Source organism: Pinus tabuliformis, chromosome 2_2 (assembly GCF_031772625.1).
Source record: "Pinus tabuliformis cultivar Carrire ecotype Pingquan chromosome 2_2, CPIR1, whole genome shotgun sequence".
In the NCBI taxonomy this organism is placed as follows: domain Eukaryota; kingdom Viridiplantae; phylum Streptophyta; class Pinopsida; order Pinales; family Pinaceae; genus Pinus; species Pinus tabuliformis.
The window spans coordinates 931577355-931649443 of NC_142300.1; the positions used below are offsets into that span (position 1 = coordinate 931577355).

At 36.8% G+C, this 72089-nt stretch overlaps 1 protein-coding gene across 1 annotated transcript; it reads right to left on the reverse strand.

Moving 5' to 3' along the window:
* Positions 1-40520: 40520 nt before the first annotated feature.
* Positions 40521-42421, reverse strand: LOC149196193 (methyltransferase FGSG_00040-like). The gene is made up of 3 exons (XM_089408216.1): positions 41628-42421; positions 41115-41441; positions 40521-40893 (listed from the first exon to the last, which is right to left on the reverse strand). Exons 1-3 carry the CDS (start codon positions 42419-42421, stop codon positions 40521-40523), a joined length of 1494 nt encoding a protein of 497 aa, XP_089264342.1.
* Between the last annotated feature and the right edge of the window lie 29668 nt (positions 42422-72089).

The following is a 72089-nucleotide window of genomic DNA, read 5'->3' on the forward strand; positions in this document are numbered from 1 at the left end:
TTGACTGAAAAGGCTTTTGGCAGTCCAAAAGCTCTTAGTGGGGAGGATTGATCTAGGTGGATCTCTAAAAAGTACCAGTGGCATGGTAAGAAGGCTCAAAACTCAAAGTGGGAGAAACTCTATAAACATAACATCGGATCTAAGTGCTTGTCATCCCGATTCCAACGGTGCGAATGACATTCAAATTTGAGTTCATATGAAGAAGTTAGAGAAAATCAAAGATCAAGTTTGACTTGGACAGTTGGCAAGAGAAGGTGATGTGGAAGAAATCTTCAGCGAATAGGGAAGCGCAAAGTGGCAGGCCTACATTGGTCCTGCATTTCTCTTATTGTGGAAGGAAGAGGTTAGCGGTTTCAAATCAACCCTGGGCAAGAAAAGTTGTGATGTGATAATTGCGTATCGCAATCGCAAAAGGAAAGTGTTTATGAATCGGTCGTCGATAGGATCCAGGTTGCAATTGTAATATCGCATATCGTGGATCGGAGGTGGATCAAATGTTTACGAATCGTCCCCCAACAGTCAGGGTTGCGATGCGATGATCGCAATCGCACATCGTAAAGGGAAGGCAGTACAAAATCAGCTCCCGACGGTCAGGATTGCGATTGCGATATCGCAATCGCATATTGCACACACCACGTTCCTAGACCATAAGACCTACATATTCCTCCAATTTGCGATTTGTGAAGTTCTATCGGATTTGATATATATATTGTGTTGCAGTTGATAAATTCTGTTGGGTCTGCCTTTTATCGCCTTTTTCTCATCGCCAATGTAATGGCACGGGTCTATCCGTCAGGTTCACGAGTGAATACATTGAGTATTTTGTCGTTTGAGGTTTAATGCGAAAACAGTCCATGAACTGTTCGATGGCAGTATTTCTATGTTTGACAGGTTTTTTACCTGCGCCTAAGAATATCTGCCTGAAACAAACCAGCCTCCTATACTTGTCATTTGTTGGGAACTGCCCGAGATTGAGGAGTATCCACCAGCATATATAATGGACTATCTGCATCGGAAAAGGGAGGGGGGACTGACTGATTGTTCAAAACATTGTATGCAACAGTAACCCAACCTAGCAGCAGGGGTCAGAACCTCGCCTTAAGCAGCGGGGAGGTTTCGAGAGGGTGCCAAAACCCCGATTATCCGAATTGGGTGTTCGGATAAGCGTTTTTGCACGATTTTTTGCTAGGATTTCAGTGGTACTGTCTGCTTCTGAAGTTGGGCTATCCATTCTTCGTCCATCTTCCATCTTGGAGGTATAAGGATTGTAAATGAATGTTGCTTGTACTTTTATCTCTTTTTATACCACTTAATGAATGAAGGCCTCCCCATTATTGAGTACAGCCCAGAGACGTAGTCCAAATTGGATGAACTCAGTGATCAAATCTCTGTGTCATGGTTTCATGCTTATCTTTTTATTTCTGCATTGTTTTATGTGTTTTTAAGTTCCATGGTTAATAAGCTCTGTTTCATGTAAGTCCAATGCATCTATAAGTAAAAGATCTTGGATCAATCTTCTTCACCATCCATCTAGAGACTCTCAAATTGTCTTCTATGTGTTTGGAGTTTCGCCTTTTTGACCTTGGAGTCTCCATCATAGATACCAATAAGCTTGTCCCATATTTCCTTGGAAAAATCACAGTTCATAATTTTTGTAAATTATGAATTAGTTATTCCACTTGTTATGGAATTTAGTGCTTTGGCATTTGCTATATAATCTTTATGTCTGTCCTGATCTGTTGGTTGAATAGCTGGAGCTTTATACCCATCAACAGGGAAATTTTAAGGATGGAAATTTATTTTAAGGTTTAGAAATTGTAAAATGCTTGGTAAAACTTCTGTAGAAATATTAAAATATCTAATGATTTTATATAGTATCTATAAAATTTTGGCGATTTCTAAGGTAAAATAATCTTATACTATAAAATGCGGGCGAATAATTTTTAGAAAAATTAGAGATTAGCAAATCTTTTATTTGGAAAAAATCATGAAAAAATAGCCAACTTGCGAATATTAGCCCTAAAATTTTCCCTACCCATTAGTAACTGATTGCATACTTCGGGTCCAAGAGACATTAAATAGAATGTCATCCTACGCTTCTAAAAACAATTGTTTGTTCCATCAAATTGAGAAATTTTTCTTGCATCCTGATTCTTCATTGTGACTTAAGAATCATTTTTTCAACTATTAGGATGTTTATGAAGAAGCTAGCTCTGATACAAATTGTTGGAAATACTGAGAGGGCGGTGAATCAGTATTTATTTTCAATTGTAATGTTTACTAGTTAAGATTCTTCACAATTATAATAATATAAAAATAAATATTTTATTATAAGTAAGTGAGGACACCAATCCTCTTTTACAAAATTTGAGTACAATGATATTTGAGGGAACCAACCCTTCAAAATTCCATGTTCCAACCTGTTGCCAAGCACCAACTTGGACTTTTGTGAGGTTTTGACCTGTAGGTCTCCAACCCTATTCTTTTCTATTTTAGAGGCTCCAACCCCTAGGGCACCAACCCTTCAGTCTTCTTAATAAAGATGGATAAGTCACAAATCTTGTTTTTCACTTCTCATGTCCATTTTCTCCAACTATGTATAGTTAGATTTTTCTCCTGGTGTTGCAGGTCTTTCCCCTCTACTGGTGATCAAAAAATTCCTTCACACCTTCACAGAGGCAGTTTCTGCGTTAATCGTGTATCGTAGGGTGTCCCCCTCAGTGAAGGAAAGCCCCGAGCACTTGGTCATGGGGAAAAGCATAAAACTATACGAAAGTCGCCGATTCTCTCAGAAGGCGGGCCCCGTGCTAAAACCGACAGGATATCGGAAAGCCCTCAAGCAGTACGCGGGTTCGACTGAGTCCCGCCCGATTCCATACAATGGGTGACACACGTCTAGCAGATGAGAGAGAAAACCGCTCTCATCGCGCAGGTAAAGGTCATGCTACTTACCCGCATGATATGGATGGAGACCGTAGGATCTGGAGGCCCCAGATCAACGGCGAAGAAGAAATCCAATGGGTGACCGGATTCGATAGGGAAATAGGCTAAGGCGGATAAGATTTGAGATCCGACATGACTGATGAGTTGGCGGGGGAATCAGTTTCGCAGGCAATCTTGGAGCAATGGAAATAATTACCATTCAAAGAGAACTGACACTCAGTTCGTGAGGAAACAGGTGGCCACCTCTCTGTGAAGCATTACAATGATGATGATGCAGAGTAGGGGAATTCCAGCGGACAAAGGTAGGAGATCTAGAGATCCGGGAAGCAGAAACGAATAGTCAGGGAGAAGATTGGCATTAAGCCACAAACAGACAGAGAAAGCAAAAAAAGAAGTAGAAAAAGAGAGCAAAGAGAGAGAAGCAAAAAATTGAAGAGAACAGAGAAGCCGAGCTGACCTATAGAGTAAAGGCAACATCGAATAGATAGAGACAGAGAGAGTCCAAGAGTCTGTGAACTCCAGAAAAAGCTTGAGAGGTTCAAGCAACTCCTCTGTGTATACTTGTCAGGTATTGAGTACCAAATTGGACTCATACCACTGAGACCCATTGAGATCGAGATTCAGTAAGGGGAGTCTGTGTACTCTAGAGACTTGGGGAATCCAAGTACAATCCTACTGATCATTATCTGTTAATTGAGATTCAATTCGAGCTCACTATTGTAAAACTTTGCTTTTTAAGACACAATAGAAAGGACACCACTGAAGGCTGGACCAAGAGACGTAGCCCGGGAGGATTGGGTGAACTCCTTATTAAATTTGTTGTGTTTATGTGTTTGCTTACTGTGTTCTCTTACTGTTTCAGTGTCTGTGTATTTCGCAATCTTATCGATCCGTTGCATAAGATAACATAGGCACACCCCAACACTTGAGTCTGTAATACCTTCATTAATTAACTGAGATCATTCACGAGTGATTTCAGATCAAGTGGTATCAAAGCTCCTAGGTTGTTAAGGTTAGACAAGCTTGTGCTGGATTTTGTTGTTGAATGCTAACTAGATCAAAGCTTAAATTAGGAGAAGGAGAGTTGGTCGAAACTAACCCAGAAATTGGAAGAGTCTATCCTAAGAAGAAAATGTCAGAAGAAAGTCCCTTGGGACCAGACCCCCAATTCATAGATAGTTTCCTGGCCATGAGGTCCATGGTAGAGGAAATGTACAGGGAGTTTAAGAAAGGTAAAGATGAAGATTCATCACACTCCAAAGAAAAAGGAGAAGAAGAATCTCTCCTCCATGACCACTCAAAAGGCAAAGGGAAAGAAGAAAACTTTCTCACACCTCCTAATAGCCCTGAACATAAAAATAAGACATCTTTGATTAAATTAGATGTTAAATTTGATTTACCAATATATGATGGAGAGTTGAATGTAGAGAAGCTGGATAATTGGATCAAACAAATTGATGTTTATTGCAGAGTGCCGAGTTTGGACTCAGATAAGAGTAATATTCAGCTGGCTAGCCTATGCCTCGGAGGCACTGCCTTGGTATGGTGGGAAGGCAGGACACAAGCTGACATGAAGAAACATGGTAAGATTCTTTTTGTCTAGAGTGAATTTGTTTCTGCAATCAAAAAGCAGTTCTATCCACTAGCTTACATGCAGCAAGCCATGATGAGCTGGAAAACTCTTTGCTAATTGAAAGGGAAAAGTGTACAAGGTTACACCCAAGAATTTAGGAAAATAGATTTGATTCTAGAAATTTCATTAGACTTACTTGAGACTCTGTTGAAGGACATAGGTGGTCTACACAACTACATGAGGCACACTATCCTCATGTTTAATCCCACTAGTATAGATGAGGTATCTGTTCAAGTTACGCATCTAGAAGCTAGAGGAAAGAATGGGAACCCAGAAGTTGGAGGATCATCCAAGCCCATTGCAAGCAAGAATAAGGAAAAAACAAAACAAAAATGGAAAGAGAGGAAGGCCAACACTGCACAGAAAAGCAAGTCTTCATGCACTCACTGTAAGAAGGATGGGCATGATGATGAGCACTATTGGATTCTGCATCCGGCGCTGAGACCTAAGAAGTTCGAGGGAAAGAAGAAGAAGACTGCTGCAGCTATTCAAAAAGATTTGGGGTCGGATTTAAGAGATGAAACAATCATTGCAGCCATAGGTATAAAAGGTTGTCCGCTTTAGAAAATGCAAAAATCAAGAAGCAAGTGTAGGAGTTGCTCGAGAAGGGGTTCATCAGACCTAGCACATCACCATGTGGGTCTCCAATCGTTTTGGTGAAGAAGAAAGATGGCTCATGGAGAATGTGCATTGATTACCGAGCACTAAATAAGATAAAAATAAAAAATCGTTATCCCCTTACTCGCATAGATGATCGATTAGATCAGTTAAAGGAAGCTGTTTATTTTTCCAAGTTAGACTTGCATAGTGGATATCATCAGGTCAGAGTTGCAGAACAAGATGCATGGAAGACTGCTTTCAAAACAAAGCAGGGATTGTATGAGTGGCTGGTTATGCCTTTTGGCTTAACTAATGCTCCTGCTACTTTCATGAGAATAATGAATGATGTACTTAGACCTTTTCTTGATGATTTTGTTATTGTATATCTAGATGACATTCTTATATTTAGCAAAACATGGGAAGAACATTTAAAGCATGTTAAGCAGACACTAGATGTTTTGAAAAGAGAAAAACTTTATGTTGAACTCTCAAAATGTGAATTCGGCAAAACATCTTTGAATTATTTGGGACATACAGTAGGGGGTGGTGAATTGAAGATAGATCCCTCTAAGGTGGCAGTCATTATAAACTGGCCTAAACCCAAATCTGCTACAGAAGCTAGAAGCTTCTTAGGAGCAGCACAATATTGGGGAAATTTCATTTCTAACTTTTCCTTAATTGCAACTCCCTTACATGCTTTATCAGGATTGAACAAGGTGTTTCAGTGGGGAGGCAAACAACAGAAAGCCTTGGACACCTTGAAAGAAAAGATTAGTACAGCACCAGTACTAGCACTGCATTATCTTCAAAGACCATTTGAGATCCAAACGGATGCCATGGAAGCAGTGTTGATACAACACGGTAAACCCGTATGTTATCATTCTGAGACATTTAATTCTGTAGTAGTTAACTATCCCACATATGATAAAGAATTGTATGCATTAGTACAGAGCGTGAAAAAGTGGAAACATTACTTAATGGGCAAAGAGACAGTTATACATACTGATCATCAACCACTTCAATATCTACACTCCAAAACTAAGTTGCAACAATCAAGACACTATAGATGGATGGGTTTTATACAACAGTTTCATTTAGTCATCAGATATAAAAAGGGCATACACAATAAAGTTGCAGATATGTTATCTAGACCTATTATAAATGCATCCACTATACTTAAGCATAATTCAGTACTACATGAGAGCTACATTGAACAATATGCTCAAGATATAGATTTTAGAGATGTATATGCAACTTTAAGTCAAGGAAAATGAGTAGAAGAATTGGATTATCACATTAAGGACCAACTCTTGCATCATTGTGGGAAGCTATGCATTCCACAAACTGAAAGAGTAAAGATAATTCGGGAAGCACACACTTCTCTAATATCAGGTCACTTTGGTGTAAGTAAAACGGTTGCACAATTGCAAAGATTTTGTTATTGGAAAAAAATGAATGAGACAGTTTCTAGATATGTAAGAGGGTGTACCATGTGTGCTAAAAGCAAGCCCAACAATAGAAAACTAGGCTTGTACACTCCACTGCCAGTTCCTTCTCATCCTTGGGAAAGTGTTTCCATGGACTTGGTTGGAGGACTGCCTAAATCTAGGAAAGGACATGACTATTTATATGTTGTTGTGGATAGGTTTAGAAAAATGTGTATTTTGATACCTTGTAATAAACAGATTACAGCTGAACAAACTGCAACTTTATTATTTCAGCATGTATGGGTTCATTTTGGATTACCCACTTCCATTGTAGCTGATGGAGACACCTGATTTGTTGGGAAGTTTTGGTTGAGTTTGTGGGAATTGATGGACACCAAACTAAAGAAAATCATAGCCTTTCATCCACAGACAGATGTCCAGACAGAAGTAGTCAATAGAACAGTGATCTAGTTGCTCAGAGGCTCTTGCAGCAAGCATCCCAAACTTTGGGATGAACATTTGTGTTATGTGCAGCATGCTTACAACCGAGAAAAACATTCTTCTACACAGAGATCTCCTTTTTAGACCTGCTTTGGTTTCACACCAAGGTCTCCCTTGGATTTTGTCTTTGGTAAAGACATAGCAGTTGATGGACACAGTGATGTGGACAAGGCAACTAATTTCATTGAACAAATGCAAGAGATTCACCTGGCAGTACAGGAACAACTAGAAAAGAGCCAAGCCAAATACAAGGCAAGGCATGACAAGCATCAGATGGGGCATAGTTTCCAAGTTGGTGATCAAGTCTGGCTGTATATCAACAAAGACAGAATGCAAGGTGAAGGTAAAAAGCTAAATCCAATAAGGTATGGACCTTTCAAGATACTTGAGAAAATTGGTGAGAATGCTTTTCGCCTTGATTTACCAGCTTAGATGAACATCTACTCAATCGTTAATGATAACAACTTGAGACTATTTGAACCTTCATTAATTGAAGATCATGAAGAGCAGAGTCAATTTCCTTCTATTGATGATCTGTTACCTGAATATCTCAATGAATTGCAGGAAGATATAGTTTTGGACAGGAAGGTGAGGATGATGCGCAGTAGAGATATTGAGTACCTCAGGATTGGACTCAAGGGTTCAAGGCCAAGCAGTGCAGAATGGATAGAGATTGGAAAAGTGAGATAGTTATACCCTCACTTAGTCGATGCTTGAAAACCAACTTTTGGTGGTCCAAAAGATTTTTAAGTGGGAAGGCCGTGATCCGAATTAGATCCTCAAACACTCTTGAAAGTTTTGTGAACTCTGTAAAACTCATACCAAAGTTTTAAAGTGCTATGGTGTCGAGCTTATTAGAAATAACCTTTGAACAATGGTAATTTGTGGTCAGCATGGAGCAACAAGGACCCTTGGTTAAAGTGCGCAAACCATTGGCCCATGGTAACCACGTGCTGGCACAAACTGGAAAAACGGGAAGTCAGATCCAAAAACAAAGGCAGTTTCTGTGCTAATCACATATCGTAGGGCATCCCCCTCAGTGAAGGAAATCCCTGAGCGCTTGGTCATGGGGAAAAACATAAAATCATACGGAAATCACCCATTCTGTCAAAAGGCGGGCCCCGCGCTAAAACCGGCAGGATATCGGAAGGCCCTCAAGTGGTAAGCAGGTTCGACCAAGTCCCACCCGATTCCATACAACGGGTGACACGCGTCCAGCAGATGAGAGAGAAAACTGCTCTCATCGCACGGGTAAAGGTCATGCTACTTACCCGTGCGATATGGACGAAGACCGTAGGATTTGGAGGCCCCAGATCAACGGTGGAGAAGCAATCCGATGGGTGACCGGATTCGACAGGGAAATAGGCTGAGGTAGATAAGATTTGAGATCCAGCATGACTGATGAGTTGGCGAAGGAATCAGTTTCGCGGGCAATCTTGGAGCAACGGAAATAACGACTGTTCAAAGAGAACTGACACTCAGTTCGTGAGGAAACAAGTGGCCACCTCTCTGTGAAGCGTTACAGTGATGATGATGCAGAGCAGGGGAATTCCAGTGGACAGAGGTAGGAGATCCAGAGAGCCGGGAAGCAGAAACAAATAGTCAAGGAGCAGATTGGCTTTAAGCCATGAACAGACAAAGAAAGCAAAAAAAGAAGCAGAAAAAGAGAGCAAAGAGAGAGAAGCAAAAATTGAAGAGAACAGAGAAGCCGAGTTGACCTGCAGAGCAAAGGAAGCATCGAGCAAATAGAGACAGAGAGAGTCCGAGAGTCTGTGAACTCCAGAAAAAGCTTGAGAGGTTCAAGCAACTCCTCTATGTATACTTGTTAGGTATTGAGTACCAAATTAGACTCATACCACTGAGACCAGTTGAGGTTGAGATTCAGTAAGGGGAGTCTGTGTACTCTAGAGACTTGGGCAATCCAAGTACAGTCCCACTGATCATTATCTATTAAGTGAGACTCAATTCGAGCTCACTGTTGTAAAACTCTATTTTTTAAGACACAATAGAAAGGCCACCACTGAAGGCTAGACCAGGAGACGTAACCGAGGAGGATTGGGTGAACTCCTTATTAAATTTGTTGTGTTTATGTGTTTGCTTACTGTGTTCTCTTACTGTTTTAGTGTCTGTGTATTTCGTAGTCTTATCGATCCGTTGCATAAGATAACATAGGCACACCCCAACACTTGAGTCTGTAATACCTTCATTAATTAACTGAGATCATTCACGAGTGATTTCAGATCAATTGACCATTAGAGTAAAATTTCCTAGGAGTGTAGTACCTTCTTGTGTATTTTGATAAGGGTGATTCATCTGAGAGACATTTGATTCCTTGTTCCTTTGCTAAGAGCTGGAATTTTTTTGATTGCTTCCTTTTACTGCATTGAGATAGCTACCTGTACCTGTTTATGAAGATTTTACACTCTTTAATGATTCTCCATTGTATCCGAGACCTATTTTTATAAGAGGATAACGTTATACTTTGATTATTTCTTCTAAGGTTTCAGATCCTTTAGCAAATCTAAGGTTTAGACTTGTTTTTTCTCACATTCCTTCCTTAGACTTACAACTTCTAGTTCTAACTTTTCATTATGCCTCTCCTTTTCTAGGATTTGTTTCTTCAGTGCATATTCTTCAAATTTATCTTCTTCTAAACGAATTTTAAGTAGACTTATTTCTTCTATGATATTATCCTTTTATTCTAGGGCATCCATAAAGACATCATCAAATTCATCAATACATTTATCTTCAAATGCCATAAGTAATTGATATTCTTTATCAGACTCACCTTCTTCGCCATTTGAAAGACCATCACTATCTTTGTGTGTGTAGAATCTTCTCTTGTTTTAAAACCTTCCTCTAAAATTTAATTTTTCTGAATTTTTCCCTTTCTCGTGGTTTTCTTTATAAGGGAATTTAGCAACATAGTTACCAACTCTTCCACAATCAAAACATTTGAAAGGAAGCTTACCTATGAATCTGCTAGTGCCTACTTGAAGTTTCTTTACAAAGTTTGCCTCTTCTTCATTTGATACATACCTTGATTCCTTGAGCTCCTCCTTTTCCTTTCCTTTGGAACTGGATTTGAATGCAACTTCTCTGATATCTGAGGGACCCCCTTTTCTCATTTCATAGGTTGTTAAAATCCCATGAAGTTGTTCAACAGTAAGCTTCTTCAAATCCTGCATTTATTCAATGGTAGAGACATTAGGGGAGTCTTGAGGTCTAAAATGAGCCTCCTAAGGAAATTATAAAATACTAGTGGAAATAATAAAATAAGGTTAGATTACATCATCAAATTTTAGAGGGAAAAAGGAAAAAACTATTTTTTGAATTCATATTTTCAACTTATCTCCCTATGGGTTTACACAAATTTTGATCGGAAACACCCATTGGATGTAGAATTTGATTCCTCATCCAAGGATTACCCATGTTGCATACTTTTGATGGACCCTGCTACATGAAAAATCAGAAATACATGAAAAATGTGATTGGAGTTTTTCATGTATTTTTCATTTTTCGTGTAGCAGGGTCCATCGAAACCATGCAACATGGGTAATCCTTGGATGAGGAATTAAAATTTTCATCCAACGAGTACTCCCACTCAAAATTTGAGTAAAACCTTAGGGATATAATTTTAAAAATATGAGTTGAAAAACACATTTTTTTATTTTTTTATATTTTTACTTTTTTACTCCAAAAATGGTGAATCATCCCCCATGATTGACATAATCATATTGAATCCTATTGGTTCTTATAAACTGTATTTTGGTTGTACATTTTTCTTTAGAGGCCCATTTTAGACCTCAAAATTCCCCTAATGCTTTTGAATCGAATTTTGGGGTTATAGATCTTAGGATTTTCTCAACCAATGATGATTCTTTTATTTCGTCACCAAGATTTCTCATTGAATTAACGATCTCATCTACCCTAAGAAATAAACTTGCAATACTTTCATCATTATGCATTTTGAGAGTTTCATATTGAATTCTAAGAGTTTGAAGTTTGGCACTTTTTAACTTAGTGTCGCCTTCATAACTTTGGATGATCTTGTCCCATATAACCTTTTAGGTATTCAGCTGCATGAATTTGACAAATTATGATTTTGCCAAGCTTCCTAACAGAGAATCAACTTCCTTTGCATTGGTTTCATACATTTTCTTTTTTGCTTCATCTATGGGAATGGAGGATAGATATTTATAGCCTCCTTCAATGATTCCCCAAACATCCGCTACAAGTGACTGTAGGTAAGCTCTTGTTTTGACTTTCTAGAAAACTAGATTGGATACATTAAACAAGGGTGGCCTGATTGATGTTGGTCCCTCTTGTTTTCTCATCTTGATGAATCTGCCTTTAAGAGATCAATATTCTTTTGAAGGACCTACTCTGATACCAATTCTTAGAAAAATACTTTTGGGGGCGGGGGGGGGTGTGGGGTTGGGTGAATCAACATTTTAAACTACTTAAACTTTTATTTTCTTATTCAGATTTCTATACATGACTATTATGAAGTAAACATGCATATGTACGTGTCTGTGATGAAGACAAGTAGCATATATCTATTTCACTAACTTTTTAAGTTAATCCATCATCTGTTTAGCTTGAACTAGTATATTAGTACTTCATTAAAAATTAATTAAACAGTAATTAAATAGTAATCATGTGCAGTAAGAACATAATAAGTCGTCACACACAAGAAACACATGAACACCAAGAATTTTAGGTGGAAACCCAATGTGGGAAAAAACCATTATTGTTGTCATCTTTGTCTTCCTATTTTATTATAAAGAGACTCTTACAATACTTGCAGTGGCGCAGACTCATACTACTACGCAAGCATCCACCTTCAGAAGGCTATAACCTTCTCTTGTTTTCTAGCTTCTACTGGGATGGAGCTACACCCCCCTTATCCTTTATTCTTTATGGATCACTTTTCAGAATATGTCAAACTGGATCCATTTCAAATATCAGACAACAATATTGAAGCCAACACTGTACCAAGTCACTTAATAATTGAAACAATTGTATCACCAAGTCAAACATACAAATAAAGTGTTCAAATAACTAGACCAACTTATATCACTGTATACCCATCATAAGAATACCAGACCACATACTGTTCATTATCGGAACCAGATTCACTCACTGCAAAATATGTCTAAACACATGTCAGAATTTATATGCTACTATTCTTACTCATACCTACGTATGTACATGTTTCCCCTTAAGCATACTCGCATACAAATATCAAAATATTGATAGTTGATTTTGCATTACTTTACTATTGAATCAATTGCCCAAGCAGACAGTGAATTCATTATACATCACTGAACCAATTATCATCTAACAGCATCATCACAAGTTAATACTTTACTTCATAATCAATTCATGCCAAATAGTATTGTCACATACAAATAATTATAAGAGACTTCATTGACAGAAAGAACCAAACATAATAGAATAGATCATCCATTATCATCGGCTCATACTGAAAAACCCCAATAGATACACACGACTCTTATAAATCACTTCCGCGTATGTACATGCCTTGTATACTTGACATTTGTGTAGAGATATTTCTATTGTGCAGAATGTATATGCGACTATCCAGAATCAAATCTGCGTATGTACAAGATTTTTTTTTAAGCACACCTGTGTATAGATTGTAATTACTGAGTGAAACCTTCGTTGCACATCAAAACATCTATCACACCTAGATATCGGCACACACCATAACAAATACACATCATAAAATCATCATCACAAATCTATCAAACCATAAGTAGATTATTCAATATATAGTCATTTTAGATCTAATAGATCCGATCCATCATTACACTCCTTGGTGCACACTTATTTCATATCAAACCAATCATCAAAAACCCAATACATACACACATAGCACTTTTATCTCCATCTCCTTATATAGCTTAGACCTTAGCCAAAACCTTAGGCCAATTTTGTAGTTATGTTGATGGTATTCTTTGACAGAATCAAATATATTTTCTCACGCTCATTATTATGGGCCAATACCATGTTAAAGACCCCATGTATTTAAAAGATGATGGTTCGGAAACTATACGCGATGTTTCTTCACCATACTCATGTATGTACACGACCTTTGTTCACTAGACCCGTGTATAGTTAATTTTTATCATTCCTATATCTCTGAACTAATATTATATTCCTTTGTCCAAGATTTCTATCACATTTGTATTGGCCTGAATACTTATTCTGCTATTATCATGGTGACATCTTTATTAAGTAGGTTTCCATAAAGGACAACACATTTGTCATAATTCCAACACTCATTGATATTTCCCCTCACTTTGTTTGCAATTGTACATATATTTCGGTGAGTTTTCTTAACTTGTTGCTTTTGCGCACCGTCATTTTCAAAAGTGTTTCTTTCACGTTCATGGTTTTAACTTTTTCCCACTTTCACTTTGATAAGCGTCATTTTCATGTTATCTTCACTATGACATGTGTCACTTCCAAGGTCATTCGCATATCGTAAGTGTCATCTTAAGTTTTCCTCAACTCCCGGGTGTTGTTTTGTCATTTCACTCTTGCATGTGTGACACCTTTTCACTTCACCAAAGTTAGTTCTGGTGCACTCTTCTACATTATATGGTCTTACATATCATTAGAATATGTGCAAGACACATTCGTATATATTAGCACACCTTTTAGTCACAACCATCATTTTTGTCATAACTTGTGTTCTAAGTGTTGTTTCAACTTTCGCACTTAGAAATAGATGTCGCTTTGCTATTGTTTTAAGGTGTGACTATTTTTCATGAGTCTTGTGTATTCTTCTGGCTTGTATTAATGGTTTTTTTTTGTGTGATCTGTGTCTAAGCTATGTTAGGATGCATTTCCTTCTCCTACTCTATTGGTCCCGCACGTATCCATTGTGAGAGCTCTTCTTGGTACTTTATCCCATCACAAGTTCTAAAGGCATCAATCCTCTTACTATGTGATAAACTTAACTTATTCATGAGTCTCTTTGATGTATCTTTCCTTCCATTCTTGTGCACTAAGTGCTTCTTAAGGATAAATCACTTATCCTTTTGTTGCATCCTTGAGTGAAAAGTGCATTCCATATGAAAAGTAGCCACCGTTGGAGAGAACTGCACCCTTCTAAGCCTTAGCACACTTCAAAACAATGAAGCACAATTCAAATGCGTAGTGAAAAAGTGCACTTCAAAAGAAGAAGGACCTTCTCTGCTCTAAAAAGTGCACTATGGACAAACAAGTACCTTCTTACCTTAAAATGCGCACTCTGAAATCCTGGGCACACTTCAGAATCACAAGTGCATTATGGGACTATCATCACACTCCTTCATCATGAAGAACTTCACCCTCCTTGAGCGCATTCTTATGGCACGAAGAACTACACCCTCCTGGAGCGCATGTCGCACTCACGAAGCATGAAGCCTTAGAGTGCAAGTCACACTTATGAAGCACGAAGCTTGAGCACACTCCTTCGGGATGAAGAATTGTGCCCTCTTAGAGCGCATGTCACAGTCACGAAGCACAAAGATTCATCCTTCCCTTTGAGTGCATGGCACAACCACGAAGCTTGAAGCTTGAGCTCACTCCTTCAACACGAAGAACTGTGCCCTCTTTGAGTGCATGAGCATACCTTGAAGGCTTGAATGTCTTACCATCGTCCCTTCAACATGCGTCAGTGTGCCCTCCTTGTACTTGAGCGTATGATCACACCTTGAATTCCTGAAGGCCCGATGCCACACGCCTTCATCTCTTCAGAGTGTGCCCTTGTGCCCTCTTTCTCTCAAAGCGCATGAGTGCACCTCAAAGGATTGAAGGCCTAAAGCCTCACTTCTTCATCTCTTCAAAGTGTGCACTTCAACCCCATGAGCTATTTCTCTCTCTTGATTGAGCACAAAAGTGCACCTTGAAGGCCTCCTGTGAACCTTGATGTGTTTAACTATGCCCTCCTAATAAATCCTTCTTCTTTTAACCCTCTCATAGGCCTATCATCAGCAGACCATTCCATGCACTAGGTAGTGATGGAATAGATGTTTTCAGACTAATTTTACCTAGTCATGAATGATTTTCATTGGTAGGAGTACTATATCATCATGACAAGGTGATTCTCAAGGAATATAGTAAAGAAGATGAATAAATAACACTTACAGAGAAGAAGCAAAAAGAAGAATAATCATGAAGACATGAAGCAGATCATGGACAGAGACAGAAAGAAGACATTGTATGATGGCTCAGAGGATTCTGATATTGATCAAAGACCATTGGAGCGTGAAGACAAGAAAAATAGTGGACCTTTCATGAAGATGAAGCATGGATCAGATCTATCATCGAGAATACAAGACGAAATAGCAAGGAAGACAACTTGGCATTGCCACCTCATCATGAAGTTCATGTCATCATTGTCAAGTTGTAATTTGTAAAAGTGTCATCATAATGGTAAATATCATTCCACATCATCATGTGGAATTTAATGATGTATTCTAAAGAAAATGATAAAATGTAATGTGTGGAAGTTCAAGATTCATATGTGAAATATGAAAAGTCACTTAGTCATATATGGATAAAATGTCTTTAGGAGAAGTCCAAAAGTCATTAGAAGTTTAAGAGTTGTTTATAAATAAAAAGGACACATTAGAAGTCCAAGAGTCATGAGGGTAATTCAAGAGTCATGGGGATATGAAAGGTCATCCCCCTTGTTATAAAATCAACCTCATAACTCAAGCAAAAGGATTTTGGAGGCTTAAGATTTGGAGAGATAGTCTTGGCTTCTCTACTTGGCATAGGAGAGAAAACTATTCTTTGGAGAAGCAAGAAGTGACTTAATGTTCCACTATTGGAACTAGTGCCTCACTATTGTAACTGTGTACTTGGATCTTTCACCTTATATTGAAGCTCTATGAGCCAACACATTTTCATGCATGTATCACAAATGTTTTAGGATTATTCTTGGGATGTTTATGGTATATGTTGTGTTCATATGTACTAAAGAAATTGAACTATTTCAGTGGATTTGGTAGTCATCTTATTGAATGTATGTTGTATTCGCTTAATAATTGTTATGTGAACTATTTCGCTAATGAATCCTTTTATGCTCTCATGTGTCTTTCTTAGGTTAGTACTATTATTTCCTTCCAAAGGATCACTTTTTGTCTCCCCCACGTGAAAGTATCCTTTTAAACATTGCAATCAGTATTTCACAATATCATCTTACTTTCTTATTCAAGGTTTATATATATATTCTCTTATATTATTGTTTGAAACCAAGACGGATGTTACGGTTACGGTAGTCGGGTCGATACTCCAACCCTATCAACCCCTCCAACTTATGAATCTAGTAAGAAAAGTTATGGCTGCAATGCTAGGGATATGAATACAACCTTCGGTGGACTTGCAAAATTAGAATTTTTCAAAATGATGCAATATGAATCAAATAAATAAATGTGGGATGAATGGGTAAAGAATTATGAAGGGGACATGAAGGTTAAAAATGCCAAACTCCAGGTTTACAGGATGCAATATGAAAACCTGAAAATGATGAGAATGAAAACATAAGAAGTTTCTTTCTCAGAGTTGATGAGGTTGTAGACGCAATAATTAGAGAAACTTTGAAGTTTAAAATGGGCCTCCTAGGGAATATTATAAACTAATAGTGTAAATAATAATATAAGATTAGATTACATCATCAAATTTTAGAGGGAAAAAAGAAAAAAACTATTTTTTTCAACAGGTATTTTCAAGTTATCTCCTTGCAATTTTACTCAAATTTCAAGCGGGAGAACTCGTTGGATGCAGAATTTAATTCCTCATCCAAGGAATACCCATGTTGCATACTTTCAATGGACATTTCTACATGAAAATTGAGAAATACATGAAAAAATGTGATTGCAATCATGTCTTTCATGTATTTCTCATTTTTCCTATAGTTGGGTCCATCAAAAGTATGCAACATGGATACTCCTCAGATGAGGAATTAAATTTCGCATCCAACAAGTTCTCCCACTCAAAATTTGAGTAAAATTGTAGGGAGATAAGTTGAAAATAAGAGTTGAAAAAATATTTTATTTTATTTTTATATTTTTTTTTTTACTCCAAAAATGTGAGTCATCCCCCATGGTTGACATCATCATCTTCAATCCTATTGGTTCTTATTAAATTGATTTTGGTTGTAATTTTTTTTTTAGGCCTGTTTTAGACCTCATAATTTCTATAATGGCAAGGACTAGGTAATCATATTAACGATGCGGAAATAGCACAAAAGTGTTGATATTACTTTCATCCAAATTTGATGCAAAAGTCTCTTACATAAAATAAAATAATTAATTGGAAAAATTGTCCATGGAAATATTTCATGGAATACTTGCTACTTATGAGATGAGAACAAAAAAGAATCAAATAGAATATAGAGAAGATATCTTCAAAATTTCAAACAAGTCAAAAGAACATCAAGAACGAGACCGCTCTAACCACATTTCAGATGAAGAGGAAGCAGAATTTGTGATAAATCTACAAAGAGGCTCTGAAAAGTATAAAGGTATGTTACCATACAAATGTTTCAATTTGCTAGAATAGGGAACTTTGCTTCAAAATTTTCTTATAAAGAAAATAATATTGCTGAAAAGGAAGAAAAGAAAAGAAAACATCTAGGAAGAATAACAAGAAGAAGTTCTTTAAAAAGAAAAGTTTCTACTCAAAGGAGGACAATTGTAGTTCATCGGAGGATGAAGGATATTATGAATCTAATTCAAACTTTGATCATAATCTCTTCATGGAAATATAAAACCAAATGTATGGTCAAGATAAAACTAATCCAAAATAGTTTGAAGCTATTTTTCACATGGAAGGTGAACTTATAAGTGCATTAGAGGAAATAAACATACTTAGAATAAATGATAAAGAACATAAAGAGGAACTCTAAGCGTACAAAGAACAAGATGATAATGTTGATGAAGAAATGGTTCTTTTAAGAATCTAATTGGAAGAAGCCATTCGAGTATAGGAAATTCTAATGAACCAAATAAAATAAAAAGGGAAATACTATGAAAAACTAGAGTAAAAAAATGCGTCCCTGAGCAAAGATCTAGAAAATACTAAAACTCAGCTGATTTTGAACCTAAAATTTGTGAAATGATTTGAAACTTTGGACAACATCATTATCAATCAAAAAGGATTCAGTTATAAAGAAATACTTGAATAGGTCAAGGTTGAATCATGCTCCAAAGCATAGGAATTAATTAGATATGCTTATTCTCTCAAAGGAATAATCATTCAGTCCATCAAACCCACCAGTGAAGGAAATGATCAACATAAGCATAATCAACCAAGACACACAAGTAACAATGGAGCGAGGAAGAAACAAAGGCCATAGTTCTATCAAATCAGAATTCACATATCAACCCCCTTAAGAAGGTTCTTCACTCCCATGTACCCAAACATTTTCTATGGTTATTGTTTTATCTGTCATATTTTTGGTCATAAGGAAGTACATTGCAAAGCATACAAATATATCATAATTAGAAATGCAAGGATTAAATTATGTTTGCAGGAAATGCTAAAAACTAGAAGCTCTTACAACAATGTATTCTCTCCCATTATTGATGAAATTGAGTGTTAAATATGTAACAACTTTGGGAATAAGGAAAATAAGTGCAGAAGAAAATTTTTCCTTCTTATACATAAGACATAAAGGAATATTTCACCAAAGTATAGAAGAAGAAGAAGACTATGCACCTAGAAGAGTTTGGACTACTCCTATATGCCAAAAATCAAGGAAATCAGTGCTACATTAATAATGGTTGTTCAAAGCACATGACAAGTGAAAAAATAAATTTTATATCTCTCAATGAAGATAGAGGTGGAAATGTCACTTTTTGTAACAACACACCACCTAGAATAATGGGTAAAGGGATAATAGTCTTGGAAAATGGAAAGACCAAGGCTTGGAATGTGTTATATGTAGATCGCCTTAAGAATGATATTCTAAGCATCAGTTAAATGTGTGACCAAGCACATGAAGTTATATTTAGGTCAAATTGTTGTGTGGTAAAGGAATCAGATACAAGAAAAACTATAATAAAAGTAGTTAGGAGTCTAGGTAATGTCTATGTGTTGGAAGGGGACAAAGGATCCTTCCATATGGCTAAAAATGATGAGAGTTGGTTGTGGCGCAAGAGATTAGGTCATCTCATATTTCATTGACGAGTTAAATTAGATCAGAAACGAGTTTCCTAAGACATTACCAAAATCTCCAAACCCGAAAATACTATTTGAAAGTCATGCCAATTTGGAAAACAATCAAGAGTGTAGTTCAAAGTAAAGGAATATTCCATAAAAGGACCTCTAGAGTTGATTCATATGGACCTATGTGGACCCATAAGAACACAATTCCTATTTAGTGAGAAACACTTCATGTTGTTGACAAATGATTATACAAGAATGACTTGGGTTAGATTGTTGAAATTTAACTCTAAAGATTTTGAAAATTTTAAAATATTCAAAGCTTGAGTGGAAAATTAAATGGACCTCAAAATTAAATTACGTAGATTAGATATAGGAGGAGAGTAGACATCTAATGAATTTTATGATTTCTGCGAACAAAATGGAATTAAGAGACAATTCTTAATAGCTAGAACACCTTAGCAAAACATAGTAGTAGAAAGGATCTCTCACAATTGTGTAGATAGTGAGCCTGGTTAATACTTTGTATTATGGAAACAATTATTTTTCTTTTGTTTTTTAAAGAAAAATGGATAGGGATCTGATTTACATATCTTAACCATATTTAATGGGCTTCAAGGGAATGTTTCTCACTTACTAGACTTCCTATTTTAATCCTACCATGGGAATACCTTCTACGAATGTTTGGATTAGATTTTCGTATTTTCCCCTTGTTTGTTATGATGATGGTATTTTTAAAGCCATAGGTGACAAATTGAACCACAATATTACTAGTTCTTAGGGAAAGGACAATAACTTCTCCCATGCCAATGTTTGTTTTGAAATAAATTCTGCTAAAGGACTCCCTGAGGTAATTCAACTTGACTTCAAGTGTTGGTACCATCTTCAGGCTTTGGATTGTGAGTCGGTTTCCTTTAAATCCAATTTTTTCCATGAGTATGGGAATTTTGCAAAAAGTTTTCCAAACGCTCCAGCGTCTTAGTCTCCTCATATCCCTCCACCATATTCTCAAAGTAATGATAAGAAATGAGCATTCTATCTAGTTTCAAGGAAACAAAAGAATCATTTGTCAAGGAAGCTTCATTCTAGTAGGACTTGATGTCATCAACATCCTCCCTTTAGTGATAGATATGAAGCTTTGAAGTCCATGGAGGAAGAAGAAGAAGATCAAGAATATTCAAATAGTATGCCTTTTGAGAATATCAGTTCACCCACTTAGGAAGAGACTACTTCTAAGGATATTGACAAAACCCCTCCTTCAAATAAGAAGGAAGGAGAGGCTAGTTCAAAGGAAGAAAAGGAGGCCAATCTCTCATCTTATTCTCCTTCCTATTCAGATGTTATAAAAAGAAATCAATGATCTTCCCCTCCATTAACAAAAAATAGAAAAGATGGAAGCACGAAATCCCCAAAATCTTGTGCCCATCATTCTTTAGCCTCTTTTGTTCTAGTAAGGAGTTGGTTTTAGTTAAATCTTAAAAATATTTTGTTTTTGTACCATCTTGTACAAGAAATTTGTAAGAATCTACTCCTATTCTCAAGAAGTAGTAGGCTCAAGTCTTAAAAGGTCTAGTATTGGATCTCCACCCCTTCTTCTATTGTTGAGAGGAGGATGGTTTCTTTCACTCCTATTTTTAAAAACATTGAAGAATTTTCCATATAGTATTCATTTTGATTTTGTTTTGGCTATTAATTTTTACTTAATATAAAATTGTCGTTCCAATTAAAAAGGAGAAAAAAATAAGTTATACATCACAGTAATACATACTAAGATCTATAGTCTAGAAATAAATAAAAAGATCTATAATCTAAACAAATAAAAGTTATTTAATTATGTTAAAATATGACTTTAAAAAATAAATAATATTTAATTATATTAGAATATGTCATTTATATTTCATATTTCAGGGATATAATAAGTTTCATTATTTCAAAAATATATAAAATTAATGTTAAATATTTAATTATATTAAAATATGGAATTTATATTTCAGATTTCAGGAATATGATTAGTTTCATTATTTCAAAAATATATAAAATTAATGTTATAAATATGTTATCCATAAGTTCAAAAATATTTTTAAAGTTTTTTTATCATTTAAATGCTCAACGCATATACTTATGAACACATGTACATTATGTTTGGTTTGAAAATAACATAATATTATGAAAAACACTTAAATTTTAGATTTTATACCCCAATTTTATAAATAAAATTTATAGATTTAAATTCTTGGTTAAAGTATCTTTCCGTATCCTTTCTAATTACTAATCTATTTTTTCTATATTTACATTCTCATTAAATTATCATTAAAATGTGCTGAATGACCATTTACATCTAAATTTTATATAGTTATATACCAATTTTATAAATAAAATTTATAAATTTAAATTCTTATTCTAATTACTAAAATGTGTTTTTTTTTTTTTTTTGCTATATTCACATTCTCATTAAATTATCATTAAAGAAGTGCCCTGAGTGACCATTTACATCCACGCATATATTATATGGGTAAGCTAGTGAAACTTAATTGAACGTTATGCCATTCTTTACATTCCAATTACACAATCCTCCACATTTCAAATTGAAATTAACAAAGAATGGGAAGCCAAACACTTATATTATGTAAGTGGAGTCATCTAAATTGGTTTTTTTTTTTAACAAACAAAGAAGCTCATTTACATAATAATCGAAAGTAATAATTAGTTAAAAATTATCGACAAAACTTTGAACATCATTTGAACTTCAGTGAGACTTCATAGTACAAGATTTGAATAGGCTTTTAGTTTAGTGAGACTTCATTTTCAAGACCATTGCCAATTGAGCTACCTCAAATGGACAATATATATAAAAAAAAAAAAAATTGAAAATAATTATAAGAATACATTTATTATGAATTCAGTATATCATTTGAAATAAAACTTAAAAGAATAAAATGTGTTGTGTAGTAACTATTACTTGTTTCTTAATTTAAATATAGCTAAATTAAAGCAAAAAAGAATAAAAAACTAAAATTTCATATACCTCATTTTGCAACATCAATATGAGCTATCAATATTTTTAAAAGTCTTTGGTGACGTAAAATAATTGTAAGAAAAATATTTATTAAAAAAATCTCTCAAAATTAGAAGTGAGATTTAGTTAGGGGAAGAAAAGCCATTAAAATTAAGAAATAAAATTGAACCATTCTTTTCCTAGGTAGATACAACAAAACTTATATTAATGCCCAATATCTAGTGGTAGCTCGTATAATATTAAAAGAGGTGAGCTAGTTGAGGTATGTGCCTATAGGACAATTTTTGCAGGAATCTACTTCACAATTTTAGCTGAAATATAAATAACCACATCATGGCACAACTAAATTCACATCAATATAGATAAAAATAAGAATATGTTAGAAGTTTTTTTAAAACATACAACATAGAATTATAAATAAAAATATGAATATATTAAATATTTGGCTCTAAATAAAAATAAAAATTAATTTCCCCTGTATCATTTATAACAACTATGTTGAATAATAATAACACAATAATGAGAGGAATCACATTGCCAATTTTAACTTTCCAAATTGTCATTTTCCAAATCTTTGATATTTGATTGTAGACAATAATGACAAGAGGTCTTTAACATTTTTATAGAATGAAGAATGACATGTATATATATAAGACAAAAGGAAAAAAGTATACTCAAATTTTGCTTTAATTTTATTAATTTCTTATTTTTAAAATTAGTTTTTAAAAATTTACTTATATTCATTGAAATAGAAGTTTTATTGTATAGTTGTTGTTTCAAGGTAAAGAAAATTATAAATAGAAAAGTGAAGGGAAAAAAATAAAGTCAAATTAATAAAACAAAAAACAAAAAAATAAGTAAATAATAAAAAATAGAAGTTATGAAATAACACCCATAATAAAACCTCAATCAATCACCTTACAAATAACAATAATAATAAATAAATAAAAAATGAATTTCCAAAATTAAATTATAAATAAATAACATTTTTTTAGATTAAATTATAAATAAATGACATTTTTTTAAAAACAAAATAATACACTTAAAAAAAAACCATTACTAATACCACAAATATAATAAGAAATTATATCATAATCACTGAAATTCAAACCATGCACATATGAGAGAGTGTCTGAAAATGAAATGAGGATCTGCTTATGTCTATTCATTATCTCACGACAGAAATATCATTATGGCATGGCTGCCTTGCCCTAATTACCATACCAGGCTGCGTATCTAGCTTAAGCTTGGGGACGTACTTTTCTGTTGAAATTTTAGTTGAAAGGACATGAAGGGACGACGCAATTTCGAGTTCGTCCCTATCCTAGAATATATACATATCGTCTTGTCTTATCGCAAGTCCTTTAAAAGTTTAAATTCAACATATACATATTGTTTTGCTATAGTTTAAGTTTTTAAAAAGTTTGAATTCAATTTTATTAGTGAAAATTTGATTTTCATTAAAATTTGATTTTGGAAATTAAAAAATCGTGCGACCAAAGTTTTATGTAATTGTATAAATTACAAATATATTTACATATAAATAAAATTGTTTTTCGTGTTGAGAGATATTCTCAAGTTTAGTATGGAAGAGATATAATTTCTTATTTTATTATGTTATGTAAATATTTTGACTAGATCAAATTAATTTTTAATTTTTTTATAAGTTTGGGAGGACTATATCTTCATCATGTCCAATATATCATCAAATTAATTTTTATTTTTTTTGTAAGTTTGGGAGGATTACATCTTCATCATGCCCAATATATCACCTCGATCGGGCTGGGAATTGAACCAACGATTTCACATTAAGGAATGTTTTAATAGAGCACCCAATCACCCTCTATCGAAGATCCAAATAAAATAAAAATTAATAATTATAATTATTAGTTAAAACAATTTGATTCCATCAAATTACATGAAATCCATCTTAACTCCCAACAAAGAGTGAAAATAGATTTGATCCCTCTCAATCCTTGATCGATCTAGAGTTAAGAAGGATCTAGGATGGTTAAATTTAGTTAAAAAGGATCTACGCTGGTTAAATTTTTAGATAGCATCATTTCAATTTGGTCTCCACTATGGATAGAACACAATGTATTTTATCAGATTAAAGAATCTATTTAGATTCTAGGGTTTAAAAGCACTTGTTAGTATCAAATTTAATATTTATTTAAATTTTTTATGATGATTTAAATTTTGTATCACTATTCATTTTATTTTTCAACTAGAATACAACTATTTCATAAATGACACAAACTGGTTATTACAACATTACAACATTTCTTCTAAGACTTGAACCAATAGAGTTTGGGAAACAAATTGTTCACCAAACAACTCACATTTAAAAAAAGAAGACATGTGTGGCTTTGTTCCACTTATGTGTGCACGATTCACAAAACCAATTCAATATTATCTCTTTGGGTGCAAAAACACATTCAACCACTACATCAAAGTGCAAATTGTTCACCAAACCACTTTTTGACCTAAAATCCTTTGACATTAAAATAAAGAGGACATGGAGTGGACTTTGATCCACTTATGTGTGCACTATTCAAGAAACCACAAGTTCGACCACTACATCAAGGTATTTGTTAAATATTTTTAGTGTTCTTCATTTATATAATAAACTCATTTAGATAATATGCTTTATTATTCTTGATTTATATTTCTTTTTCCAATAAAAAAACATATTTTTATTATCATTTTTTAACAAAATTACAACCTGTTGATACATGTCATGCATGTATTCCTTTGATAATATCAAGCTTCAGAAAAAAAATTGTTGATGGATCTTGTTGCTTACAAATTCATATTTGTAAGTGCCCATAGAAATATAATAATAAACATAGCATAAATAGATATACATTTAAAAGGTCATCTACAAATTTGCAACAAAAATAGATAAAGTCGAGTATGTGAAGCAACCACCATGGCGATTTAAATTTTGGGCATAATATATATCAGTGTTAAATATCAAAAAAGAAAAAATGAACAAGAATTGGTGGTGCATCTTCTTCTTCATGCAGAGTTGTCATCCTCAATAAAAGGTCTATGGTACACCTTGAAGGTCTCTTCCTCGGTCTGTTTGGTTATTTCCCATGTCCTACAAGCCATTCGAACAACTATTTTAAAGAGTTTGTCTGCACGTGTTGAATTCCCTATAGATATGAGAAATAGAAAAAGATGAAAGAGATGATTTTAGACAAGTGACATCATTTAACAAAGATTTTAATATGAGGGTGTAACATTTATTCACTCTTTTGGTTCAATTGATAATGAGCTGAGAGTCCCCATCAATATGAATGGATGTTATGTTTTTTTCCAATGCAAAAACTAGTAATAGTTTAAGTGTCATGAGCTATGCGTAATTTTTTGACCCTTCTTTCAATTCCAGTTTCATTTTGAAAGAGTAGTTTTCGTTGACGTAAAAGATTGTACCCCCTCCACATCTTTTGGGGTCGCCCTGAGTAGCTCCATAAAAAAATATCCAAGGCTTGTTCCTATTGATTTGGGATTGGTGGGCAATTATTTTGCGAGGAGCTATGGTTGGCTTGGGTAGTAGATCCAAAATTACAATAGTTTGTGCAACTCTAGCTTTAGGAGGAATCAATTTATTGTTGAAAATGACTTTGTTTCATGTTGGCCATATGCCCCAACTATATAGGAGGGGAAGTGCAATGTAATCTATTGTTATTTCATTAGAGACCCACTCTTGCCACACATCCATCAAATTTAATCCTTTCCGTTTTCATTCTTGACCCAACTTTGAAGAAAGGAAACTCCAAAGGGTATTTGAGTTGGGACATTCAATCAACAGATGACCAACTGATTCCTCTGCAGCTTTATATAGGCTACAACAACTTTTCCCTTCCTTTTTTTGTCTTTTGCACAGAAAATTCCATGGTGGGATTTTGTTTTCTAGGTTATACCACATGAAAAATAAAGACTTGATTGGCCATTTGAGCTTCAATAGATGGTGCCACCATGCCTCTAATGGGTCAAGGATGTGATCGGAAATGAGAGATAAGTAGCCTTCTTTTGGAGTGTACTAACCCGAGGTGGAGACAGTCCAAATGAGCTCATTAGGGTCCTTAGTGATGTTTATATGTGCTTCTCATAATGCTAAGGTAAAGGATGATCGGGTTCTTCTGAAATCTCTTGGTAATTTTAGGTAGCTACCTTAATACCACTTTTGATGCCTTAGAGGGTTTGGTTCAAGAGTTGTTTCCTAGTTGGGAGCATAAATCCCCATTGAGTGAAGAATAACTATCGTATCTTCCAGAAGGTGATGACCTACATTACTTCCCATCCACATGTCAATATCCACTATAAGGTTGGAGTCATCTCCAACTTTACATGTGATTTCATTTCATTTAGGGTGAAGGAATTTATAATAGCCCTCCGAATGATGGAGGCATTTGATCTAATTTTTGGGGGGCTACAAATCCAATCCTCAATTGATAGAGGAGAAATATATTTCCTGTAGATCATAATGGTCAATAAAATTTTCAAAGATATTATCCGCCAACCTGCTTTAGCTACGAATGCTTGTGAGAAGTAAGCCAATTGTTTAAATCCCCACTGTTTGCCTTGGGCATTGCAATTCTAGACCATTTGACCCAAAAGAAGGTGAAATATTTTGAGGTGCCATTCGAGAGTAAATTGTAGCATAGTTTCCCAATATTGGTTAGGGTGCCTTTTGGGATCCAGGAGAGTGACATCCAGTAAATAGGGATTGCGTCGAGGACTAATTGGATTAGGATTAATTGTCTCGCCCTCGATAACCATTGTGTGCTCCATGATTTGAGTTTGTTTTCCATTTTTTCTAAGAGCCATTTCCAATCTGTGCTAGTATATGAATAGGATTTTAGGAGGAACGAAATACATTTGAAATAATTATCCATATTGGCTTGATTATAAGGAAAGAAATGAAAATAAAATCTGAGTTCACCTTTAGAAAAACCAACGGGAGCGATAGTTGGTTTTGGTATATTGATTTCCATACTTGTTGTCGCTTCAAAAAGTGAAAGATCTTCCTTTATTGAGTGTGCATAATTCCAGGAGATATTGTTGAAGATAAGGACATCATCAACAAAGAGGAGGTGGGTGATGTGAAGAGTGGTTGCCACCCTTAAACCCATTAGACCATGCCTTTTGTGGGCTTCCTCAAGGGCTCTACTAAGGCCTTCTGCCACCAATAAAAAGAGGAGGGGGGATATAAGGAAGCCTTACCTTAAACCACATTCATCTCTAAATAAAGGAGAAGCAAACAAATTTATGAGGACTGGAAAGGATACCGAGGAGACATAGCTCATAATCCAATTGATGAAGTTTATTCTAAAACTAACGTGGGTGAGAAGAAGACGAATGTATAGGCTATTGACATGGTGAAAATCTTTGGAGAGATCAATTTCCAAGATGGCTTTGTTCAACCATCATTGTTTGACACTATAGAGGCCTTCCCGGGCCACACCAATGGCCTCATAAATTGTCCTACCTTCTAGAAAGGAAAACTATTCCTCAGAGAGATGTGGGCAGGATGGGTTTGAGAGGAAGAGCTATGGTTTTGGCTATAATTTTGTAAATGAAAATATAGAGCGAGATAGGGGGGAAATCATCAAAAGAGGAGGGTTCATTAGATTTGGGATGGAGCAAGAAATATGGAATTGAAGGATACTTGAGATATGACCAGTAGATATGGATTCTTCAATGACTATTAGGAGATCATTACTAAATAGCTCATAAAAAGCCTGAAATAAGTCAACTATCCACCCATATGGCCCCAGGATCTCATCGTTTTTGAAGCCACTTAAAACATTCTTGAGCTCTTCAATAGTTACAGGTTCCATCAACATATTTTGGTTGTCTAGAGCCAAGAATCTAGGGAAGAACAAGGCTAATTTGACCACTTTAGTTATAAAGGCCCTCACGGGTTCTTTGAAAAGAGAACTCAAATGGTTGGTCCCCATTAAAGAAATATCCTCAAAGGAGAAGTTTGTATTCCCTTATAGGTCCCTAAGCTACCATATGGTATTTCTCATCTTCCTCCCTTTGGTGTACTTTTGAAATAATTTAGTGTTCTCATCACTTGCTTCGAGCTAGATGGTTCGACTCTTAACTCTCCAAGTTACTACTATGTTAGCTAGGAGTTCTTTCTTCCTCCCAATTATGTTAGGAGTGTCTTTTATTCCTACTAGTCATAACCTTTTGAAGGGCCTTCTGGCATATCTTTTAAATTTGTGTCCACTTCGCAGAGCTCCTGAGCATCCCTTTTCCTTTTTTCCACCGACAATCATTAGGAGAATTTTGAGGTCTAAAATGGGCCTCCTAAGAAAAATGTACAACCAAAATAAACTTTATAAGAACCAATAGGATTCAGGATGATGATGTCAATAATGGGGGATGATTTACCATTTTTGGAGTAAAAAAAGTAAAAAGATTAAAAAATAATAAAATAATAAAACTATATTTTCAACTCATCTCCCTAAGGTTTTACTCAAATTTCGAGTGGGATTACTTGTTGGATGCAAAATTTAATTCCTTTTCCAAGGAGTACCGATGTTGCATACTCTCGATGGACCCTTATACACGAAAAGTGAGAAATACATGAAAAAACATGATTGCAATCATGTTTTCAAGTATTTCTCATTTTTCTTGTAGCAGGATCCATCGAAAATATGCAACATGGGTACTCATTGGACGAGAAATCAAATTTTGCATCCAACGAGTGTTTCCTCTCAAAATTTGAGTAAACCCATAGGGAGGTAAGTTGAAAATATGAGTTCAAAAAATAGTTTTTTCTTTTTTCCCTCTAAAATTTGATGATGTAATCTAATCTTATTTAATTATTTCCACTATTATTTTATAATTTCCTTAGGAGGCCCATTTTAGACCTCAAAATTCCCCTAACATTTATGGTGTCATTCTTCACAACTTTGAGATTTTGAGCAAATTATCTTCCTACAGAGTCATTCGACAGAGGATCGAAAGGTCTCCATGTTTTTTTTACGACCTTGGTGAAGCTTTGTTAGGTCCCTATAATACTAGTGTATTCCCTTATTGTTATTGTCATTGTAGCCCCTTATTGTTATTGTTTTGCCCATGTTGTCCCCGTATTGTTATTATTGTGCCTCATAGAAGCCCACTATTGTTATTGTTGTGCCCTTATATTATTATTGTTAGGTCGGCTCTGATTATATTGCGACCCCTTAGAGTCCTATATAAAAAAAGGAGGCATTGAAATTTGTATCATCCAAGAATTTTTCATTTGTGTAATGTAAAGGAGGATTCCCCCTCGAAGAGGCTAATTTTGAAGTCGTTGATCTATCTTTTCTTCTATTTTGTGAGCTGATTGCATAACAATTTGTATCAACGCTTTGGATTCTAGCGTTTCATTGCTTCAAATAGGACATTGTGGCATTTTCGCTATAACTTTTTTCAACGATGTTTAAAAATCTGAAATTAAAAATCATTTGAGTTTAAATCTTGATGAACCTTGGGTACGAATTTTAGATCTTCTCTCGTCGTATTTTTGGAGATATGATCCAAGGAAGTTAGGGTATTTCCAGGCTCTCGAATTATATCTCAAACATGCGACCTAGGGAAAATCGTCATAACTTTCCCTCTGAGTATCAGATTCAAATTTTGTAAAAATTTACAGGAAAGAGGACACACCGTAGTTTTTTGTATATCATTTTTAGGTCTGATGGTTGAAAATGTGACTCGTGGCACTTCATACAAATTTGCTCTATTGAACTAGTCTATAATTAGGTCATCGTGGGAGATTTTGTAATAACACTTTCTTGGAGAATCCAATCTTGTTTAGACTTTCGGGGTTGGAAGGAGGACTCAAAGGGATACCATAGGATAAAATTTCAAACCTTGGAGATCTGCGATTTTAGAGATATAATAGATTCAATATCAAGCTCCTACAAAGCGAAAAAATGTGTGTAGTCTTTTTAAAAATTTGCATAAGTTTGGCTTGAAAAATTAGTTTGAAGGAATTAAAAGGACGTATTGAAGAATAATTATCACTAATTGATGCCCCGAAGAAATAAAATGGAAACACATAGTAAGCAACTTGAAATCTCTACCATGACTCATGAAAAAGAGGACTAAATGCAACATGATATATCAAAATTATGAGCCCAAGTGCAACAAATTTCAATCTCACAAAAAGTAACATAAGCTAAGATGGATGATTTAAAGAAAGGCATGGAAACTAAGATGAATGGATTGGAAGCTAAGATGAATGGCATGGAAGTTAAGTTGGATGGTATATAAGCAAAACTCTAAGGCAAGATGGAAGATTTGAAGACAGATTTGACAAAGTTGCTACAACAAATGTTTATTAATGGTGAAAGGGTAGTAAAGCAAACTCATGATGAGAACAAAAGAAATGTTAATCATGATTTCATAGACTCTAACGTTGGATTGAAGACCCACCCCAAAGAACGATATGAGGAAGTTTGATGGCAAAGATCCCGTAACATGGATACTACAGATGGAGCAATATTTCAATTTCCATAATGTGCGAAACACACAAAAGGTACGCATTGCAACTTTATATTTGGAACCCAATCAATTTGTATGGTAAAGATAGCTTTTCTCTCATAAACAAATTGTCACTTGGGAAATTTTTATGGAAGAAATGATAGCACATTATGAGGATACAAAAAGAAACACTTTTTTTAGCCAATTTATAAATCTCAAAGAAATGGGTTCAATAGTGAAGCACATTGAAGACTTCCAAAAAATGAATATAAGGGTAAAATATATTCCAGAGGAGCATAGGATTGATTTTTTCATAGGGACATTAAAGGATAACATCTAACATGAGGTTTGCCTTTGGGAACCTGATTCATTGGAGAAGACATTCATGTTGATAAGAAAAATTATGGCGACAAGGAAGCCTACCACTCACAACTATAAAGATGGAAGTGTTATTACCCCTATTCTTCCACAACATACAAGGTTGACACCACAACAATTGGAAGAAAAAAGAGCAAAAGGGCTTTGTTACAGTTATGATAGCAAATACACTAAAGGTCATAAGTGTGCTGAGAAGAAATTATTTTAAATAGATTGTGAAGAGGAGGAAGAAAAGGAACAAGAAACGTCAAAATACGAGGATATACACCAGGTACAAACCCTAGAGAAAGAAGAAATGAATCTAACCATATATTGTAATGCATTGGCCAGAATTACCACTCCTCAAACTCTCAAGATAAAAATACATATCAAGAAGAAAAAAGTAATAGTGTTGATTGATTTGTGCAGTACCCATAATTTTATTCATTGTAAGATAGCCAAGGAATTGAATTGCTTCCTATATCCAGCACTAGAGTGTCAAGTGATGGTTGCAAATGGAAGAACCATAAATTGCTTTAATACCAATTGTTATGCAACCAACTCACAAAATAGAAGAAAAGATAGATCAACGACTTTCAAATCAGTGTCTTCAAGGGGGCAACCTCCTTTACATTACACAAATGAACAATTCTTGGATGATACAAATGACAATACCTCCTTTCTATATATAGGAGTCTAAGGGGTCACAATATAATTTGAGACGACATAACAATAATAATGTAAGAACACAACAATAACAATAGTGGACTTCTATTCAAGATATCATCAAATCAAAATGAACACTGAAAACGTTCCGAAAAATAGCATTTAGAACTCATGAGGGTCATTATGAATTTTTGGTCATGCATTTTGGCCTTACTAATCCACCTTCTACATTTCAAGGTTTGACAAATTTCATTTTCAAACCCTTCCTTAGAAAATTTGTGTTAGTATTTTTCGATGATATACTAATCTACAACAAGTCTTGGAAGGATCATGTTCAACATGTTGACATGGTGCTCAAACTATTGGAGGAGAAACAATTATATGTAAAAACCTCCAAATATTTCTTTGGAGGACAAGAGGTGGAATATCTAGGTCATATTGTATCTCATGAAGGTGTTAAGGTAGACCCTAGCAAAATTAAAGCCATTAAGGAATGGAAAATCCCCACATCCATAAAGCATGTGTGAGGATTTCTTGGGTTGACAGGGTATTATCGCAAGTTTGTTAAGAATTATGGGAGAATAACAACACCTCTAACAACTATATTGAAGAAAGATGCATTTTCTTGGACTCCAGAAGCAACGAAAGCCTTTAAACATCTTAAAGTGGCAATGCGCCAAGAAGGGGTCTTAGTTATGCTAGACTTCACAAAAACCTTTATTGTGAAATGTGATGCCTTAGGAGATGGAATTGGTGTTGTTTAATGCAAGAAGAAAAACCCATTGCTTTCCAAAGTTGTCCAATCAAAGAAAAGTATTTACACAAAGCTATTTATGAAAAGGAAATGTTGGCAATACTACATGCACCTAAGAAATGGCAACCTTACCTAATGGGAAGACACTTCAAGGTAAAAACAGATCATGATAGTATTAAATACTTTTTAGAATAGAAATTATCTTCAGAAAAACAACAAAAATGGGTCACAAAGATGTTGGGTTATGACTTTGAAATCATCTACAAAAAAAGGAAGCAAAATTTTGTTGCAGATGCACTCTCAAGAAACGATGAGGATGTGGAAGCATTGCTTTGTGCCATTTCTATTATCCAACCAGATTGGATAAATGAAGCAAGGGGTGAATGGAAGAATGTCGAAGAAGTGTGGGAACTATTCAAAAGTTACAACAAGATCCCAGTACATCTCATACATTTAGTTGGAAAAATGATTCGTTATGGTACAAAGATCGCTTATACCTATGTAAGAATTCCCAAGTCAAACAAAAGATTCTTATGGAATTGCACCGAGTTTTTCATGTTTCATGCTTAAATAAGGTTATAGGCGACAAGCTCCCAGTTCAAACAATATTGCTAAAACTTGACAAGGAAGGAAAAATCATATTGGAACCTGACGTAGTCACAGAAACAAGATCTCGATAGCTACGAAATTGATCAATTTCAGAGTATCTCATCAAGTGGAGGAACTTACGCGCTGAAGATTCCACATGGGAGGATGAGAATTTTATACCAAAGCATCTAGAACTACTCAAGCGTTGAGGACAACAATTTTCTGAAGGAGAGGGGCATGTTAGGTCCCTATAATACTTCACCAAGTTGGATCTTTGTTTAGGATATCATCGAATCAGAATGAAGACTGAACACATTCTGAAAACAACATTTAGAACTCATGAGGGTCATTATGAATTTTTGGTCGTGCCTTTTGGCCTTACTAATGCACCTTCTACATTTCAAGGTTTGAAGAATTCCATTTTCCAACCCTTCCTTAGAAAATTTGTGTTAGTATTTTTTGATTATATATTAATCTACAACAAGTCTTGGAAGGATCATGTTCAAAATGTTGACATGGTGCTCAAACTATTGGAGGAGAAACAATTGTATGTAAAAACCTCCAAATGTTTCTTTGGGGTACAAGAGGTGGAATATCTGGGTCATATTGTATCTCATGAAGGTGTTAAGGTAGAACCTAGAAAAATTAAAGCCATTAAGGAATGGAAAATCCCCACATCCGTAAAGCATCTAGGAGGATTTATTGGGTTGACAGGGTATTATCGCAAGTTTGTGGAGAATTATGGGAGAATAACAACATCTCTAACAACATTATTGAAGAAAGATGCATTTTCTTGGACTTTAGAAGCAACAAATTCCTTTGAACATCTTAAAGAGGAAATGTGCCAAGTATCGGTCTTAGCTATATAAAGGATCGAAAGGTCTCCATGTTTTTTTACTAGCTTGGTGAAGCTCCCATATGTAAGCTAGGTCGAGTTGAATTTGTATGGACTAGGAGGTTTCTTCCCTAAGTCCTTGATTTCAAAGAAGATGAGGGAATGGTTTGAGCCTCCACCTTCTCCAATTCATTGCCTTACAAGAAAGAGGTTGTCAACCAAGTGCTCAGTCAATAGGAAACAGTCAATTCTTTTTGCAATCCAGTCCTCCCCTGTCCTTTTGTTGCGCCAAGGAGGTTTGAGCTTAATAGGATCATTTTCAATGAGGTTGTGATTTCGAATAAAAAGGGAGAAATAATCCAATTTTGGGTCAGCCTGAGCTAGGCCCCCAACTCTTCGCTTCACCAATAGAGAAGTTTATATCCCCACCAATAATAATTTTGGCATCAACCATGCATGATTTATGGTATAGAGAATCCCATAAGGGGATTTTATCTTGGGGGTTCTGTATATATTGAGGATAATGAGGTTGTGATTGAGCTCCATCGATTTAAAATTGAGTCTAATGACCAAATCCATCCCTGCAAAGCATGATGTATTGATAAACCTAGGATTCCATGCTATCACTTGCCCCCTTGAGCGTCCTCTTGAATTGGTTTAAATTAAATTCAAACCAAGTAAAGTCCTTTGCAGAATGCTGAAAATGAGGTATTTGGCTCCTAAAGTTTCTTGATGAAGAAGAATTACAACTCCTTTCAGGTCAAAGAGCCATCGCAGAGCCTGTTGTTTGTGGGGATTGGCTAGGCCCCTGCAGTTTAGGGTGAGGATGATCATTTGGAAACTCCCTTGAGGGCAATCACTTCTCTAAGCGCCCTATCAATTGAGAGTTGTTGGCTTGATGCCATATTGACCAAGGCTTTGTTTTGAGCATGAACCAGTTTGGATCTATGGCCTCTACCTTTCCCATACAATATATCAGGGGGATTGTTGCCGACTTGGCCCCGGAAGGGAGGGGAGGGTTTGACTGGCACGACTAAAATAAATATTGAGGTTCAGATGAAATTGATAAAGAGGAGGATTCAACATATGTGAGTAGGGCCGAGAAAGATTCAAGATTAGGTGGAGAAGGAAGAGAACAAGCCACATAGCTCAGGGTCAGATGAGAAGAGGAAGGACCAATAGGTGTTATATCCCCAAATAGTTCCCAACTAGAAACACATTTTTCAAAACAAGGAGATGATTGAGCCAAAGAAACCAAGGGTGATGGGGATGGAAAAGTACCGTGGAGCGATGCCTGGTTTCTAGCAAAGGTGATAATCTCCTGGTTTGTAGTCACGACCAGGGGCTTGCCTAGCTACTAGTGCGAGTACTGTTGTGTCATTTGTCCTTGTGGAGATGTTGAAGGGAGATCAACATTGCTTCCACTGATTCAAAAGTCAGTACAGATTGCGAGATTGAACCTTTGCCCATAGGGGTTAAATATCCTTGTGGGCCTTGTTGGGATTTTCCTAAGCGCTCCCTACCAATGAAGGGTATTTTTCATTAACGAGAATTATGAGCATACTGATGAGAACATTTTCACTTAAAGGGGACACCCTCGTAGTCCAACGTATTTTGTTCCTTTATATGTTATTTCAGTTTTTCCCCATAAGTTCGCACGAACAACCAACAAAACCAAAATATTTGGTACATTCCATTATTTTGTCTACAAGAAGGTCAAATCTACGTCCATGAGCTTGCCTAGGTTCGAGCCTATTGCGGGGAAAGCATTTTTGTCCGTAAGATCATTGGTAGACCTGGTATGTGAATCCATACAGGGATTTTTTCCATTCTTTCTTTGTTGGGGTCGAATAGAGGGTTCCATCTTTTGAGTAGAATAGGGGTAGAGTCAGCATGCCAAGATTTAGAAAGGGCCCAAGATATGTCCCCCTTATCTGGAAAAATTAAAGAAAGCCATCCTTTAACCAATGAATGGGTTTTTGGCAGTTGTTTCATATGATATCCCCATTCTTTTTTAACCCATTCCTCCAACATGGCCTGTTTGAAACGCCATTCCCTAGCATGGCTGACCAAAGTGTGCTCAAGCATATGGAGCACTTGGTTGATTTCAATGTCTTCCGTAAGCACCAAGGATTTCGATCCTAAAAGATCTTTCACAGGTGGATAGGGTTTCCTTTTAGGAGCACCTATAAGCACTTGGCGGGAGGGGGCAGTTAGGAGAGGGATTTGATGGGAGAGAATCAGACCCCTATTTGATACCAAAGGTGGGATCAACAATAGAGAAGATTGGGTCATTGAAAGGAGAGGGAAAGAAAAAAAGGGAGGAGCGAGTAGGGAGAAAGGGTTATAAAAAGCAAAGAAAGTCAATAAACCTAGATGATGAGAGATCAACCCTCTCTTGGTTAATAAACGACCCAAATGAAAAGGGTAGAGTCTCTTGAAACCCCAAATCAAGAGAGGTCGGTAACAGGGAGGGATGTCGACAAGAGGTGAGAGGGGAGGGTGAGACGGGGGCAAGGTGAGTTGAAATGTGATGTAGAGCTAATGGTAGGAAACTCAATCTCTACAGAAGGTAACAGAGCCTCCAAATTTAGTAACATTCAACGTGGCACGTTGCATGCGGTTTCAAAACATATTTATAAATAAATGTTGCACCACACTCTATTCATTTAGATCATTCATTAGCTTGGTTCACAAATATTCAACCTTTTGACTTACCAAAATAAATTTATCACACACTACCTGTAAATGCAGTTTAAAAAACCCGGCAGATCTCTTCGTTCAAGCATTTTTCTCGGAAAACCGCTCCCGATTCTCATAATAGACCTCATTCCACGCAAAACCCAAATCGTGGAATCTTTAAATTCGTCCTCATTTCCCAAGAAACTGAGTAGCAAGTTCAGATACGATTTTCTAAGGTAAAATTCCCTTCAAATGCACACACATCGGTATCAAGAGTTCTAACCTTCAATGTTGCAATGCTTGTTGGTCGTAATTATCTACAACTGGGTGTTTTCACCTGTATAATTTGTAGGGATCAAATAAACTCCACTCAGGGTTCAATTTGACACACTAAGAACTGAGTTTTGGCCATCCAACACAAGCAACGTAAAGGTGAGAATGATATTATTCTAAATAACACATAGATGCCTTCTGTTGCACTTTCCAAGAATTAAACTACTCAATCAATTTATGTGATTCAAGATAGAGAATGAAATGTCTTTACTCAGATATTCTGAATCACAGCAATTAGAAATACACAATGGATTTACATATAACGGTCCTCAATCTGATTTCACACACTCTACTCCTGTAGCCTTTAATCCCTAAAACGCACAATATATACGAAATTAAGATTTAAATTATGCGATGACAGGGATTGTTTCTGCAAAGCCCACATTGCTCTGCTACACGCACATGCCTCCTTTTAATTAATATGAAACCACAATAAATTACATTCGCTTTAAATCCAAAAGAGTAGGATCTAATCAACTAAGCTAAGAGAAAAAACGATCATCATCCTAATACAAACAGGCATACAACAGTTATCTCTCAACTCTCCGGATGATCTCGAGCTCCACTTGGAAGCAAGGCCATTATTACACACACAACTCACCACTCAAACAAACTAAACTTTTTACAAGTCTACAAGACAAAATATAAAATTTTAAATGATGCACCTGGGTCAAAATGAGGGTTCTAGAGTCAATATTTTTATTTATATTAAAAGATGAAAATTTAATTTAAAATGACAAAGTAAATAATAAATCTGAAAAATGGGAAAGAATCATGATATTTGTTTTACTTTTAATTATAAATATTTTTCTTTCTCTTTCTTTTTCCACATTCTTATTTACATTATTAAAAAATAAAATTTAATTTAAAATTATTAAGTAAAATAATAAATTTGAAAAATAGAAAAGAATCTCATCGATAATATTTATAACTATAAGATAATAATAATTCATTTTGAAAAAGACCGAGGAATATGAGGTGAAGTTAAAAGCCAAAAAGACCAAAGAATATGAAGTGACGTTAAAGGCTTAAATTGCTTATTAACTCTAGCATATAGAAAATAGATTATGTTGTTGGATTTATGTGCTTAGATGGTGTTAGATGGTGTTTGTTAAAGAGATGTTCTTTTTTAAAGCAAAATAAGCAAAATTTGTTTAATCCATATTAGAGATCTTCATGGTAGAGGAACTAACAACTAACAGTAAGGTGGAAATTTTGGGTTTTTGGTTATTATTGGAGGCAGGCGTAGTCGAGATTTTTGGTGACTCTCAACTAGCAACCAAATGGACTATCTTTCAAATCAGTGTTGAGAGCATTTGACGTAGACTACTTCTACAATCTATTCAGAATCTATGCACTGTTTTGATTCACTGTCCTTTAAATCCACTGTCAAAGAACTCAACCCACAATAGTTAAACTATCCAATGAAGTTTTGGAGCTCTTTGTTGGAACATTCTGTTATTGAGAAATTTTGGGGTTTTGGTTATTATTGGAGGCAGGCGTAGTCGAGATTTTTGGTGACTCTCAACTAGTAACCAAATGGACTATCTTTCAAATCAGTGTTGAGAGCATTTGACGTAGACTACTTCTACAATCTATTCAGAATCTATGCACTGTTTTGATTCACTGTCCTTTAAATCCACTGTCAAAGAACTCAACCCACAATAGTTAAACTATCCAATGAAGTTTTGGAGCTCTTTGTTGGAACATTCTGTTATTGAGAAATTTGTAATGGCTCCATAACTGAAGCTTTGACATCAACATGTAGATTTTTCTTATATCTATGTTGTTTGATGTCTATTAGTATTTATCAATCATTTAATTTATAAGACTATACTAGTATATATTTTTAACAAAATTTGATAGTTTATCCAAATACACAAGTAAAATTTACAACTTCATTTGAACTAAATGTCATTTCCAATCTTTCATTTTTAAATGGAATCCTCAATTACAATAATAAATTCTTGTGACAGGCCAAACTTCAAATCTAAAATATTTAGATTTCAGTTTTATTTCTTTCACTCTTAAATATAAATATTTTCCTTTCCTAACACGTAGATATATTTCTATATTCTTATTTACATTATTAAAAAATGAAAATTTAATCTAAAATCACAAAGTAAAATAATAAATCTAAGTAAAATAATAAATCTGAAAAATAAGAAAGAATCCGATTTAATTGTATTTTTTTACTCTTCTTTATAAATATATTTCTCTCTTTCTTTTCCACATTTTTAGATACATTATTAAAAAAATTAATCTTTAATCTAAAATTACTAAATAAAATAATAAACTTTTAAAATAATAAAAACAAGTAACACGAAGTGAAGTTAAAGGCCAAAAACCCAAAGAATATAAAGTGAAGTTAAAAGGCCAAAAATCTCAAATTGCTTATTAACATAGAGAAAATCTAGATTACCAGTTATTTTTAATATAGATTATGTTGTCCTATTGGACGCAGAAAGTGGAAATTTTGGGTTTTTGGTTATTATTAGAAACAGTGAAAAAAAAAATTACTAAAAATTTAGATTTTTTTAGTGACTGTGAACTAATATCCAAATAACCAAATACACTATCCTTCACATCAATATTAAAAACATTGGACTTAAACTACTTCTACAGATCATTTAGAATCTATTCAGTGTTTTGATTTACTGTCCTCCATTATCAAAAAACCTCAACACACCATAATTAGACTATCCAAGGAAACTCAACACACCATAATTAAACTATCCAAGGAAGTTTTGTTGAGAAATTTGTACGGCTTCATAACCAAACCTTTTGACAACAGGATGTAGACTTTGGTTATATCTATGATGTTTATATCACAGCATATTTCTATCTTAATTTTCTGATCCTGTTGTAATTTCTCACGGTAGCTTTTACGAAGGAACAGTCGCATCTAATGCTTTCTCTGGTTCAAACCTAACATGTATATTTCTTTTTCTAAAAATAAAATATTTCTCTTTTAGGAAAAACTCTACCATAACCATTCAAATTAAAATTCAATTTGAAAATCATCCATCATTGCAAAATATATAATCGTTAATATAGTGAGTGTGAAAGAATATATATATATATATATATATATAACGTAGTGAGTTTGAAAGCTGGATATGTTAAAGAAATTGAGGAGATTTGAATGTATTGATTGGCGAACGAGTTTGCACTTATACCACAAAGTTTATCATTAATCAATATAACTACATGCTTCAATACCAAGAAATTCCAATATAAAACCAGGCAGCAATGTCTCAAACAATGAACAGAACACGTAAGACCATTCTAGCTGTATTCAAATTCATTTCTGGACCCCAGTTTTTTCATGCGATTAAGGTTTCATATCCATGCCAACAAAAGCACTCTGTTCACATTTGTGAAATTGTAACTAGCATATAAAACAAAATCCACATCTGTCGTACGTCTTGCACATGGAAAATGATCTTGCAGTGGCAAGCCAATGGCGGGTATACTATTACTAAAACATAAAACACGAGTCAGTTTGAATGCATGAGGATGAGCGCATTGAGAACATCTTCACTCTGTCTGCCAAACACACTAATGCATGCCTCCCTTGCCTGGTCTGATGCAAGTCGTGCATTAATTGCTTCATTTTCATCCGCCATCCAACGCCGGAAACTCTTTAACTTCCCTGCTGCCATGGCCAGATTTAGTACGTTGCCGGGCACCGTGCTTTGAATAGCCTCCATAAGTTTCTCACCAGAAGGAAAGAAGCCTCCCAACATTGTGGATAGGAGGTGTGCAGGCGAAAATGATGCACGAATCGAATCGAGAGCTTCTCTTTTTCCGTTTTCAACACATGGGAACTCCGGATGATCTCCTCTACCTCTCAGAAAAGCTTTGCGAATTCTGCATGTTCCCCAAGATCTATATCGTTCAACCGTTGATGCGACCTTCCAACAATCAATTCATTTGCTTTGACATGCAATTGCTCCAAACTTATCATAATTATAGGGTCCAGGAATTTCTTTAAAGAATGCTCAAGAATGCATCTCCTACACTTGCACTTAAAACCCCAGTTCTTGCACATAAGTTGGCGCTGTGACGAGGGAAGGAGGGTATCAAACTACGCAACAGTGATCGCTTCTCCTCTTCTGATGGGCTTAGAAGCATGTATAAACATGGCATTTCCGACTACCAGCCAACTTGAGTTCGGCAGGCAGGAATGGTTAATGAGGGACGGCAGCAGCCAGAGTCCGGTATATTTCCACTCTCGCAGACCAAGTCCAGCTTCCTTTATTTTCGATTTTGAAACAAACGTCTCTACGCCTTCATTCAGTCTTACAATATCCCGAATACGGTTAACATCCACCTGCAAAATTTCATTTTGTACTTCTTGGCCAGCAAGAATTTGACCTTCTGTCTTAAACAGATCTATGGCAGGAACCTGAAGGTTGCTGGGTGTAGAGGAATCGAGTAAAGTATAAAGTTCACGGAGAAATCTCTGCGATTTAATTCCTAGCAGCACAGACTACCGCGGCCACAACATCTTCTTGAGACGCGGTATTCATTTTACGCCTATTGTCCACATGAAACATGGCGATAGAGGCGCTCTCATGAGTAACTGCGAAAGCGTTGCTTACCAGCAAGAGCTGCCCGTCCTTATTTCTTGGATGGCGTAGAGTCCTCGGCCGCGACTGTCTTCGGTCATCTTGATCTCCACAGAACCCACGAAATCTGCCACTGTCGGAGGAGAAGATGCGCGTCGGAGCAGGTAGTCCAAGATGTCATACTTGCCATTCAGGCTCTGAGCGTACAGAGTGTTGGCCTGGTGAAGGGCGTCTTGTATTTCCTTCTGCGCGGGGCTGACCTTGGTAGCTTTCACCAAGCATTTGCATGCCGCTGCATACTGCCTGAGACCAATCAGAGCGCGCCCTTTCCTGTAGAGTGCTTTAAGATTGCTGGAATCGATCAGAAGCGCCTTGTCGGAATCCTCCAGCGCCAGCTCAAATTCCTTCACCTGAATCCTTGTCTCCGCCCGGTTGGAATATGCGTGGAGGAGGCAGGTATTGATATTATTATTGTCATTAGAGGACTTCTCGAGCTGAAGCAGAGCGGCGTCGATGCATTTCGTGTAATACTCGGTTGTTGCCTCCCCGTTTTGTTCTTTGAAGCATCTGTTGCCCTTTTTTCTCAGGTCCTCCACATCCACAAGAAGCTCTGTCCGCTTTCCCTTGTCAGTCACGATCTTCAAAACATTGGCGCGGTTGTCGATACGGATGGTGAGACCACCGTCAACAGTGATCTTGAAATATGATTCCTTGACGGCCACCTTGGCACCTTTGGGGTAAAGCCTCTTGACCTTTTCTTGAGATGTAGCAGCGTTGTATATTGCCAACCTGACGGTGAGGCCGTTATCGTCCTCAAGCAAAGTCATGATACCGCATGTCAAACCCACGAGTCTGGCGTGCCGGACGGATGCGTTTAACCAACAGGTCGATGAGAGTTGGAATGGGCGAGGGCGTCGTCCTCAGGTCTCGATGTGCGACGCGTTCGGGCGCCGGGCAAGCCGGGCGCGTGCGCGAGCGGTCGTGCGACACGATGGTGCTATCGGTTGTGCGATGATTTGCGACGAAACGACGAACGACAAACGATGCGATGGCGTGGAGCGTTGAGCGATGGGTTAAGAGGCCGACTTGTGGATGGAGGAGAGCCGACATAACCATGAGGCGCTAGAACGTTGGAGAGGGGTGTGTGTAGCGTTGGTGGGGCGGTCGGCTGGGCAGCCCACCCACACGTTACGATGGGTATATATTATGAAAAGCATTGGAGCATTTCAACATTCGACAATCACTTCTCATCTTCGCACAAGGAAGGAAGTGCGCAGTTTCTAGTGTGCAGTTCAAGAGGGGAGGCGCACATCTCATGCGCTGGTCTTGGGTGAACGCACGATGAAGGAGAGTCGTACTTGGTGTTGGGCGAAGGTGCGGGCGAAGGTGTGCTCGGTGGTTGGGCAAGGTGTGCACGGTGAACGTGTGGCGCCCGTTTTGTGCGACAACTTGGCGTGGGTGTCTTGGCGACTTGGGTGAGCGCCCGCCCATCGTGCAAGTGTGCACAAAGTCTTGTTGGTGTGTTGGGTTGTGTACGGAAGTGTGTCTCGGGCAGAGGCGCCCCTGTGTGGCGACTTGGAGGCGCACCCAAGTTGGGCAAACAACACGAGAGTGCGACGAGGTGAACGAAGGGTTGGAGAGTCGTGCGGCGACCGTGCAGAGGTGCCGACGAGCTGGGCAACCGAGTTTGCCAAAGTTGTGAAAATTAACTAAGTGCAAATTTGGGGTTTCCCAAGATTTAGCTTGTACTTTGTAAAAGTGAAGATTATATAATATATTGATTCGGGCAGACTCATTGTTCAGGGAGTTGCCCCTCCTTTTATACTGTGCAATTGTCTTCTTCGTTTATAATTGCTGTTGATAATGAATGAGTATGGGTGTTCATTGGTATAAAGGGTAAACATAATAATACTTGGTTGCGAAACACAAACTAAGTGAGAGAAAGTGAATTAGGCGTAGTCCACGAACATTAGTATTGGTGAAAAGAAAGTGTTCGGTGGTGCCGCACCTCGCTATAAGCGGTTGAAAGACTACCGCAGGTGTAGGGGCGTGACAGTTGGTATAAGCGCTGGCTGATGACTGGGTTGACAATGAAGTGCTGATCCTACTGCACTATCGTGACAGTTGGTATCAGAGCTGGTCAAAGTTTTGTAGGAAACTTGGTGAATTGAATCAAGGAGCTGATTCTACGAAGACCGAAGACTTGGCAGGGAGCTCAAGTTTTGCAGGTGACAGGTGGAATATCAGGGTGATTCAGGTGAACGGTGAAACAGGTTTAGCAGGGGTGAAGCTTTGTGCTTGGGCCAAGCTGAACGACAAGGCATGGCAGGTTTGGAAGAATGCGAAGGGAAGCTCTTGCTTACCTTATACAGGTTGAAGCGGATGAAAGAAGAGAATCCCCGGATTCGAAAGGAACTTGAAGTCTTGGAAAAGAATGTTGAAGACGAACTTCTTCAACTTGGTTGGACAATGGAGCAAGATGAAGTTGCAGATTGTGCTGACAAGGAAGAGGAAGCCGTGATGACCGAAGATGTTGCAGATATGACAACGATGGAGGATGAACTTGAGATTGATCAAGTTGGACCAGGATCGTGCAGTTTGCAGACATGGATGGATGAGGATACTCATATGGAGGAGCCTCATGATAATGAAGTAAGTATTGATACTTGTGTTTCACTTGAGCATTTGGTAGATGGACCGTATGCAGGGAAGGGCAAAATCAGTTTGCCGATGCAGGGGAGCATCTTACCATGGATGTCTATGATGAGACCTTGTATGGAGAAGCAAGGATTGTTGATTGTTGTAGGACTTGTTGGGGTTGTTTGTGACCTTATGGCAGAAGGTACAAAGGCCCATGACAAGGGAGGAACATGATGATCATTGTGGAGGAATGGGTCATGCTTTAGCCATATGGAAGATTGGCTAAGTGTCCGGCATGACTCATGGACAGATTGAAGGGCACACATTTGATGTTACTTGGGTGGACTTCTCATGGCCGAGACCAAGAGCAAGTCTTGGTGGAACCTTCAGTGATGGAGTTATGATGGAAGGGACTCGTGATGATGATGATATGGTTGGGTGACCGAGTTCACTAGACCGAAGATTGCAGACTTGGGTGAGGATGACCGATTGTTGTGATGGGTCTACTTGGTTGGACTACATGGGCAACTTAGTCATGGACATCAGGTTGGAGACATGGAGCTTGGCAGTGTTATGCGAGGACATTATGCAGGAGCACTTGTAGAGGTGTCGCTTATGGACATCCAATGAGGAGTGCCAAGGCAGGGATGTTGTGCAGGTGGATTTGCTGATGTGACATGGAGACTTATTACTTATGAGCCGATGGAGAGGTTGTGCACTCTTATACAACAAGACCATGGACATGGATGGAGTTGTGAGCAGACTATGGAGCATTCCTACTACATGGAGAGCTGAGGCATCTTGCAGAGACCTTTGGGCCGAGACTTGTATGCTTGCTGAGATGTTGGTTGGAGATGGCTCATGGAGCTCATGATGACATGAGGTTGTGACTTTTAGGGACTTCATACATGGTGGACTTAGAGGATTTGATGCATTGAGGAGTTGAGATCAAGGACTTTGATGCAGGTGCATACTTTCAAGTACATGCATGGGTATGGCTTGAAAGAGTGACTTGATGTGGAGGATCGATATGAGACACTTTGGAGTGATGGAGTTATGATGATGATGATGTCTTGGTGGCAACACTTGGGCATGGGTTGAGCCGAGACTCAACCATCTTTTGACATGGGAGCTGATTGATCTATGATCATGGGCAGCACATGGATAGATGAAACAGGTGTATACTTGTTTCTGTGGTAGACTTGAGGGATGGCACATTGCAGATATGATGGAGGTTGCTTCATGGACCTGGATGTGGCATACTGGGAGTTAGAGATTGATGAGATGATCTCTTCATATGGAGGAGATACACATATGGATGATGTTGGGATAGATGTGGCCGATTTCATGTAGCACATTGACACCAAACATCATGGACACCATGTTGCAGATGAGATGATGATTACTTCATGGATCTGAGCATGGCTTACACTTGTATGGAGATAGATTCTTGATCGGGTTGAGGATGTGATAGGATGTTCTGAGAAACAACTGATGGTGGCATGAGGATGTGCATTCTCATGGTTTGGGCGTGACAGTTGGACTGATCACCCAACTAGTTCAGACATGGGGGTTAACAATGTACAGAGATGTGTTAGCATTATGTTGGAGTATCATGGCAACAGTTCACATGATGACACATGATGAGGTCGACACGGGAGGTTGCAATGGGCATGTAGCTTGGATGGAAGGACCATCCTTCCATGATGAGGAGCAGCATGTGGAGATTGTGACAGGGTGATCGATGATCATGGATTGAGATGATATCTGATGTATGACATACCGATGGGATGTATACCTTGGTATGGTGATCTTAGTGATAGTTGGTTACCAGGATGATACATGATAGAGACGTGGCTCTACATATGTTGCAGGGATGTTTGCAGTGTGTAGAGGAGTTGACATCATTGATATTGATGATCTTGGTGGATGGCTACCAGGATGATATGTTGTCGAGGACGACAACGATTTCAGGTGGAGGAGGATGTAACGTCTGGAGGTCTCCACCCGATGTGCGACGCGTTTGGGCGCCAGGCAAGCCGGGCGCGCGTGCGGGCGGTCGTGCGACATGATGGTGCTACCGGTTGTGCGATGATTTGCGACGAAGGCTTGCGACAAAACGACGAACGACAAACGATGCGATGGCGTTTATACACTCGGTGGAGCGTTGAGCGATGGGTTAAGAGGCCGACTTGTGGATGGAGGAGGGCCGACATAACCATGAGGCGCTAGAACGTTGGAGAGGGGTGTGTGTAGCATTGGTGGGGCGGTCGGCTGGGCAGCCCACCCACACGTTACGATGGGTATATATTATGAAAAGCGTTGGAACATTTAAACATTCGACAATCACTTCTCATCTTCGCACAAGGAAGGAAGTGCGCAGTTCAAGAGGGGAGGCACACATCTCATGCGCCAGTCTTGGGTGAACGCACGGTGAAGGAGAGTCATACTTGGTGTTGGGTGAAGGTGTGGGCGAAGGTGCGCTCGGTGGTTGGGCAAGGTGTGCAAGGTGAACGTGTGGCGCCCGTTTTGTGCGACAACTTGGCGTGGGTGTCTTGGCGACTTGAGTGAGCGCCCGCCCATCGTGCAAGTGTGCACAAAGTCTTGTTGGTGTGTTGGGTTGTGAACGGAAGTGTCTCGGGCAGAGGCGCCCGTGTGTGGTGACTTGGAGGTGCGCCCAAGTTGGGCAAACGACACGAGAGTGCGACGAGGTGAATGAAGGGTTGGAGAGTCGTGCAGAGGTGCCGACGAGCTGGGCAACCGAGTTTGCCGAAGTTGTGAAAATTAACTAAGTGTAAATTTGGGGTTTCCCAAGATTTAGCTTGTACTTTGTAAAAGTGAAGATTATATAATATATTGATTCGGGCAGACTCATTGTTCAGGGAGTTGCCCCTCCCTTTATACTGTGCAATTGTCTTCTTCGTTTATAATTGCTGTTGATAATGAATGAGTATGGGTGTTCATTGGTATAAAGGATAAACATAATAATACCTGGTTGCGAAACACAAATTAAGTGAGAGAAAGTGAATTAGGCGTAGTCCACGAACATTAGTATTGGTGAAAAGAAAGTGTTCGGTGGTGCCGCACCTCGCTATAAGCGGTTGAAAGACTACCGCAGGTGTAGGGGCGTGACAGCGTTTGTCCAAACAACCGTGCGAGGGCATCGCGCTGAACGACTGGGCGAGGGTGTTCGATGGCGTTTGTCCGAATGACCGTGCAAGGGCGTCGGGCTGAATGACCAGGCGAGGGCGTTTGTCCGAACGACCAAACGAAAGAGACACAACGGTTGGGTCGGCGGGTGGGCAAGCCGACTCGTTTGAAAATTAAAAAAAAGGAATGTATGGTGGTCAGCGAAGCATGGAGTCACAACGATTCATGGAGGGCGAGATATATATATGGGCGTGCTTTGGCATTAGCTAAGGCATCAAAATAAAAAATAAAAACGCACATTTCAGAGCGTCCAAGGGTGGAACAAGGTGAAAGTGCAAAGGTTGGTCTGAAATTCGGGCAAAGGTGCAGGCAGACGAAGTGCAAGGCTGAAGCACCCAAGCAGAGGAAAATCGTGCAAAGTCATCTGGGTGAGGGCGTTGTTCAGGAAATTCGTGCGAAGGCATCGAGCAAGGGCGTCGAGGGCATCGTTCAGGAAATTCGTGCGAAGGCATCAGACGAGGGCATCATGCAGCAAAATCGTCCGAGGGCGTCGAGCGAGGGCGTCATGCAGAAAAGTCATGCGAAGTCATCGGGCAAGGGCGTCGTTCAGAAAAGTTGTGCGAAGTCATCGGGCGAGGGCGTCCATGCAGGGTTGTTCGAGGGCATTTGGGCAGGATCGTTCGAGGTCGTTCGAAGACGCGGCATGGCGTCCATTCAAACGGTCGTTCGAGGGTGCGGCAGGGCGTCCGCCCGAATGCCCCGAGTTGGTCGAACGGTGAACCGAGTGAAATCTTGAACGAGTGACACAATCCGCCGGTGGATGAGTTGGGCATTCGGTGGAAGCGCTCGACAAGCTAGATGTGCTGAACGGAATGCGTTCGGGTGAACGTGCGGAGGCAAACGAGGAGTTGGGCAGAGTCGTTTGGGCGACCGTGTGGGCGCGCTGACGAGCTGGGCTAACCGAGTTGTGCCGGTGAATGTAAAAATATTCTAAGTGTAAATTTGGGGTTTCCTCAAGATTTAACTTGTATATTGTAAATTGTTAATATTATTATTATGGGCAGACTCATCATAGGGAGTTGCCCCTCCTAGTTATACTGTTGTGTATTTCAAGTTAATGCTGATTCATGGTGTAATGAAGTTAATATGATGAATGGTATAACGAAAGATATGCTTAGCTTTTGAAAAATAAACTAAGTATTGAAAGTTAGGCATAGTCCACAATCGCAAGTATTGGTGAAAAGAAAGTGGTCGGTGGTGCTGCACCTCGCTATAGTGCAGTTGAAAGAGTACCGCTAGTGTAGGGGCATGACAGGTGGTATCAGAGCTGGTTCAGAAATCTGAAGGGTGATTCAGGTTTGCAAAAGGGAAGTGTAATACTTCGTGACAGGTTTAGCAGAGGTGAAGCATCGTGCTTGGGCCAAGCTGAATGACAAGACATGGCAGGTTTGGAAGAATGTGAAGGGAAGCTCTTGTTGACCTTATACAGGTTGAAGCGGATGAAAGAAGAGAACCCATGGATTCGAGATAAACTTGAAGTCTTGGAAAAGAATGTTGAAGACGAACTTTTTCGACTTGGTTGGGCAATGGAGCAGGATGAAGCTGCAGATTGTGATGACAAAGAAGAGTAAGCTGTGATATTTGAGGATGTTGCAGATGTAACAACGGTGGAGGATGAACTTGAAAGTGTTCAAGTTGGACTAGGATCATGCGGTTTGAAGACATTGGTGGATGATGAAACTCACATGGAGGAGCCTCATGATGAAATAAGTATTATTGATACTTGTGTTTCAATGAGACTTTTGGAAGATGAACTGTATGCTCGGAAGAGCAAAAGCAATTTGTCGATGCAAAGGAGGAAACAATGTAAACTTTGAAACGGGAACTATAAACTCAAAACGGGAACTCTGGCCAAAAAACCCCGAAAAAACATCAAAAACAGTGCTAAAAGTGAAAAGTGTTGATGCTCAGGGAAAATTTTAAGAACCCCCCCCCAAATTTATAAATATAATAATTGGGCGAATCTCCATGGTATATAGGAAAAATGGAAGGCGATTTTATCAATAATATAATATGTATATATAATTTTCTGGCGAATCTCTCACCAGGCATGGCGAATATTTTACTCAATTATAAAATCTTGTAAAAACTTGGCAAGTCTTTCACTAAATAATAAAACTTTGTAAAGACCTAGTGAATTTTAGCATTGTGAACTCTTAGAGAATTTTTTGAAGAAGTATAAAACCATATATGATAAGAGCCACATGGTGGCAATATCACTATTTTTTTTCACATTTCCACGACATGGAACTTGTCTATAAAATTATAAAAAAACCAACCAAGTCCCTTATAATATGTAGGTAAGCTTATAACAGAGTCTGATACCTCTATTATGCTTGTCTTCATTCAAGTGGCATAGCTGATATACTGTGAATCACAACTCGCTCAGAACTCAACTCTACAGTGTACTTAAAACCTTTGGAAATTGAATCTGACAACTCTATAAAAAGGATTAGTGAAATAGAAGCTTTTGTGAATGAGCCCACTAACTATCACTGCTAAACAATCAATCTAGACTATGAAGTCTTCCATCTTGATCACAATCGTGCTCACGATCAAGGGAGTGCGATCACCTGGCCTGACATAATAGCCATCATAGCTTCCCTGCCAATACACAAGTATGTTCCTGTTTGCAGTTAGAAAAATTACCCAAATTACAATCTATTTACTCCAGCCTATGTTGGAAAGTTACAGAAGGATGACTAGTGCAATCAATCCATTCCTTTTAGCCCTGGATTTGTTTCAATTTAAAACAGAAGTATACAAATATACTTGTCCAATGTCTACTGCTACTGAGCATTAGTTAATTCATAAGAAAGTATGTAAACACACAAACATAAATTCACACTCATGAATATCCCAACTTTCTATCAAGTGCTATGACTAGTGATGGAAATCACAATTATTTTCAAAAGCCTGGAATCATGCCTAAGCATCCTCTATGAATGACGTAATGCCTTCCTGGTTAGTTGTCTACATTAAAGTTGCAACAAACAATATGACATTAGGCATGGCTTGAAAGTAACAAACCGCTGCAAAACTCAGGCATAGATGGCAAGTACAGACCGCGTTTTCAAGATATCGGTTAGAAAATCCATAGCATATAATAGCACAAATTGAGAAACTCATAATGTCCCGTCTGTTGAATATTGTAGCCAATTTTCTCACAGATTATACTGCAGAGCATAAAACTGCTCATAAATTAACATAACACGCAGGCTTCATATTCCTTGTATATGGCTTCATATTCTTTGTTTTTCTTCAAGTTTGTTGCTTTACAAGACTTAAATTATTCCTTCTGAATTTTCTTTACAAGACTTAAATTATTAAAGATAATAACAAATCTTCCCAACCATTCAAGATAAATCTGATTTAACTTGAATGCACATATTCTTTATTTCCATTATCTAAATGTTTTACTGTCATGAAAAATAGATATTTCCATCTCAACATATCCTTGATCATTTGACATTTCCCTTGGTTAGTTTTTAAAGGTAATGGCTAAACATTTACAGAAGTTCTAATATTGTAAGCCTTACCATTTCCTTTTCATTTGTCAAGTTTAATTTCCACATTTTTTATTTCAATGAAACATTAAAGGCTGCAAACTTTGTGGTTATGATCCAACTGGTAGAATAAGGATGACTTTCTATGAAGCTCAAACCACTCACAAGACCCTTTAATACCACCATGCTTATTTGGCATGCCCGGGGTCTACAAAACCACAAGACTGACATAATAGATTTCATGCTTCAAGAAAACAGAAATACTTCAAGCTTGACTTCCATTACATTTTTTTACACGCACTATATGGTCTACCTTGTCCTCTGAGATGGACAGAGGTTCTTTGTGAAGACACACCAAATACAACCGAGTGATTTATGGCACAATGATTAAATAATGATAAGCCAACAAAATATGTACTATTAAACATAAGATATGCTCACTCAAGGGAAAGATTACTAGCCGAGGATTTAGACTCCAAACACCTAATTGGAAGTTGGTTTATGTGGCCTCAAACCAAATGCACTTGGACTCGTATTTTTTCCTTGACTAACCAGGGGAATGCCCGAATGCTTTTCCCCTCTGTGAGGGCTATGTGTCTGTCTGATCTCACTTATACGGGGGCTATATATTTGTTTAGCTTCTGCAACTTGGGGACTTAATGTAGACTCGGATCCATGAATTAGTGTGCAATCACTCGAGCTAGTTATCCGTGGACTATATATGTGTTTGACCTCACCGCGACTTCATGTAATCATCTCATTCAAAAATTCACCATCATTTGCACCTGTTCCCATGCTTCCTAGTCCGAACCCCTGAATTCCAGCTTCCTGCAATCAATATGTTACAGTTCAATTTATTATTGTTCATGCTGCAAGGCTTATGAAATAGAATTGAGTAATATTTTTAAAATTTGTTTGATATGTGTCTTGCACTCACTGTTATATTGCATGGCATTCCAGGGGCTTCTTCATACTCTGCTGCATCCAATTCTTGAAGATGTGCTCCTTTGAAAAACTTGGGAAGGATATACTGCCTCGCTGGGACTAACAAGTTACAACATGATTAGTAGTGGGAAGAGAACACCATCTATAGGCACCCATGTGATACCAAAACATGCCAGCAAATAACATGTCTGGAAAATGGTGAAAGTGGCAATTGTCTTGAAAGGCACCGTTTCAAGAAATGTAGCATGATACTCCTAAAGTTCTCTGTAACCATCAGTTCAACATTGATCAGATTTGAAAACTATATTACAAGCATTAAATTCAATCACATTATAGTTTGAATAAAGTTCATACTTGTATCTATGGCTTGGAGCAGTGAAAAGAAACAATAGCCTTTCCCAAAATTGATTTCCTGGCAAACTCTCTATGGCCATGAAGGCAAAGTAACCCCAAAGCACAGAAGTTGGGATCTTTCTAATGATGGGCATTACTGCAAGGCAGCCAACCACCATCAGAGATTGCAACAAATTACTCAATTGTTGTTCTTTCATCCACGTCCTTGTCAACATTAAAAATTGATTCATCAACTGGGGCATCCATATTCCCAGTACTTGCAGCCAACTGAATTGTGGTCTCTTTCAATTCCTTAAGTGCCTGCATAAATGGTTGGGACATGACAAGACAAATAAATAAAGGGAGAGGAAAATTAGATAAAATGAAACACCCAAACTCAAAAATAAGACCATTACCAAGGCAGGTGGAGGCTGATAAACCATTAGGGTCTGCATTTGCTCATAGGCTTCTTGCATGTTTCCGTATAATTGCCCTAAGGTTGAATTTTTCTGCATACTTTTTCGGATTGTTGTCACTATCTTGCTAAGCACCAACTGTAACAAAAGTACTTGTAAGTTACTCGTCTATAAAATGTCTGAATTGTGTCTTTTCCCTGAGAAGCTGCAATTGATAATTCCAATATATTGGTACCTGATGTTTGAGGGTAGCTAAGCCTTTCATGTGCATTGGAGATTCAGGAATAACACCATTTGAAGGAGGTATGCCAACAATACCACATAAAATAGTCTGTCACAATAAAAGGAAAATTTATGAATCCACTAGAGATTTTTTATGGAGGTGAAAACAAAGAATGAAGAGTTAGATCAAGATGTCTTCAGGAGAGAAAAAGCTCTTCCAGAATAGGGTAGCCAGTGACAGTTGAACCTAAACATGAACCCTGACAAAAATTACAACATGGTTCTAAATAATATATATTTACTGAGGTAATTTGCATACCAAAAATCCTAAGAGAAGTCATAATGGTATGAAGAAGGTTTTCTTAAGTTGAACTCATTTTGTTGGGCAAGTTGGGATGCAACGCTGTGACCAGAGACATTTATGCCTTCAGGATGAAATAGGGATGGAGACTTCAAGAATGTTCTCCAGCTTCTTCACAAAACAAATTGGCTGAGACTTTAAAGATTTCCCTAATGCAGACACCAAACTTCGAAACACAGCCACTTCAGGGCCTGGAGGGGGAGGCAAAGCTACTCTCAAAGCAGGATCCATGATTGTGGCCAAGATGAATCTAGGGTTATCTCAAATGCACGCATGGGCTATAACAAATTTATATCTATACATCTACCGAAGATTATTTTTGCATTTTCAAGTTTTTGTAGCTTTGAGAATATATGGTAAGAGAATCATATTTCTCTAACTCAAAATGCTTGTTTGCTGTATTTGGTGCATACATGTACAAATACCATAAATATCCATATTTGAGGAAAAAACAAATATGACCGAAATAAGAGTCTAGTCCAAAATTTATATTTGGAAAAAGCAAATACAGCTGAATACGATAAAATACAACCAAATACAATACAGTCAATATATAACAAAAATAAGGTCCATGACATATTGACAGTATTATTCATATATATGGCCAGATATGACCATATCAGTACTTTGGCCATATTTCTGTATCTGAAGGCCAGCTACAGCTGTGTGTTGTAAGTGTGATTTGCTGAACATTTTTTTGCTTACCAAACTCAAAAGTAGACTCAAACCTAGGAAATGCAGAATCATATAGATTTTCTATAACTCAATTCTATCAATATAGTTCTTCAGAATAAGACAAATATTATTACCTACCAAGTCTTTGTAAGGTTGCTGAAAACTCCTGCAACCTAACCACCTGTTTATGTAGCAGAACCATTTTGAGGTACAAAACATCCTAGAAATGCCCCTGACAATTTTCTGAGGTGTTGCCAAAACAGAAATGTGCCAACTGCCAACATAACGTTGTTCTCTGCATTTCTTCAGAATCTTGTTTCATAAATTGCAGGTTTGAGGAACCCAAACCTTGTGGTACCCACTCAGAACAACAAAACTAAAAAAAATAGCAGAATCTTTCTAAATGAAACATAAAAATTTGCAAAAAAGGAACAAAATTCAACATATAAAAAGAGTGTTTCCAAGTTTACACGTAACTGCTGCATTTGGATTTATGACCCAGGTAACCATATCCTTGCGTGTTTTGGAAACCATTTCAAAGTTTCGGGTAAATTCAAGGGAAATTCTACTGTAAGAGAGCCTCAGCCTCATAATTTGATAGTATAATGTAAGGCATAATTTTATGGGTAATTGACTCAGCTATGAAAATGCAGATTTACTAAAATCCTCTAAAATGATATTTATCCTTTAACATATTTTTTAAACAACATTGGCTAACATGTGTAATGAGTAGCATTATGGTGTTTTTATAGTGAAATGCAACTGGAGTTTCTTCAAGATATATTTGTTACTGTATCATCAGTTTAAAATAAAGTTTGCCTAACAATTCCATCATTACAAGTGGTCAAAAGCCTAAAACAACAAACAAATGCATATTAACTTCAAAAATTTAATTTCCATATGCAACAACAAGTGTCATACATTTCTCCCTGTTATTTTCTTTAATATTTAAGAAAATAAATATTATCATCCACACTGATAATTCTTATAATATGTTCTTTCGTATCTTGGTCAGACGCTCAAGGACAGGTCTAATATCTCACTAAGTATTTTATAATATTTTAAGTTCTGTAATATACCTGGTGGATTGGTAATGTGACACGCACTGCTTGTCTCCATTTCGAAGCTTAAGGATATGGTTGAGAGATAGAGGTTGTCCTTTCAACTTTTTCTGGAAGCAAAAGAACATGGATAGAGAACATGAACTAAATATGACATCAAAAAAGTGGAAAGAGGATAGAGTGCAAGAGATTAACTAGAGTTACAAAAGAAAGGATGAAGAGGAAAAGGGTAAAAAGAAGAATCTACCATGGAATCAATCACTAAGAATGATCCAATACACTGTCTAACGATATTGCCTGGGCCCTGAAAAGTACCCATGCCTGAGAGGACCTAGCTAGATGATCCTGGGAGGCATCTGCCAAACATGAGCAAACCACCTCTGCACATTCAAGGGCAGTGAAGTAATGGCTTAAAGTGTGTGCATCATTGAACCTTTTGATGAAAGAAATTCGTAACCAAGCAAGCCACTAATTCTAACTTGTATAAGAAAGAATTTGCATTGAAATATTCTGGCAATTGGAGAGCAAAACCTTGGGATTGGCAGGGTATTGTTCAAAAACACCAATACAAATTGAGAGAAGCCTTACGGCAGTGTTTTCAGAGATGCCATTAACATCAACCGTAGGGATATTTAAAATTTCTGAGATGAGAAATCCACTGCTGCTAAATATCTTGGATCATTCCTCAAATGGTTCAACAATGTAGGCCACTTTGCTTGTTAAAAACATGTTGTCAGTGGTTTATCAAAGTCCAAATGACCGGGGTAAATGGCAAGATAATGTTAAATATGAAAAATCCATTGCATGCTCTGAAAAACATAGCAGAATAAGTGGAATCAGAGATTCAACCATGGGTAAAATTAAGAGAAAAGCAAATTTTTGCAATGCTCGACATGGTCTAGTCAAATATTATGCATACTACGAGCAGCTCCAGTGTTGTATATAAAAACAGTCACCGTGGATAAACTTGGCAGCAAAATAAAGAAACATTCAATACAGTTGAGCATACTTTATATGAACCCTTAAAAATGTCATTCATGCCATTGCTCAGTTGGCTTGGCATCCTCTGTTTTATAAATCAAACAGTGTGAGCGAAACTATTTTGAGGAGTGTGGAAGGTTTAAGCATGTCTAGTTCCCGTTTTGGGCAAAGTGGTGAACATTGAACCTTAGCAAATAACACAGATCCAGAATTGTAGATAAGGCAAGATAAATTTATTCCACAAGATTTCTTAGTAAGCATTTTTCACCAACCCATTATGTCATGACAACAACACTTTCACGGTTGACATTTGACATTTGATCACTCTGATGGGCTTTGTAAAAATTGCAAATACTTCTTCACATTAAACAAATTAATCCAAGCCACCATTTGTGTCTGACTTTTCCTTTGAGAATATTCTTGTTTCCAAACTTAGAACATCCCCCAGATTGAGTTAGTTAGGTAGAGACTAATCCTAAACGAGATTTCTCTGCTATATCAACAATAGTCTTAGGGTTAGTGTAGGGATTTCCCCCCTTGGTACGGAATTTTCTTAGCCTAAAGAGTGGAGTGAGTTAATAAGTGATAGCTAGTGACCCACTTGATTGTGTCCTCCAACTCCCCCTTTGAGTGAGGTTAGGGATTTTATTCTAGGAGGGTCTGAGAGAAAACACTTCCCACTCACCATGAAATGCAAATTGATGACCATGAATGGTCTTGATCTCCACATGATCAAGCACAACAAATTCATTGCTGCCATTTCCTTCTCAAATACAGATCAATCCTTCAAATCTCTGAAACAAGAAGAGTTTTGCTCATTGCCATTTGTGCACCCTTACTCCATCAGAGTACGATAGATTCCAAATGATGCAGCTCATAACAATTTTGTGGGATCTATTAAAGCATGTCTTCCTGAGGGTTAGAACCATTTTCTTCACGTTATGCTTTCCTGTCAAATTGAAAAACTCCTTCAGTTTTAACCAACATTGAGTTTAAATCCAAAATGACAATAGTCAATATTTGAATCTACACAACGTCTAAACATAAAGATTCAAGATCCCTCAGGTAACATGTGGACATGGAAATTGTAAGGATTAGCAGCATCTAAAGTTCACTCGTTCAATTACCTAGAGCCTTTGCATCTCCTCATCACAAGATTAAATAATGTTACAGACATTGATCAGAGCTGTTTTGCTTTCCAATGGAATATTTAAAAAATATAAAATTTTGATGCTGCCCAAAAAAATGATAAATAAAAGAACATGACCTTTTGACTGCTTGGACGCCTGCAACATTGTTGATGGACCAAATACAGGCATTTGAATGCATTTAACTACGTAAAATGTACTAACTTGGATGTGAGCTCTTTTGACTAGCAATTAGTCAAAATCTGGTGTGATGATATTATTTCAGAATACTGTCCCTTAGAAACATCACAGAATCAGTTATAAGAGACTGCTTGAATATGCCTGTATATATGCTCTTTGTAAACAATTGAATAAAATGAGATAAAAACAAACTGCAAATGTCCATAGTAACATTTTCCAGAATTGGCTACACAAGGCAACTGAACGGTAAATTACTAATAAGTGGCAGAAATTTTGTCTTTGAAGAAGGCAATAAATATAGGAGCTCTTTGTTACCATAATGACATAGGGTGAACTTACAATGAATTACTGGAAAGAAAGTATCGATGAGAATACAATTTATCCTTTTAGAATCATTCCCCTTATGTACAGAACCAAAGAAATCAAATGATTTCCATACAACTTTTAGCTTGAGATGTTTTAGGAGTCAGACTTGTCTTAAAATACAATGATTACTCACAATGCACAAGGTTGGCGCATAGGTGTTAGCTGTCTGGTAGTTCCCGTTTAAGCATGTGTCGTCCTAGGAAAGGAGTGTGGAAGGTTTAAGCATGTCTAGTTCCCGTTTTGGGCAAAATGGTGAACATTGAACCTTAGCAAATAACACAGATCCAGAATTGTAGATAAGGCAAGATAATTTTATTCCACAAGATTTCTTAGTAAGCATTTTTCACCAACCCATTATGTCATGACAACAACACTTTCACGGTTGACATTTGACATTTGATCACTCTGATGGGCTTTGTAAAAATTGCAAATACTTCTTCACATTAAACAAATTAATCCAAGCCACCATTTGTGTCTGACTTTTCCTTTGAGAATTTTCTTGTTTCCAAACTTAGAACATCCCCCAGATTGAGTTAGTTAGGTAGAGACTAATCCTAAACGAGATTTCTCTGCTATATCAACAATAGTCTTAGGGTTAGTGTAGAGATTTCCCCCCTTGGTACGGAGTTTTCTTAGCCTAAAGAGCGGAGTGAGTTAATAAGTGATAGCTAGTGACCCACTTGATTGTGTCCTCCAACTCCCCCTTTGAGTGAGGTTAGGGATTTTATTCTAGGAGGGTCTGAGAGAAAACACTTCCCACTCACCATGAAATGCAAATTGATGACCATCAATGGTCTTGATCTCCACATGATCAAGCACAACAAATTCATTGCTGTCATTTCCTTCTCCAATACAGATCAATCCTTCAAATCTCTGAAACAAGAAGAGTTTTGCTCATTGCCATTTGTGCACCCTTACTCCATCAGAGTTCGATAGATTCCAAATGATGCAGCTCATAACAATTTTGTGTGGGATCTATTAAAGCATGTCTTCCTGAGGGTTAGAACCATTTTCTTCACGTTATGCTTTCCTGTCAAATTGAAAAACTCCTTCAATTTTAACCAACATTGAGTTTAAATCCCAAATGACAATAGTCAATATTTGAATCTGCACAACGTCTAAACATAAAGATTCAAGATCCCTCAGGTAACATGTGGACATGGAAATTGTAAGGATTAGCAGCATCTAAATTTCACTCGTTCAATTACCTAGAGCCTTTGCATCTCCACATCGAAAGATTAAATAATGTTATAGACATTGATCAGAGCCGTTTTGCTTTACAATGGAATATTTAAAAAATATAAAATTTTGATGCTGCCCAAATAATTGATAAATAAAATAACATGACCTTTTGACTGCTTGGACGCCTGCAACATTGTTGATGGACCAAATACAGGCATTTGAATGCATTTAACTACGTAAAAGTTACTACTTGGATGTGAGCTCTTTTGACTAGCAATTAGTCAAAATCTGGTGTGATGATATTATTTCAGAATACTGTCCCTTAGAAACATCACAGAATCAGTTATAAGAGACTGCTTGAACATGCCTGTATATATGCTCTTTGTAAACAATTGAATAAAATGAGATGAAAACAAACTGCAAATGTCCATAGTAACATTTTCCAGAATTGGCTACACAAGGCAACTGAATGGTAAATTACTAATAAGCGGCAGACATTTTGTCTTTGAAGAAAGCAATAAATATAAGAGCTCTTTGTTACCATAATGACATAGGGTGAACTTACAATGAATTACTGGAAAGAATGTATCGATGAGAATACAATTTATCCTTTTAGAATCATTCCCCTTATGTACAGAACCAAAGAAATCAAATGATTTCCATACAAATTTTAGCTTGAGATGTTTTAGGAGTCAGACTTGTCTTAAAATACAATGATTACTCACAATGCACAAGGTTGGCGCATAGGTGTTAGCTGTCTGGTAGTTCCCGTTTAAGCATGTGTCGTCCTAGGAAAGGAGTGTGGAAGGTTAAAGCATGTCTAGTTCCCGTTTTGGGCAAAATGGTGAACATTGAACCTTAGCAAATAACACAGATCCAAAATTGTAGATAAGGCAAGATAATTTTATTCCACAAGATTTCTTAGTAAGCATTTTTCACCAACCCATTATGTCATGACAACAACACTTTCACGGTTGACATTTGACATTTGATCACTCTGATGGGCTTTGTAAAAATTGCAAATACTTCTTCACATTAAACAAATTAATCCAAGCCACCGTTTGTGTCTCACTTTTCCTTTGAGAATTTTCTTGTTTCCAAACTTAGAACATCCCCCAGATTGAGTTAGTTAGGTAGAGACTAATCCTAAACGAGATTTCTCTGCTATATCAACAATAGTCTTAGGGTTAGTGTAGGGATTTCCCCCCTTGGTACGGAATTTTCTTAGCCTAAAGAGCGGAGTGAGTTAATAAGTGATAGCTAGTGACCCACTTGATTGTGTCCTCCAACTCCCCCTTTGAGTGAGGTTAGGGATTTTATTCTAGGAGGGTCTGAGAGAAAACACTTCCCACTCACCATGAAATGCAAATTGATGACCATCAATGGTCTTGATCTCCACATGATCAAGCACAGCAAATTCATTGCTGTCATTTCCTTCTCCAATACAGATCAATCCTTCAAATCTCTGAAACAAGAAGAGTTTTGCTCATTGCCATGTGTGCACCCTTACTCCATCAGAGTTCGATAGATTCCAAATGATGCAGCTCATAACAATTTTGTGTGGGATCTATTAAAGCATGTCTTCCTGAGGGTTAGAACCATTTTCTTCACGTTATGCTTTCCTGTCAAATTGAAAAACTCCTTCAGTTTTAACCAACATTGAGTTTAAATCCCAAATGACAATAGTCAATATTTGAATCTACACAACGTCTAAACATAAAGATTCAAGATCCCTCAGGTAACATGTGGACATGGAAATTGTAAGGATTAGCAGCATCTAAAGTTCACTCGTTCAATTACCTAGAGCCTTTGCATCTCCACATCACAAGATTAAATAATGTTACAGACATTGATCAGAGCTGTTTTGCTTTCCAATGGAATATTTAAAAAATATAAAATTTTGATGCTGCCCAAAAAAATGATAAATAAAAGAACATGACCTTTTGACTGCTTGGACGCCTGCAACATTGTTGATGGACCAAATACAGGCATTTGAATGCATTTAACTACGTAAAATGTACTAACTTGGATGTGAGCTCTTTTGACTAGCAATTAGTCAAAATCTGGTGTGATGATATTATTTCAGAATACTGTCCCTTAGAAACATCACAGAATCAGTTATAAGAGACTGCTTGAATATGCCTGTATATATGCTCTTTGTAAACAATTGAATAAAATGAGATGAAAACAAACTGCAAATGTCCATAGTAACATTTTCCAGAATTGGCTACACAAGGCAACTGAATGGTAAATTACTAATAAGTGGCAGACATTTTGTCTTTGAAGAAAGCAATAAATATAGGAGCTCTTTGTTACCATAATGACATAGGGTGAACTTACAATGAATTACTGGAAAGAATGTATCGATGAGAATACAATTTATCCTTTTAGAATCATTCCCCTTATGTACAGAACCAAAGAAATCAAATGATTTCCATACAACTTTTAGCTTGAGATGTTTTAGGAGTCAGACTTGTCTTAAAATACAATGATTACTCACAATGCACAAGGTTGGCGCATAGGTGTTAGCTGTCTGGTAGTTCACGTTTAAGCATGTGTCATCCTAGGAAAGGAGTGTGGAAGGTTTAAGCATGTCTAGTTCCCGTTTTGGGCAAAATGGTGAACATTGAACCTTAGCAAATAACACAGATCCAGAATTGTAGATAAGGCAAGATAATTTTATTTTAAGTCTAAATAAAGCCTGACAGATAGGCAAACAGGACTAAGAAGTACAACCAGTGATGCCAATATGTAGGGGCACCCTATGCTACCCCAAAAGCATAAAACAAAATATAACAGGATCAAACAAGAGAACATGAACTAAATATGAGATCAAAAAAGTGGAAAGAGGATAGAGTGCAAGAGATTAACTAGAGTTACAAAAGACAGGATGAAGAGGAAAAGGGTAAAAAGAAGAATCTACCATGGAATCAATCACTAAGAATGATCCAATACACTGTCTAACGATATTGCCTGGGCCCTGAAAAGTAGCCATGCCTGAGAGGACCTAGCTAGATGATCCTGGGAGGCATCTGCCAAACATGAGCAGACCACCTCTGCACATTCAAGGGCAGTGAAGTCATGGCTTAAAGTGTGTGCATCATTGAACCTTTTGATGAAAGAAATTCATAACCAAGCAAGCCACTAATTCTAACTTGTATAAGAAAGAATTTGCATTGAAATATTCTGGCAATTGGAGAGCAAAACCTTGGGATTGGCAGGGTATTGTTCAAAAACACCAATACAAATTGAGAGAAGCCTTACAGCAGTGTTTTCAGAGATGCCATTAACATCAACCGTAGGGATATTTAAAATTTCTGAGATGAGAAATCCACTGCTGCTAAATATCTTGGATCATTCCTCAAATGGTTCAACAATGTAGGCCACTTTGCTTGTTAAAAACGTGTTGTCAATGGTTTATCAAAGTCCAAATGACCGGGGTAAATGGCAAGATAATGTTAAATATGAAAAATCCATTGCATGCTCTGAAAAACATAGCAGAATAAGTGGAAGCAGAGATTCAGCCATGCGTAAAATTAAGAGAAAAGCAAATTTTTGCAATGCTCGACATGGTCTAGTCAAATATTATGCATACTACGAGCAACTCCAGTGTTGTATATAAAAACAGTCACCGTGGATAAACTTGGCAGCAAAATAAAGAAACATTCAATACAGTTGAGCATACTTTATATGAACCCTTAAAAATGTCATTCATGCCATTGCTCAGTTGGCTTGGCATTCTCTGTTTTATAAATCAAACAGTGTAAGCGGAACTATTTTGAGGAGTGTGGAAGGTTTAAGCATGTCTAGTTCCCGTTTTGGGCAAAATGGTGAACATTGAACCTTAGCAAATAACACAGATCCAGAATTGTAGATAAGGCAAGATAATTTTATTCCACAAGATTTCTTAGTAAGCATTTTTCACCAACCCATTATGTCATGACAACAACACTTTCACGGTTGACATTTGACATTTGATCACTCTGATGGGCTTTGTAAAAATTGCAAATACTTCTTCACATTAAACAAATTAATCCAAGCCACCGTTTGTGTCTGACTTTTCCTTTGAGAATTTTCTTGTTTCCAAACTTAGAACATCCCCCAGATTGAGTTAGTTAGGTAGAGACTAATCCTAAACGAGATTTCTCTGCTATATCAACAATAGTCTTAGGGTTAGTGTAGGGACTTCCCCCCTTGGTACGGAATTTTCTTAGCCTAAAGAGCGGAGTGAGTTAATAAGTGATAGCTAGTGACCCACTTGATTGTGTCCTCCAACTCCCCCTTTGAGTGAGGTTAGGGATTTTATTCTAGGAGGGTCTGAGAGAAAACACTTCCCACTCACCATGAAATGCAAATTGATGACCATGAATGGTCTTGATCTCCACATGATCAAGCACAACAAATTCATTGCTGCCGTTTCCTTCTCCAATACAGATCAATCCTTCAAATCTCTGAAACAAGAAGAGTTTTGCTCATTGCCATTTGTGCACCCTTACTCCATCAGAGTTCGATAGATTCCAAATGATGCAGCTCATAACAATTTTGTGTGGGATCTATTAAAGCATGTCTTCCTGAGGGTTAGAACCATTTTCTTCACGTTATGCTTTCCTGTCAAATTGAAAAACTCCTTCAATTTTAACCAACATTGAGTTTAAATCCCAAATGACAATAGTCAATATTTGAATCTGCACAACGTCTAAACATAAAGATTCAAGATCCCTCAGGTAACATGTGGACATGGAAATTGTAAGGATTAGCAGCATCTAAATTTCACTCGTTCAATTACCTAGAGCCTTTGCATCTCCACATCGAAAGATTAAATAATGTTATAGACATTGATCAGAGCCGTTTTTCTTTACAATGGAATATTTAAAAAATATAAAATTTTGATGCTGCCCAAATAATTGATAAATAAAATAACATGACCTTTTGACTGCTTGGACGCCTGCAACATTGTTGATGGACCAAATACAGGCATTTGAATGCATTTAACTACGTAAAATGTACTACTTGGATGTGAGCTCTTTTGACTAGCAATTAGTCAAAATCTGGTGTGATGATATTATTTCAGAATACTGTCCCTTAGAAACATCACAGAATCAGTTATAAGAGACTGCTTGAACATGCCTGTATATATGCTCTTTGTAAACAATTGAATAAAATGAGATAAAAACAAACTGCAAATGTCCATAGTAACATTTTCCAGAATTGGCTACACAAGGCAACTGAATCGTAAATTACTAATAAGTGGAAGACATATGAAGCCACTTACCCTGATTCAAAAGCCGGCTACAGATGGGCAGGACCTGCATAAAGGGGCTAATTTCTCGCGCTCAGCCAACAATTCTGTCAAATACCGAGACTGTTGTTTTTGCTGCTGCAGTGGCATGAGCCGTTCAAATCCAAGAAACCATGGATACGAAAACAAGAGAAGAATAACCGGATTGAAAATGCAAAAATATCGCACCGGCACCGAAACTGTTGCTGGTAACTAGAACATTTAGATCTGAGTGAAAAAACTTATTTCAAAACCATTTTTATACAGGGACCAGGGAGCCATATACACCATAAATCCGGAATTCATGCAAACAGCGGGCTGAATCCGTGAAAACAGCATGCAAACAGCGGGCTGAATCTGTGAAAACAGGGAGCGCCCTCCATTTGAAAACAAATCAAATCTAACCTCCCAGGACCAAATCGACCCTCACAAACCACTCCCAAACCAGAAAACCCTACTCCCAAATCAGAAAACCCAAACTGTAAATCAGAAATGGCGATTTTGCTATCCCAAACCGGGAGCAAATATCAAAATGGGGCGATTTTAAGAAAAATACCATTCGGTTAGTTTACCCGCCCTGGGCTAAAATTAAAAAATAAGTTAATTTTTAAATAAAATGAGGGCTAATTATATAAAAAAGTTTTTATTATTTTAATTAAAAATTCGCCCCATTAAAATATAAAAAGCCTTAAATTTCGCCTTTGGGCGATTATTCACCCCTAAAATTAACCTTGTTGATGCTGGAATAACACATTTTCTTTTCTTGGGTAAATTTTCAACATGTTTTAAAAATGGGGGTGAAAACCAATTTTTTGCTCAAAAATTATCTAAAAAACACCCTCAAAAAGAAAAGGGTTGATTCTGGAAGAACACTTTTTTTTTCAAAAGTAAAATTTCAACATTTCGAAATAATGGCATGAAATATTTTATCATGACCACGAAAAAACATTAAATTTAAAAAAATAATGAAAAAAAAAAAAAAAATTAAAACAATGAAAAAAAAAAAAAAAAAAAAACAAACAAACAAAAAACAAAACAAAACAAAACATAGATTAAAATATATATTAAAAGAAAAATATAAAACAAAAAAAGAAAAAAAACAAAAAAAAATCAATCATAAGATGTAAAAAGAATGAAATTAATGATAAGAATTAAAAAACTAAAAAAAAAAAAAAAAAATTATAAACAATTAAATAGTAAAAAAAATATTTTTAAAAAAGGGGAAAAAGGAGTTATCTTGTAAACCAAAAAAAATTGGCAAAAAATATATATATATGGAAAAGAAAAAAAACATTTAAAATAAACAAAAAATTAAGTAGGTTAAAATAGAAAATTTAAAAACAAAAAAACAAAAAAAATTAAAATTAAAATTAAAAACAGACTAGATTTAAAAAAAAAATTAGAAAATTAAAAAAAAATTAAATCTAATACTAAAAACAAATATAAAAATATATATAAAAGACAAAAATTAAAAAAAAAAAACAAAAAATGTTAAAATTTTTTTCTCACAAACCATAAAATAATTTGGAAAACGAAAAAAACAAAATTAATATATATATATATATATATATATATATATATATATATATAAAGTAAGTAAAAATAGATAAATTAAAAAAAAAAACATTAGAAAAAACTGGGGAAAAAAAAAACAAACTAAAAACAAACTAGTTTAAAAAAAAAATAGAAATTAATGAAAAAAATTTAAAAACTAATAAAATTAATATTAAAAAAAAAAAAAAAAAATCAAATTATAAAAGAAAAAACAAAAAAAAAATGTGTATTTCTTATTAAAAAAGAAAAAAAAAATATTTTTTATTAAACATAGATATTTCATTTAAAAAAAAAAATTAAAATTAATTTTTTTTTTTTAACAATCTTTTGTATTATTAAAAACAAATTTTATTTTTATTTTTATTTAAAAATAAAATTATTGAACATATATTTTATATTTAGAAAAAAATAAAAAAAAAAATAAAAAAAATTTCACCTATATTTTATATTTAAAAAAGAAAATTACATTTACATTTTATTCAAACAATGTTTTTTTATTTAAAAAAAAAAATGAAAATTAATTTTTTTTTTTAACAATTATTTTTTTAAAATAATTTTTTTTGCTATAATAAAAAAAAGTTTTTGTTTTTTTTTTAATAAACCAATTTAATTTTTTTAAAATAATTTTTTTCCGTTATAATAAAAAAAAGTTTTTGGTTTTTTTTTTTTTATAAACCAATTTAATTTTTTTTAAATAATTTTTTTCCGTTATAATAAAAAAAAGTTTTTGTTTTTTTTTTTATAAACCAATTTAATTTTTTTTTTTTTTTAATTTAAAATTTTAAAAATTATTAAAAAAATTAAAAATTTCAAAAATTATAATTTATATTTTTTATTAATAAAAAAAAAAAATTCTGTGGCCCTCCCGGCCGCACGTGGCGGCGCTGCCGTGGGCGGAGGGCCTGCATGCGGAGGGCCTAGTTTTTGCTAATGTTTTTTTTTTCCTCAATTTTTACTGACTTATATATATATATATATATATATATATATATATATATATATATATATTAATTTTTTTTTTTTTTTTTTTTTCCAAATTGTTTTATGGTTTATAAGATATTTTTTTTAACATTTTTTATTTTTTATTTTTGTCCTTTTTTATATATAATTTTTTATTTGTTTTTTAGAGACAATTATTTCATTTGGATTGAAAATTTAATTAACGACGTATAAATATGTAAAATATCGAAAATGAAAAATATCGACCTTCTTCTTTAAATATGCAAATCAATAAAAACCTCACTACAGAAAAAATAAAAATAAAAATAAAAACAAGAAAATATGAAGAGGAAGACCACTTCCAAAATTATTAAATTTACAAAATAATTATTTACATTTCATACATTAGAAAAGTTAAAGTCAAAAAAATAGGATTTTTGAAAAAAGGGTTTGATGCAGAATAACCACTTTTTAAAATCAACATGAAAATCACTACCATTCTAAAACGCAATGTACATAACAAGAATTTAAAAAAATTAAAGTGCCAAAAACTATGCTCTAAAAAAAACATGTGTGTTCTGCATCACCCCTTTTCAAAATCGGGTCACTTTTTTGCTATCTCTACAAAACGGGTAACAGTATCAATTCCCGTTTCAAAGTTTACATTGTTAGGATCTTACCATGGATGTCTACGATGAGACCGTGTATGGAAAAGCAAGGATCGTTGATTGTTGTAGGGCTTGTTGAGGTTGTTTGTGACCTTATGATAGAAGGTACAAAGGTCCGTGACAAGGGAGGAACGTGATGATCATTGCGGAGGAATGGGTCATGCTTTAGCCATATGGAGAAATTGGCTAAGTGCCCGGCATGACTCATGGACAGATTGGAGAAGGGCACACACTTGAGTATGGTGATACTTGGGTGGACTTCTCATGGCCGAGACCAAGAGGAAGTCTTGGTGAAACCTTCAGTGGGGGAGCCATGGTGGAAGAGACTCATGTGATGATGATATGGTTGGGTGACCGAGTTCACTAGACCGGATATGCAAACTTGGGTGAGGATGACCGATTGTTGTGATGAGTCTACTTAGCTGGAAAACATGGGCAACTTGAGTCATGGACATCAGGTTGGAGACATGGAGCATGGCAGTCTTATGTAGGGACATTATGTAGGAGCACTTGTAGAGGTGTCACTTATGGGCATCCAATGAGGAGTGCTAAGGTAGGGATGTTGTGCAGGTAGATTCGCTGGTGTGACATGGAGACTTATTATTTATGAGCCGATGGAGATGTTGTGCACTCTTGTACAACAAGGCCATGGACTTGGTTGGAATTGTGAGTAGACTATGGAGCATTCCTACTACATGGAGAGCTGAGGCATCTTGCAGAGGCCTTTGGGCTGAGACTTGTATGCTTGCTGGGATGTTGGTTGGAGATGACTCATAGAGCTCATGCTGACATGAGGTTGTGAAGTTTGAGGACTTCATATTATGGTGGACTTAGAGGATTTGATGCAATGAGGAGCTGAGGTCAGGGACTTTGATGCAGGATGGGGTGCATACTTTTGAGTACATGTATGGATGTGCTTGAAAGAGTGACTTGACGAGGAGGATCGATATGAGACACTTTGGAGTGATGGAGTTACTGCGATGATGATGCCTTGGTGGCAACACTTGGGCATGGGTTGAGCCAAGACTTAACCACTTTTGACACATGGGAGTTGATTGATCTATGATCATGGGCAGCACATGGGAGATGAGACAGGTGTATACTTGTTTCTATGGCAGACTAAGGGATGGCACATTACAGATATGATGGATGTTGCTTCATAGACCTCGATGTGGCACATCGAGAGTCAGGTTTGATGAGAGGATCTCTTCACTTTGAGGAGATGGATGTTTTGCAGATGGATGATGATGTTGGGATAGATGCGACTGATTTCATATAGCACATTGGTACCAAACATCATGGACAACATGTTGCAGACGAGATGAAGACTACTTCATGGACCTGGGCATGGCTTACTTGGATGGAGATGGATTCTTGATTGAGTTGATGATGTGACAGGATGTTCTGAGAAATGACTGATGATGGCATGAGGATGTGCATTCTTATGGTTTGAGCGTGATAGTTGGACTGATCACCCGACTAGTTCAAATCATGGGGTCCGAAAGTGTGCAGAGATGTGTTAGCATTGTGTTGGAGTATCATGGCAGCAGTTCACATGATGACGATACATGATGGAGTCAACACGATATGTTGCAGTGAAGCAGTATGCAGAGATTGCGACAGGATGTGATTGATGATCATGGATTGAGGAGACTTTCTGATTTATGGAGACATGAGCCTTTAATGGTTTGTGCGATGGCAGAGCAGAGGCAGGCAACATGGGCATCTTTGGATGTTGGAGCTAGCGACACTTTGTGATGTCATATGATGGTGTTGTCGAGGACGACAACCGTTTAGAGTGGGGGAGTATGTCAAGCTCACGAGTCGGGCATGCTGGACAGACGCGTTTAACCAACGGGTCGATGGGAGTTGGCACGGGCAAACGATGGGCGAGGGTGTTTGTCCGAATGATCGTGCGAGTGCGTCGGGCTGAATGAATGGGCGAGGGCGTCTAAGGGCGTTTTTTCGAACCATTGTGCGAGGGCGTTGGGTTGAACGACCGGGCGAGGGCGTCTGAGGGCATTTGTCTGAATGACCAAATGAAGGAGACACGACGGTTGGGTCGGCCGATGGGCGAGCCAACTCATTTGAAAATTAAAAAGAAGGAATGTATGGTGGTCGGCCAAGCATGGAGTCACAACGATTCATGGAGGGCGAGCTATATATATGGGTGTGCTTTGGCATTAGCTAAGGCATCAAAATCAAAATAAAGCGCACAGTTCAGAGTGTCCAAGTGTGGAACAAGGTGAAAGTGCGAAGGTTGGTTTGAAATTTAGGCGAAGGTGTAAGCGGATGAAGTGTAGGGCCGCAGCACCCGAGCCAAGGAAAATCATGCGAAGTCATCTGGGTGAGGGCGTCATTCAGGAAATTCATGCGAAGGCGTCGGGCGAGGGCATCGTGCAGGAAATTCGTGCGAAGGCATCGGGCGAGGGCGTCGTGCAGGAAAATCGTGCGAGGGCATCCAGCAAAAAATTCGTGTGAAGTCATCGGGCTAGGGTGTCATTCAGAAAAGTCATGCGAAGTCATCGGGCGAGGGCATTCATGAAGGGTTGTTCGAGGGCGTTCGAGTAGGATCGTTTGAGGTCGTTCGAGGGCGCAGCAGGGTGTCCGTTTGAATGGTCGTTCGGGGAGTCATTTGAGGGCGCGGCAGGGCGTCCGCCCGAATGACCCGAGTTAGTTGAACAGTGAACTGGGTGAAACCTTGAATGGGTGACACGACCTGCCGGTGGATGAGTTGGGCGTTTGGTGGAAGCGCCCGACGAGTTAGACGAGCTGAATGGAACGCGTTCGGGTGAACGTGTGGAGGCAAACAAGGAGTTGGGCAGAGTCGATCGAGCGACCGTGTGGGCGTGCCACCGAGCTGGGCCAACCGAGTTGTGCCAGTGAATGTAAAAATATTCTAAGTGTAAATTTGGGGTTTCCTCAAGATTTAACTTGTATATTGTAAACTGTTATTATTATTATTACGGGCAGACTCATCATAGGGAGTTGCCCCTCCCAGTTATACTGTTGTGTATTTCATGTTAATGCAGATTCGTGGTGTAATGAAGGGTAAATGCATGCTAATGTGTCTCATTATATGGCAAAAGCAAAAAAGTACTCAAATGAAAAAGGATAAAAAAAATAATATAAAAATATCAATTAAATGAGTTGAGTTTTATACTTGTTAATTATAAAAAATAAATGCTAAATTTGTAACAAAGCTAACTCACAATAAATTTTAGTAAAAGCTATAGTGAACTTATTTAATGGGTTTAGAAAATATAAATAATGTTATAAAAAGTAAATACTAAATTTGCAAATAACTCAAGTGATAGTAAATATTGGTAAAAACTATGGTTAATCACTCACAAAATATAAATAACTTTATGTAAAGTTAAATGAAATGCTAAAACTCTTTAAAAATATATATAAAAATAGAATTAGAATTTCTAAACAAATAATTTTATATATTATATTTTGAATAATATAAAATATGTTATTATAATCATAATTAAAAATTTTATTATAAAAAATTTAAAATATATTCTAAAAATTTTCAAAAAATAATTTTAACATTTTGTTACATGTTATTTTCAAATTTCTATTAAAAAAATTGATTTTATAAACTTGAAAGGGTAGTTTCTTGGGTCGGGGTTTTATATATACAAAAAGATGATCATTTTTACTAGTATTTTAATAATAATTAAAAAATATGCTTACTTTTTATTTTTAAATTTGTTTAGCAATCTTTAGAATGTTTACAACACATCTCTTAAATAAATTGGAATTGAAAAACATAAATCAATAGAGAAATGGGGGGTCGCAGTTTTGTCACTACTTAAAAATTTATGTAAAATATTAATGATATCTTTTAAAGAAAATGAATAAATTAGATAAAAATATATATATAAATTTTAGAAAAAATATGACATGAAATTGAATTTAAATTGACATGTTTTGTCTTCTTTTACCACCACCTAATTTTTGATGATTTTGTAAATTTAAGAGTAAACTTTCCAACTCCATTTATTTTTATAAAACTTCTTTGCCACAAAAATGGAAAAAGTGATACACATTAACATGATTTTACCCTGAAGTTAATATGATGAGTGGTATAACAAAAGATATGCTTAGCTGTTGAAAAATAAACTAAGTGTCGAAAGTTAGGCATAGTCCATGATTGCAAGTATTGGTGAAACGAAAGTGGTTGGTGGTGTCGCACCTCGCTATAGTGCGGTTGAAAGAGTACCGCCAGTGTAGGGGTGTGACACCGCATATCCTGTTCGCATCCGCGCACAACATCCCATAAACCACTCAACCGAGGTGGACTTCCCCGACCTTCAGCGCCTTGAAGGAAATGGGGTTCAACCTTTCCAGTGGAACCAAACAAGCCGCGCCACTGCTGGCACTAGGGTCTGAGAAAGATGATCGTATCTCAAAAAAGCTTTCTATTGAGGTCTCCCGGTGACGGAAGAAGTCATCGTGGATTTGGAAGAGGGCTTGCTTATCGAATCTCACCGATGCGTCATGGACGAGGGCGTGCTTCCTGAAACAGGTTTCCATTAAGCAATACATGTGTTAAACACACATGGATAGCAAGAGAATCTGAAGGATAAAACATGAGAATACATTTTTTATTAACAAGAGATATACATTTATAGTACATGGTTTGACCGTTGGGTTTCACATCCCTAGGTCTCTTGGACTTCCTTTTGTCTATTCGGCTTCCACACTAACCCATTGAGGATTAGGTGTTCAACATTCCCCCCTTTAATCCGAAGGGTTATATATGAGTCCAAGAAGAGCGTTGTAATACAAAATGTGCAAAAATGCATGGCAGCACTAGGC

Excerpts from the sequence above, each read along its gene's own strand:
- LOC149196193 (XM_089408216.1), bottom strand. The coding sequence starts at position 42,421 with ATGACTTTGCTTGAGGACGATAACGGCCTCACCGTCAGGTTGGCAATA. Across the intron at positions 41,442-41,627 it reads AGGACGGGCAGCTCTTGCTG|CAACCTTCAGGTTCCTGCCA; the intron begins GTAAGCAACGCT and ends CTCTACACCCAG. Across the intron at positions 40,894-41,114 it reads GGAGAAGCGATCACTGTTGC|AATTCGCAAAGCTTTTCTGA; the intron begins GTAGTTTGATAC and ends GGGAACATGCAG.